General features: G+C 37.2%; 6 protein-coding genes, 1 long non-coding RNA gene and 1 pseudogene across 7 annotated transcripts; 6 read left to right on the top strand and 2 right to left on the bottom strand.

Annotated features, from left to right (window-relative positions):
* The first annotated feature begins 2,456 nt into the window (after nucleotides 1–2,456).
* Nucleotides 2,457–7,202, top strand: LOC117615373 (disease resistance protein RPV1-like). The gene is made up of 5 exons (XM_034344445.1): nucleotides 2,457–3,140; nucleotides 3,417–4,518; nucleotides 4,703–5,050; nucleotides 5,163–6,317; nucleotides 6,457–7,202. Exons 1-5 carry the CDS (start codon nucleotides 2,653–2,655, stop codon nucleotides 6,904–6,906), a joined length of 3,543 nt encoding a protein of 1,180 aa, XP_034200336.1. The 5' UTR covers nucleotides 2,457–2,652; the 3' UTR covers nucleotides 6,907–7,202.
* A 1,321-nt stretch (nucleotides 7,203–8,523) lies between these two features.
* Nucleotides 8,524–9,556, top strand: LOC117614445. The gene is made up of 2 exons (XM_034343264.1): nucleotides 8,524–9,327; nucleotides 9,521–9,556. The coding sequence occupies exons 1-2, from the start codon at nucleotides 8,524–8,526 to the stop codon at nucleotides 9,554–9,556; spliced, it is 840 nt and encodes a 279-aa protein (XP_034199155.1).
* Nucleotides 9,557–15,957: 6,401 nt separating this feature from the next.
* On the top strand, nucleotides 15,958–17,932 carry LOC117614436 (pre-mRNA-splicing factor cwf25). The gene is given in 6 exon segments (XM_034343252.1): nucleotides 15,958–16,008; nucleotides 16,010–16,106; nucleotides 16,152–16,213; nucleotides 16,331–16,450; nucleotides 17,160–17,193; nucleotides 17,526–17,932. Coding segments are annotated over 6 exon segments (771 nt in total).
* An 11,046-nt stretch (nucleotides 17,933–28,978) lies between these two features.
* Nucleotides 28,979–34,269, top strand: LOC117616542 (disease resistance protein RPV1-like). The gene is made up of 6 exons (XM_034345888.1): nucleotides 28,979–29,617; nucleotides 30,097–31,186; nucleotides 31,325–31,606; nucleotides 31,738–32,838; nucleotides 32,976–33,625; nucleotides 34,082–34,269. The coding sequence occupies exons 1-6, from the start codon at nucleotides 29,112–29,114 to the stop codon at nucleotides 34,125–34,127; spliced, it is 3,675 nt and encodes a 1,224-aa protein (XP_034201779.1). The 5' UTR covers nucleotides 28,979–29,111; the 3' UTR covers nucleotides 34,128–34,269.
* Nucleotides 34,270–36,658: 2,389 nt separating this feature from the next.
* LOC117614431 lies at nucleotides 36,659–44,586 on the bottom strand. Its single transcript, XM_034343240.1, has 4 exons — nucleotides 44,445–44,586; nucleotides 38,820–39,566; nucleotides 36,994–37,728; nucleotides 36,659–36,864 (listed from the first exon to the last, which is right to left on the bottom strand). The coding sequence occupies exons 1-4, from the start codon at nucleotides 44,584–44,586 to the stop codon at nucleotides 36,659–36,661; spliced, it is 1,830 nt and encodes a 609-aa protein (XP_034199131.1).
* Nucleotides 44,587–46,608: 2,022 nt separating this feature from the next.
* Nucleotides 46,609–51,273, top strand: LOC117615850 (annotated as a pseudogene).
* Nucleotides 47,501–48,262, top strand: LOC117615851. Its single transcript, XR_004584072.1, has 3 exons — nucleotides 47,501–47,671; nucleotides 47,862–47,968; nucleotides 48,076–48,262. It is a non-coding gene; the product is annotated as an uncharacterized LOC117615851 (long non-coding RNA).
* Nucleotides 51,274–51,871: 598 nt separating the features above from the next.
* LOC117614421 (probable cyclic nucleotide-gated ion channel 5) lies at nucleotides 51,872–52,312 on the bottom strand. Its single transcript, XM_034343227.1, has one exon. It carries the CDS (start codon nucleotides 52,310–52,312, stop codon nucleotides 51,872–51,874), a length of 441 nt encoding a protein of 146 aa, XP_034199118.1.
* Nucleotides 52,313–71,923: the final 19,611 nt, after the last annotated feature.

Raw genomic sequence — 71,923 nt, 5'->3', positions numbered from 1 at the left:
ACCTCCAATTGTTTTGGACCTCCCGAATTATTCAAGGGAGGATGTGAATTAGGCGGATTATTTGAATGATGATTTAAACTAGACGGATTATTTCAAGAAGGGTTGGAACTAGCCGGATGATTTGAAGGAGGGTTGGAACTAGCCGGATTATTTGTAAGAGGGTTGCAACTAGACAGATTATTTGAAGGAGGATTTAAACTCTTTCTCTTAAAGTACCATTTCATAACTGTACAATTAAAACAAAATAAGGGTTTAATATCTATACCTATGACTAATTGGTTATAATTTATCAAATAAATAAATAAATAAATAAATATCAAATTATCAATTAAATAAACAAATAAAATTTAATTATATCTCGAATAGTGTGTCATGTAGCCTTTTCCTCCTCGAGTTTGCTACTAATCTTACTAATACAAAGAGAGCTAAATAAGAAAAAAAAAAAGGATAAATAGAATTGCCGTTTGCTCAAGAAAAAAAAAAATGCATTCGACTTACTTTGGATTGGCGTACTCAAGAAGAGGAAAAAAAAGACGTAGGATTCTTGTGATACACACACACTTTGATGAAATTGGGTAACGTTAAATTGGTCATTTATAAAGAGAATTCCAATCCCACTTAAACAAGGATTTCTCAAAACTCAATTGAATAAAGATAACTCCCACTTAAAACCCAATAAAGTAAGGAATTATAGAAATTGGAACAATTAAGTAAGGAATAATAGAAATTGGAAAGCCCAAGAGAAATGGCCCAGCAGCAGCAGTTTCCTTATTTTTTTTTACGTTTTTTTTAAAACCCTGGTACAAAACGACGTCGTTTTTCGCCAGGCTTTCTTAAAAAAATATATATATAAAAACAAAATCATGCGCGGTAGCTGTAGCGCCCAGCCTAGGTGGTTTAGGCATTTCGTTCAACATGTTGCATGCATATCTGGTTTGAAGCAAAGGTGCAACTCCAACTGGTCTAATGGAATTTTTCGGCTACCAGAGGTGTAGGTGCACCTCCTTGTGCCTGCACAGTTCCACCACTGTCCTCCATCACATGAAAACCCGTCAATAATTCAAGTAAAGAGAATGTTTTCCCACTGAGACTTCCTCAATATTGATCATGAGTAAGGAAGAAAGTGGCATTTCATGGTCCTTGTTTCTCAGAGTTTTTTTGTCAATTATTTCTCAAACACCGGAATAGACAAATTTTCATTTTCATATCTTGGTATTAGACAAGGAAGTTTCATTCTCAAGAAATTCTCAAGAAGTTCATGCCAAGTTACAGCCAAACGCCTAAAGTTACAACCAAATAGGCCCTTAGCTCTCTCTCGCCTACAACCTTCTTTTTTCTTTTTTATATGGAAGAAAGTCATGAAAAAAAAAAAAAAAACAAGCCAAAAAGTGAATTAACCATCCCAATTTTAATACTTTATAAAAACTCGTATATGTTTTCTTCCATTACTTTTATACCTATTTTTCTTTATGAACTTGCATAAGGTATTTATATACATATATACCAAAAGCTAGTCGTCCCCTTTTTCTCCTCCATTCCATTCCCCTTTATTTTTCTTTTTCCCCCCCTCCCTTTCTCTCTCCTCTTCCCTGCAACTTCCTCGCCTTTTCATGATACAAAGCAAAGAGAAAGCTTTTGAATTTGCTCACCCGTTGTGGGCAACATTCCTAGAAAACCCAAGAAGTCCTGTTGTGGGCTCTCCACCATGTGAAAACGCATCATACATACAGGAGAAAAATTATCATTGTAGATTGTTGTGGTCATCCCAGTTTCATTCAATCTCTTCAAAACAGCATCCACACTTCTTTTGAGAGAGTGAGACTTTTCAGCAAAAGGAGAAAACATCCTAGAGACTAAAGAGCACTCCACCGAAAGCATGCCTTCTAGGTCCCATTTGGTTAATGGGAAATGAGACTTGAGGATGAGAAATCAATTATTTTCCCATGTTTGGTATGTCCAGGAATGAGAAATCGTTGCCTGATCAATGGGAAAACAAGGGGGAAAGTAAAGTTATCCTCCCAACTTGAGTTTTGTTTTCCTGTCTCATGGGAAAGTTTGGGAAAATGAGCTAATATTAAATAAATATTTTTCAGAACTATTTTGTCCTCATTAACAATTTAGAATTACAACATATCATTAAAATACATTCTTTTTTAATTTAATTTAATATAGGTATAATTGAAAATTTATACAAACTTTGTTTTCCATTCCTATTCAAAACAAACATGGAAAATGAAATAAAGTGATATCTCTTGGTTACTTTCCTAGCATTACCAGACGTGGGAAATGAATCTTCCATTTCTAATCTCTTGGGAAATGACATGAGAAATGATTTCCCCTCAAATTTGTTCCGTGAATCAAACGGGACCTAGAATAATATAAAATTAGCTACAGGTGGCAATAAAGAAAACTTGGTTTCACTTTCAACAAGCATTGACAGGTTGTGTCAAGGAAGTTGTGGGCTCTTCATCACGTGAAAACACGTCAATAACTAAAGACCGGAAGTTTCAGCGACACTTGCTCACCATTTCATGAATTCACGTTGCTTTTTAAATTTGCTCACATCCAAACTCTTCAAGTAAAGAAGACTCATATTTGGCTTAGCAAATCCAAAGAGAGAAGCAAACACTGAAACAATCATCTTTGGCTTCGATGGCCAACCAAGGAGCCTCTTCTTCTTCTGCCCCTTTCACCAAGTCATGGAAATACCATGTCTTTCTGAGCTTCAGAGGTTTTGACACTCGCTCAAATTTCACAAGCCATTTGTATAGTGCTTTGCGTCGAGAAGGAATTAACACCTTCATGGATGATGATGAGCTCAGAAGAGGAGAAGAAATATCAAACGCACTGCTCACAGCAATTGAAGACTCAAAGATTTCTGTGGTTGTGTTCTCCGAAAACTATGCCTCCTCAAAGTGGTGCTTGGATGAGCTTGTTAAGATTCTTGATTGCAAAGAATCAAATCAACAATTGGTCATCCCAGTTTTTTACAAGGTGAATCCATCAGATGTACGGAATCATAGAGGAAGTTTCGGGGATGCACTGGCTAACATGGACTGCAATAACGTGGAGAAGGTCAACAGATGGAAGGAAGCACTTTCACAAGCAGGGAAATTGGCGGGGTTCACTCTGTCCGATGAGTAAATTTCCAACCCCCTTCTCTTTTCGTTTCTTTTTTATTTTATTTTTCCTATAACTAATTCATTAGGTTTAATGTATGAGTTGATCGATCATCTTTTGAGAAAATAAATTATAAGATGTGACGAAAAAAGAAAATAAATTCTAAGAGTTAATTTATACATTTTGTGTGTATTACGTTCCTATGCTCAAGGCCAAAGGAAGGCCTTTTTAAATGACTTTTTATAGAAAAATGCCATGTGACTAAATGTTTCATATATATGCTTTTAAATTTGCAGATATAGATCTGAAGCTGAACTAATTCATAAAATTGTTCAAGACATTTCACAGCAAGTAATAGACCGTACATATTTATATGTGACAGAGTATCCAGTTAGAATGTGCCATCCTGTAGAAAATATACTTAAGCTTTTAGATTTGGGGGAAAAAGACGTCCGTATGGCAGGGTTATGGGGAACTGGTGGAATTGGCAAGACCACAATTGCTAAAGCTGTTTATAATTCAATTGCCCATGAATTTGAAGGTTTTTGTTTTTTGGAAAGCGTTAGAGAATGTTCAATGTCGCATGGAGGTTTAGCCAAACTGCAAAAGACTCTTCTTTTTGAGATTCTAGGGGGGAAAAAATTGAAGGTGACCAATGTTGATAAGGGAGTCACTATGATAAAGGAATGGTTGAGGGGTAGAAAGGTTCTCTTGGTTCTTGACGACGTGGATGACATGGAACAGTTACACAAGTTAGTTGGGGCATGTGATTGGTTTGGTGTAGGCAGTAGAATTATCATAACAACAAGAGATAAGCAACTGTTAACTGCTCATCATGTTAATTTAATACATGAGGTCAAGATTTTAGATGATCCTGAAGCTCTTGAGCTCTTCTGTTGGCATGCCTTCAAAAGAAGTGAGCCTCCTTTGGGTGATTATGTGAAACTTGCAGAACGTGCAATACGCTATGCTCAAGGCCTTCCTTTGGCCTTGAAAGTTCTCGGTTCTTGTCTATGTGGTGGAAGTACAGATAAATGGGAAGCTGCATTGAATGGTTTCAAAAGCACGAAAATTCAGGACGTTCTCAAAATAAGTTACGATGCCTTGGATGATGACGGGGTAAAGGAGGTTTTCCTTGACATTGCATGTTTCTTTAAGGGTAGAAATAAAAAGCGTGTGACAGAATTACTTGTAGCTTGTGGCCTCAACGCTGGGTATGGCATTGAAGTGCTCATAGAAAAGGCACTCATAAGTGTTAAATTAGATTATATTGAGATGCATGACTTACTAGAAGAGATGGGTAAGGACATAGTTGAGCAAGAGTCGCCCACTGAAGCCGGAGGTCGTAGCAGATTGTGGTCTCATGAAAATATCGAGCATGTTCTGGCGAATAATACAGTAAGTAAATTAAATTATACATGTGAGTGTGTAATGTTTTATTCAATTCAATAACTTACATCTTGTGTGTTAAGTATAACAATTATTATTATTTTAATCTTGAAGAAAAATAGAATTTGAAACTCTTGCATTTTTGTAATATATACTTTGTAACAATAGTACATTTTTCCTTTTTTTTTTTTAGGGAACAAATCAAATCACACGCATTGTGTTAAATTTTCCCAAGCGAGATGATGAGAGACGCTTCATGTTAAATTTCCTCGACGGAGATGATGAGAGACAGTTAAATTTCCACAACCCATATGAGATTTGCTTGAATGCTGATAGTTTCTCGAAGATGAAAAATCTTAAAATTTTCATAATCTATAATGCATGCATTTCTGGTGATATTGACTATCTCCCAAACTCGTTAAGAGTGCTTGATTGGTGTGGATGTCCGTTCCAATCTTTTCCCCCCAGTTTTCGTCCAAAGCAACTGGTTGTGCTCAATATGCTTTGTAACCGCATCAAACAACTAGGGGAGGGATTGAAGGTACTTGAAACTCTCTCTCATCCCTTAATATTTTTAAGAGGTCTCATTTATTAACTGATGTAAGTTTCTTTAATGCTATCCATTTGATTTTTATTATTTTTTAATTTTACAGCATTTCACAAAGTTGACATCTCTGAATTTCACGGGATCTTTATTCCTAACTGAAATCCCCGACCTATCCAGCAGCCAAAACTTAAGGTCCTTGAATGCGAATGGTTGTACAAGTTTAGTCAAGGTTCATCCATCTGTTGGATATCTGGATAGACTTGAAGTATTGTCTTTTTGTCACTGCCATAAACTCAGGAAGTTTCCAAATAAAGTTAGGTTGAAATCTCTGAAAAAATTTCATCTTTTCGGTTGCAAAAAGTTGAAGAGTTTCCCAGAAATTGTGGACAAAATGGAATCCTTAAATGAATTGCACCTTGGGGTAACTGGTATTAGAGAGTTGCCTGCATCAATTGGACATCTCATTGGGCTAGAACAGTTGTGCTTGTCTTATAGTGATATACAAGAGTTGCCTGCATCAATTGGACATCTCATTCGGCTGCAAGTATTGGGTTTATGTGGAAGTGCTATAAAAGAGTTGCCTTCATCCGTTGGAAATCTCACTGCCCTGAAAAGTTTAGAGTTAAGTGAAAGTGCTATAGAAGAGTTGCCTTCATCAATTGGAAATCTCACTAAGCTTTTTCGTTTAGATTTATGCAAATGTGAAAACCTTGCAAATCTTCCACAAAGTATTTATGAGTTGCAAAATCTGCTGCATATTAATCTCGATGGATGCCCAAAACTTGTCACACTTCCAAATAACTTGATCTCTGAAGTTTTATCGAGTGCAGAATCACTTCCTTTGAAGGTTCGAACTAAAGCATACATTTCATACGGTAGCTGCTCGTTGGATTTTAAAGAGTGCAATGTATCAGACATTGATTCCTTGGAGAATTTTTGTTGGTGGTCCAACTTACGGAAAATTAACCTATCCCAAAGCAATTTTGTCAGACTTCCTGTGTGCATTAGCAAATGTGTCAACTTGCGGGAGCTTTATTTGAGTGGTTGCAAGAAGCTTGTAGAAATTCTAGGAGAACTTCCAGCGTCTATAGAAAGGATCAGTATGGCTGATTGCATATCACTGGAAAGATTTTCAACATTATCAAAGATACTGGAAGACCGAGACATGCAACTGATTAAATTCATGAACTTGTCTAATTGTCTTGGGCTATGTGATAATTTAGGGTTGGACGTTTCAAATATGGCAAAATTATTTAATGAGGTGACGTATTTATTTTTTTTATTTATTTTATATAATTAATATGAATATATTACATGTATTGTTAATACTATAGTATGTGCGCTACACGCACAACTAATTAATAATATATATGACTATGTTGTGTTGTGTTGTTTTACAGGGGAAGAGGAGCAAGGAGATTGAGGTTAAACTATCTGGCAATGAAGTTCCGGAGTGGTTCACTTTTCGCAATTACTTTAATGACCACGTTAGGGACTATGATGATGATGGTTGTACGAATTACAGTTACGAACTTCCTATTGAAATTCCTCGGACTTCCGCATTGGAGAACACAGAATTAGTTTTGTGTGCTGTTTGGGAAATTACGGAATCATTTGTTGACATTTGTTTTCTTCGATTTTATATGTCGAATTATTTTCAACAAGGTGATTGGCATATATCTCAAGGAGAGACACGGGCAGGTAATGCGTGGCTGAAATGTGTTCCATTAATGTTAAATGATGAATCAACGCCGCCTATTTTTCGAGTTGTTGTTTACGGCGGTGGGTTGCGCATCAAAAGCATTGGGGCCCACCTGGCTCATATCAGTATGGATGGCAACCATAATTGATGAAAATGAATTAGAATAGATGATGATGGTGATGAAGTTGGACCCAGAAAGAGAACAAAGATATGACCTCTGCATTTCAAAGTGAGTTCGCATCACTTTATTTTATTTTATTTTATATTATTAGCCTTCCTTTCAGCACAAAACTGATAATGAGTTGTATTATTGTTTACCATTTAGTGTGTTTCAATCGTAGAAGAATTCTAAGTTAAGTACGTGCTGTATTGTTGTTTACTCTCTTAGGTGTTCATGTTGAAAACTTACTTTGAATCTAATGCCACCAGTTTATTGTAAATTTGAAAGAATGCGAGAGTGCTTTTTTTTTTTTTTTTGGGTTCAGTTGGCATGTGATCTTACATGACTGATATAACTGAGTTAGTGTATGAGTAGGTTGTTTGCCCACGCCTTATTTGTTTTTATCTTACAGATCTTTTTTTCTTTTTTTGGGTCAGAAGTGAATTTCATTAAAAACCCACAAAGAGCATAACAATACACAAAAGTGAGATCCAACCACTGAGCTCATCAACAGAGTGAAAATAACAGAGGCCCAAATAAAGTGCAAAAGAACCAACAAGTTAAAAACCTAGAAGGCATTAAGCCCACACAAGCCCATACAAGGGCAAGAAAGTTAACAAACCCTAACCAAAATTCAACAGAGCCGCCTCCGCCATCGCCTGAGACGACATCATCAAGACAAGTTGAAGAGAAGAGCTGCCACACCCAAGGGGCACAAAGCGAACAAATCGCACAACCAACAAATCCACCCAAATACCTTATAATCCCACATATTACAAAGACACACACAAGAAAAAAGAAGTCAGCCCCAAAAAAATCATCACCTCCCAAATCAAACTTGGCAAAGCACCAGAACAAACACAAAAACCAAACAAACATCAACATAGTAGAAGGAGATGGTGCAGACACCCGAGAAAGAGCAAAAGCTTGAACTCTACACATCTTCAGAGTTGTGCGCGGGAAACCGCATTTTCGGCTAGCCAAAGCTGCCACAAGGTGAAGCCAGATCAAAAGGGAGGAAACTTTTGGTGGGAAGGACCAAGACCATAGAGAAGGGATTTGAATGGAGTGTGTGAGGGAGATAAGAGGAAATGGATGGAGGGACTATAAGTGAGTCATTTTCCTCTAGGAAGAGATTATAAGCTGGGTGCCCCAACTGTTCGTTTTTGTATTTTTAGCATCTCCTTATTTTTCGATATTTCTATTTTTGAATGCCTCTTGGCCACACTCCTCAGGACGACTTCCTCTTGATTATTTTTATGCCATAACAATGACCTTGTGTTGTATTATTAGTCCTAATATGAACCCGTGATGTCTTTACATTTATTGTTTTGCTATTTTCTTATGTAATGTCGGTATGTGCTGAAGAATGTATAAATAAATAAATCCATACCGATGACAGCTATTTCAGGACCAGCCATCCCACCCTCGTGTGGGCCTGCTTAAGAAAGTATGGAAGCTCAACATTCCTCTGAAAGTGAAGATTTTTGCTTGGTTGCTAATTCGTAAAAGAATTCAAGTGAGAGCCAGGCTTCATAGATTCATGCAACATATCAGTCCGATGTGTCCCTTTTGTCAAAACCTGAGACTATTCAACACATGTTTATGGACTGTCATTTTGCTAAGGATGTTTGGGCTCTTTCTCCTAATCTCATGCCCCTTCCCTCGCAGACTGGTGATCTGTACATTTGGCTTCTGTCACTGAGCCCCACGTCCACAAAGTCTGAATTGGACCCTCTCTCCAAAGCCCTCCTTATCTGTTGGCAAATCTGGGAGGCTAGGAATAATGTGGTGTTCCATGACTCTAAGGCCACCCTAGCTAGCTGTTTTCATGCTGTTGCCTGTGTTAGTTTGGACTTTTGGAGGCTTAACTCGACGGCCAGATTTGACTTAGCTGATTCCATGATGATTAAATGGCATCCTCCTCCCACCGGCTGGATTAAGGTAAATTCTGATGGGTCTCTTTTGAATTCTCATGCTTCCACAGGTTTTGTCATTCGGGATAGCGAGGGGCATGTCCTCATTGCGGGCTCCAACAATATTGGTGAAAATTCCATTAATGTTGCTGAATGTGTTGCTCTTCGTGATGGTCTTGCCGCTGCTCTTGATAGAGGATGGCATCGCATGATTGAAGGGGATTCTAAACTTGTCATTGACAGTATCCGGGGTAAAGTTAACCTCCCTTGGTGTATCCAACAGATTATTCACGATATTTCGGCCCTGTCTTCTTCTGTTACAAGCGTCCAGTTTCAACACGTCTTTAGGGAGGCTAACTTCACGGCGGATGCGGTTGCAAAATTGGGTCATGGTTTTTCTAATGAAGTTTTGAGGGAGCATGGACTCCGGTTATCTGTTAGGACCCCCTTCTATTTTGGCCTGAAGGCGCTCTTGCCCGCAAGGCTTTGTATTGTAATTTTTCTTTTCCTTATCAAAAAAATATAAAATAAAATAAAATTTACCGATGATAGTTGGTAGTTGGGTGTCACGCATAAGTAATCAAGGCGTCAATTTGATTAACTAAGCGTGAATTATTGAACACAAAAATATCAAATTTCTATCCTTCACCCCCAATATGTTTCTAAGATTCTCTTTTTGTTTTTAGAAATACAAAGTGTGTGACCTTCTTAATAGAATGTGAGTGAATTTGAGTTTGACAGTAGGGAAAAGATTATATATATATATATATATATATGAGATTTGCTATATTTACCTACAAATTCATGGTATGTTGGTCGGTTATTCTAGTAATAATAAATTTAAATTTTCATATATATGTATATATATATATATATAAAGATACTTTTAACAATATATTTCATATCAAATTATTTTAATTTCACCATTTAGTCAAATTATGATTTTCCTTCTAAGCTTTTGTATGGTTTTTTTAATATTATTTTTGTCCCTGAAATTTGAGAATCGTTATTGAATTGGGAAAATTATAGTTTAGGGTGGTTAACGTAGAGAAAATTATATATTTTAAGGTGAAAAAAAAAAATACGAGACTATTGCACATTCCTTTACGTAGAGTACATACATTTTTATTTTTAGTAGTTTTCCAAATCATACAAATGTATTTTTCCATATATTATATATACGGATTTTTCAATGCTGCCCGTATTCCAACAACAAAAAAATTGGCTATGTTGATATTGATCCGCGTTTTATTATGATTGTCGACAATGTAAAGAAAGATTGGTGCAACTAGAAGAGGCAGGCTAGTAAAATTGAATATTTTTGGAAAACGTGGAAGAAACAGACCTAAACACCAAAAGATATGAAATTGTATAGGTTATAAATTGGTGTTTGTGATGCAGTAAAATAAAATCTCTAGATATGACAAAATATAATGTATCCATGGAATTTTTATGATATTCTCCTAGTATATTATGAAGATGCATCCATGTTTCTTCTTACGAAACATGTTCATTGCATATTTATGGAGATTTGCATTTATATGAAAATCTAAAAAGATTATGAAGTTAAGCATATCGCCAGAAGCGATCTTTTGAAAATTACATAGGAATAAATTATGAGATATGTAAACTATGTTATACATTATATAAATTATTCAAAGAAAATTCCTAAGTAAGGAGCCCGAAGCTCAATATATGTACTCAAATATCATGAAATGAAAGTGATCTAATTGCCTAAGTGAGTACTTTGATTGAAATATGAGTTAGAGATCAAGTTCAATATCATTGCAATGTATTCAAATTTTTAAAGAAGTTATCATAACATTTAGGTATCTTGAAGAGCCTATGACATGCTAGCATAGTATACAAAATTTTTTATGAATAACTTATTACGTCAAGCAATTTTATACTCTTATTCTCATACTGATAACGTATGAGTTTCTTATATTATTATTTTGATTATATTATAGAATATGATGTTATTTTAAAAATTTTTAATGTTAAAGGATTTTTTAAAATAGTGTTGAGGCCCAAAAAAGTCACGGAAAGCCCAAAAACATTTAAAGCCCAATATAACATATAATGTCGGTCATGCGTTAATCCAAGCTGTATTTTGGGATTTAATTTATTAAATAAATATAGAAATAGTGCACATGTCATGTCAAACTAATAATACATTTTTCCCATGCTAATCACCTATCAAGCTCACATGAACCCAAATCATGTGTTTTGTGGGGCTTGCATGAGGGATTGTGGTGTGGAAGATTACGGAGGTCCACAAGACCCACAGAAGCTCTTGGATAAAGGAGACTTTAGGCTAGATACTTGGGAGCACCAAAGTCCAAGTCCATTACTTAGAGTTCTCCAATGTGGGTGAACAAATGATATATTTTTCAAGCACTTCTTTTTACCTATAGAAAATTGTCATTTTCCAAATACCTAGCTTTACCCGTTGGAAACAAGCCTTTTCCAACACTTCCTATTACCCACGGGAAACAACTAGTTTCCAGCGGTTCCTTTTACCCATAGGAAATAATCAGTTTATTGTACCTAACTTTACCTGCTGGAAAATAGCATGCCCCAGTGCTCCTTTTTAACCACTGGAAATATGCCAGCACCTCCCTTTACCTATTGGAAATAAAGGAAAACCATCACCCTCTATAAATTGGCATTTATGGCTTAAGCAAAGGGCACCAATTTTTCTTCAGCCAACACTACCTCACTTGGCTGCTGCAAGCATCCCAGCAGCCATCAACCCCCTTCAGCAACCACCAGACCACTTTCCTTCCTCCATTCAGCTGCTACAAGCATTCTAGCGGCCATCCCAACTATTCCTCATCTATCATAATCATTTCTTATGTTTTTCCATCCTTGAAATCCTCCATTTTCCCTATAAAGCCTCATAAATCATAACTCCAAACTTTTCCTTCATTCTCATACCCTTTCCAAGCTATAAACACCATAGCTTTCAAGCCTCAAGTTTTACCTTTTATCCTCCCACCTCTAGAACTCATAAATTTCTCTAGAATAATTGTTACAAACACCATGCCCTTCAAAGTCTTAAGCTTTTCTTTCCTTAGCCATGCTCTTTGAAACCCCATTCATTTGACTGCTATAGGCATCCCAACAATCATCACAGCCAAACAACCAAACCACCATAACCATAGCTTTAAACAATAAATTCTCAACACCCAAACTCAAGCATATCAAACACCAACCCAAGCACAAGCATTCTCATTTGCTAAACTTGTGGGTTTGTAGCTCCCACACTCCAAGCTCTCATGCCAAGCTCATATAATCTCATATCGGCATCAGCAAGTCATCTTCAACTCATCTAGAGCAAGCAACATCCTTACTCATTGCTGGAAGCTTCAATCTTATGCAGTGTTCTTCCATATTCTTCCTCTCCTTCCCATAAACACATCCAGAGAGTAAGCATCACCAGTCACCTTTGGAACCCTTCAATCTCAAGCTCTGTTATTCCATTTCTTCCCTTCTTTTTTTTCTTTTGGCAAGTCACCCAAGAGCCTGACAAAGCTTTCTTCAAGCTGCTAAGCCACCCATCTCTCTCTCTCTCTCTCTCTCTCTCTCTCTCTCTCTCTCTCTCTCAAAAGGCTTCATCCCATATCTAAACACCTAACCTCTCATGCCTAGTCTAGTAGTATCTTAATTCACAAAGAAAACTGTCATGCCAAGTCTGTGTAACATCAATGCACCATCTTTAACTCTTCGTCAAGCTGCTGGAAACATCCACACAAAACAGGCAGTCGTTGAAAGAAGAACAAAGTACTCCTTTGGGACTTACTTCTCCCTCGAGATACTTTGGGCCTAGTTCTCACTAACTCAGAAAAAGAGACAACGAAGACTTGATTCACCACGCTATGGCGGTCCAAGAATCAATAAGCCTGGATGAGCATTCCGACGGAAAAAGACCCCAACAAATAGTCTAGATATTTTTGGTATTACTCTAACCTCAATAGGGATTCAAAACAATGACACACATACATCCTCCAATAATGATATTGAAGAAATTTTATACAAGCATTACTAAAGCTCACTATGTAGGAGGAAATTGAGATATTAGTATTATTCGTGTTGCATCTTCAAATAATTCAAGTTTGTCGTCATCAGCAGGAGTAATTCATCATGGGAAGCATTATATGTGCTGTATACTCTTTTCCTTTCGACTAGGGGTTTGTCCCACTAGGTTTTTCCTAGCAAGGTTTTAATGAGGCAGCATAAGTGCGTCCAACACCATATCAATGATCCATAAGAATGTTGCACTCTTTTTCCTTTAACTTAGGTTTTGTCCCACCAGGTTTTCCAAGCAAGGTTTTTAATGAGGCAAGTATGTCAATTGTATGGTAGACGTCCACCGGGGAGTGTTGTAAATACATGAGTTAGTGGATGACCATCATACCTCTTAGCATTCACCCTTTTTAATTCTATGTAACATATACACTAAATACCATAGTTATGAGCTTGTAGTTTATGAGTGTAGGGGTTTTTTTTTTCTTTGGTCAGCTATAAACGGGCTGGGCTGCCGTAAAGAGCAGATGGATGAAATTATCCCCTCTGTATCTGAGTTCAAAGATCAAGCCTCAAAATGCTTCGAAAGAACAGAGAAGCCTTAGGAAACACCTTGGTTACCTCCACCAACGAAAATAACAATAGCTTATAGATAATTTCTTAGTGCTTACAGGTAGATTCTTAGCTTGGCATGAGAGACTTGTGGCATGGAAGCTAAATTGACAAGAGTTGAGCACCGAAGGGAAAATTATGCGTTCTTGGGGAAGAAGGGGGTGCTAAGGTAGGAAGGGAAAGGTTTGCAAGAAGGTTTGGCTGAGAAATGAGAGGGAGAGAAAGGAATGGGTGTCTTAGGTGTTCTTCCGGCAGCTTGACAGGGTTTCTGTCGAATGTGTAAGCAGACTGGCAGAAGAGTGAAAATGGGAGATAAAGGAGAATAAAGCACGAAATTGCTGGATTTTGCAGATAGGAGATGAAGCTTGCTCTTAGATATGGGTTGTTTTTGGTTGGGTAAAAAAGGCCTCCTTTTATAGCCTCTGAAAGCTATCTTTTTCCAAGAAACCCTAATGGTTTCCATCTAATTTGGCCAAGCTTTTTCGTTCATTTCTCATCCCTTTCTTTGGCTTATCCTACTTTGGCAAAAATCCCCTCTGCCCAATCTCACAAAATCAGGGATTTTTGAGAGCTCAATGTTCTTCCCGCAGCTGCCTCTGTGGAGAATTCTTATTCCTTCCTTCATTTTCCTTCATTCTTCCCTAGCTAGGTCTGATAAGGGAAAAAGAATGGGGATACATGCTGGTTCAAAGAGTGGTTCTCCTTTGCACGCCAATATCCCTTGGTCCCTTGGATGTTTTTTGCTTGAAACTTGCTCCCTTCCCCATGTGCTAGAACCTCCCAGCAGCTTTGTATAATGGACCTTCAGACTTCCCCTTCGTGGCTTTTGGTTTTCCAGCCAAGTGCTGAGGCTTTTGTAACTCATTATGGTAATTGTATGGCCTAAGGTGATTCATTAAGTAAGTGGGCTTTCTTTATTAAACGTTTGGACTTTTTTGGTTGAGTCAATAGGCTATTTTGGCTAAGGTAATGGGTTATTTTCTCCTTCGTGCTCACCCACATATTTGGGCCTAAGAAATGGGCTTGGGTTCCAAAGCTCCCAAGCAACTCGGGACCTCCATTTCTCGACCCATTAATGGGCCTCATGACAACTTATTACCATCCATGCCACAACCCACTCAAGCAAGCCCCGGGCATCTGAGTGGCTTGGGCCCACTTAGGCTTGTAGCATGGTTGGGTATGAAATAATGATTTCATGCTTGGCATGGCATGTTGCTTGGCATGTTTTAATTTTATCATTCTTGAGAAGGGACACGATGTTCAATTTGGCATGGGCTTGTAGAGCCAGTATATTTTATCTCAACTCCTAGCATGAAGAATTATTTATTTAGCATAGCACGTGAACTGTGACTCGCATATGGCGGGTTTTCGTGTACTTCGCTTTACGCCTTTTCCTCATAAAGTGTCGTTTTGGGCCGGTAATTTATTATGGCCTAATCGTGGATTTTTTGGGCCTCAACAATGAGTTGTTAATATTTTCTTATCATTGTAAGCCTATAAATAAGAGGTCTTATCAAGATGAGAGATACAAGTTGATTGACATAAATTCTTTTGTCTTTCTCTACTTTCCAATTCTCTCTATAATTTTCCCCTAGTTATATAACACACACACACACACACACACACACACATATATATATATATATAGTCCCATTCTATTGAGGGATCCCTTAAATAATTTTATTTGAGGGACGCTCTTTAGGGTACCCTATAATTTTTTTCCCAATGATTCAAACCATCTATTTTTTAGGTCTTCATTCATAGATCATCCTTACAAAGAATTAGACAAATCGGAAACCATTTCGACATCCAATTGTGTCTTACAAAATCACTGAACACGGTGCTTCAAGAAAATGCTAAAATTTTAATAACTTAATTGAGTTGTCAAATAATATCGGATTCAAGTGATTTTTTGTAGAGATGATCTTTGAATAAGTATCTATAAAATAGACGGTTTGGATTAGTGAAATACAATCTGGAGTGGGGCCTACAAGGGGTGTCCTTCAAATAAGGTTATTTAAGGGATCCTTCAATGGAAGCTCTCTGTATATATATATATATATATATATATATATTTTTTTTTTTTTTAAAGGTGCTTTTAGCAATATATTATATATACGGATTTTTTATTTTTATTTTTGATAAGGATGGATTTTTCAATGATGCCCATATTCCAACAACAACAAAAATTATGATGCCCATATTTATAATTTTTTTGTTGTCAAAATATGTGTATGTATTATTGAAAAAAAAGTTATAATAAAATATCATCCAATTTGAATCTCTCTTTTTTCTTTTAAATTAATCCACCTATACTGTTTTTAATTTTTCCCGAGATGTGGCGAAGAAGGACAACCCCCGCCACGCATAGAATTCAGTGGAAGAGAGACTGCGCGATTAAAATTGAAATTGATCGTTTAAATTCAACCTTTTCGTTCAGTCATTCGAATATTGAAGCAGAAGAAAAAGAAGAAGAAGAAGAATGGCGTTGAAATTTCTGAACAAGAAGGGATGGCACACAGGGAGCCTTCTGAAACATAGAGAACGTGTGGAAGGCAGAGCAAAAGCACGAGGCCGAGCAGAAGAAGTTGGACGAGCTCCGCAAACAGATCGTTGAAGAGCGCAAGAGTGGTTGGAGCGGTTGAAGTTCTTGTATGATTCGGGATTGGCCATTAGGAGCCCTGTTGGTTCCGATAGTTTCAAAACCTTTGAAGCCTTACTCCTCTGCCGCCTCCAAGGTATTTGTATTTCTGATCTTTAATTTCCCAATTGTGTGCATCAATGATATTGTATAAAATGTAGTGCAACTACAAAGTCATGTTTCTTATGATCTTTTGTGACTACTGATTCTCCAGCAGCAGGCATCAGCATCTGTGTCGGGAGCTATGTTCGAAGAAAAGCCTCAATCTGCCAATGATGCTTGGAGGAAGCTCCACTTGGATCCTTTGCTTATGATTCGGCAGCGTGAGCAGGAAGCCCTTTCTCGTATTAAGAACAATCCTGTCCAAATGGCCATGATTCGCAATTCTGTAAGTTTGTATTTTTTTACTTTTCTCTTGCTCGCTAATCAAGAATAAATTAGTTATGCCAGACAGCATAGTTAGACATGACTTTATGATTTCGAAGTCTGCCAATTGTATAAAATTCTACCTCTCATAGACATACAAAAAAAATAAAATAAAAAATAAAAAAATTCTGTAGATATAAAAATATGTTCACCGGCTCCATTTTGGTGTGCTGCATAGGTTTTAGGACCTGATTGGGGAATCATGATGTCTGATATGTGGAAGAAAAAGTAGTTTATTGAGAAAATTAACGAGTTGGAAGTGGAAGAAGTGTGTATGAAGGCAGGCTGCGAAGAAGAAAAATGATGTAACTGGCTCAGAGAGGATGTAAGTTTGAAGAAAAAAAACAGGGAGAAAAAGAAGAAAGAGTATAGCTAAGACCAGAACTTTTCAGTGTTAACTAAATGCTCCCTCCAGAGAGCATTTCTGGACCAACTATTCACGGGGAGCTGATGCAGAAGTTAAAGGTGTTGATGGAATTAAATTAACTTGATTGTAGTAATGGGGTAGTTTTTATTTAAGTGATGCAGCCGTGGCTTGGTTAGACAAGACTTGTTAGTTACAGAAGCCTCTTATTCTGAGGAAGATCTTTTTGTCCCTTGGATTATGACCTCGGTAGATCTATAAGTCTTCTCTATTTCTTTTTAACTTGAGTAAATAATTAGAGTTCTTCTAGCAGTAACTTCAAACAGCTGTAGCTGGGTTTCTGTTCTTGTGGCATGGCTTGCACCCACGGTTTACACCACAATAGCATTTTATTACTAAGTTTTTTTTGGGCCTTTTGCTGAGTTTATCAGGGTTTTAGTAGATGTCTATGATTAGTTTAAGAGAATGTTTGGCGTGTATATGCTGATCAAATTTTTTTTTTTTTCAATAAAAGGTTGAAGCAAAGAAACCCGCAGAGAAACTGCATGACAAGAAGGAACATTAGAAGAAGAAGCACCCTCAAAGCATAGCAAACATTCATCATCCATACAAGCATCAGATTCAGAAAATGACACTGCCGAAGTGGAAAGGAGGAAGAGTGGTCATCGTAAGATATCAAAGTATGTTAAGCATTCAGATTCGGAAGATGAATCACGTAAAAGCGCACGTCGACGTGAGAATAATTTCAAGCATTCAGATTCAGAAGATGAATCACGTATCAGCGCACATCGAAGTGGGAAGAACCCTGTTAAGCGTTCAGATTCCGAAGATGAATTCCGTTACAGAACACGGAGAAGTGAGAAGAACCATGTTAAACATTCAGATTCAGAAGATGAATCACGTATCAGAGCACATCGAAGTGGGAAGAACCCTGTTAAGCATTCAGATTCCGAAGATGAATTCCGTTACAGAACACGGAGAAGTGAGAAGAATCATGTTAAACATTCAGATTCCAAAGATGAATGACGTGAAAGAGTAGGTCGAAGTGAGAAAAACCTTGTTCAGCATTCAGATTCGGAAGATGAATCACGTAACAGAGCACGCCGAGGAGAGAAGAATCAGCCCATAAAAATTGGAAGAGATATGGTCAAGGTGATGCCAAGGGAAAACATGACAATTTAGAACTAGAAAAATACCCCATGAAAGGTCGGAATGAATCACAGTACAGGAGAAGAAAGAGCTGCTGGGCTAAAGGAGAAGAAAGAGCTCCTAAACTTTCAGAAGAAGAAAGAGCCGCTGGGCTAAGGGAGATAATCCAGTGTTTATGGTGCTGAGAGGGAAGGAAGCTCAACAATTGAGGAGTGTGTACGTCGCCGAACACATAATCTGAAGCAAGTGAATGCAATGCTTTTCGTCGGTAATGCTGTTGTGTTTTGTTGTTTATCTAGTTCCATTAATCCAGGTGTTCTATACTTTTACCCCATTGTTCTGCATATGTTTCATATAATGATTGTTGTTGAATGCTGGAAAAGAAATATATTAATCAATTACTCCACCCAAACATAATTCGGGCCTCTTCATGACCTCCTTCTCATCCATCTTTTAACCAGAAGTCATGATCATGATCAATTTATTTGTGTACAACAGTACAAGATGTAGATGACCAACAATGCTCTACAAGTATTTGTTCAACAGCATCCACAAAACTCGATAGAGTCTGGCGAATTCGTACAGCCAACAAATTTGCCAATTCCTAAACCATCAACAATTATGCAACCAAAAGAAGGGAAAAGTTCAGCAAAAAAGAACCAGGCATTGCAGTGGACTTTACCATTTTTTATTTAAAATTTTGAATTTATACATGTAACAAAAAGACATGACACTAGGAACCAAAAGAGACCGCAAGAAAACATAATGCACAATTATTTGAGAAAACGCATAGTACGAAGAAGCTATTATTGTAGAGACAATACATGAATGTCTGCAAGAACAATTACATGCTTAGAGGATCTGAGTTTGCATCAACACTTAACCTTTCTTTCTTATTATTGAAAATAATATCCTTGTATGAAATCTGACAGCTTTTTTTGTATGAACAATTCACATTTTTGTATGAAATCTAATTGCATTCAGAAAATTAAAACAATTATCTAATTATGTGGTAACAGTTGTTGATAAAGATGGAGATGTTAAAACTGCAAAAAATACACATGACAATTACTAATAAACATAACTGCTAACTTTTCATACAAATACGATAATACTGTGATTTGAAATGTACATTTAAATCCTCTTAAAATGACATCGGTATAAATAAAAACAAACCTTACGACAGTGATCGAATCTTTATTCTCAAAGCGCCGTGTAGCTATAACTTGGACCTTTTTATATGTTGGATAGGATAATTTGAATAAATTCCTCAATTTTTTGAACGAGTTCTGAAAAATCGAAAAATAAAGAAACTGCAAATAATTAGTAAAAGGCTTAACCATTCAAGTAATTTAATTTTTTGATCTCGTTGGGTGGCTAACCTCCCCTGAATTGATCAGTGTCTCATCCAAACGTGACCTTCATTTGAATCCACGTGTGACAACTGTAAAAATTAACTAAAAAGAAACCGAGAAAGAAAAGCATAAAGTTTTAGTGGTAGCTTCTCCATACAAGATAAATATTGTAAGATGAAGAGAAATTAGAAGAGAAGAAAGAACCTTCTAGAAATAAGGATGATCTGTGAGGCAGAAACTGAATCGAAAGGGTTCTTTTGTTAGTTTAAAAAAAAGCTGTGGGGGTTACTAGGCAAGTTCGTGAAATTTATAAATAGGGGCAACGAGTTCCGTTTCCCTCCATTGACTTTGTTTTTTGGACTGATTACAAACCCAAGTCTACCTGTACCGGCCGGTCCATTTCTAATATCTTCTTCTGATTAATTCTTTCCATATTTTACAAGGAAATCAAAAATCCTATTTCTAATAGTTTTTTCTTCCTTACTTCCAGAAAATAAAACTAGATATTTTATATCAATTAACTCCAATTCAGCCAAGGGTTGCTTCCAGTTATTTTTATCGATATGTTAGTATTTAGATGTTATTCTTGTGGAACAACTTGTCTTTGGTCATTATGGGCTCATTTGATAGTGTTTATGGAAGAGATAAAAGTGCTTTCTTACAACTAAAAGCGTTTATGATTGCGCTTGGCAGAAAAAATATAAACCGCTTATTGGCGCTTTCTAGAGAAGCACTAGTCAAAGTGTTTTTCTAAGAAGCACTTGCATTTTTAACAAAAATTTCAACATTCTTCTAATAAAGGTGCTTCGAACAAAAGTGGTTATGAGTATAAGTACTTTTTATAGAAGCAGTCCCAAAAGGTATGTCATATTTTGTTTAACATAAAGTTTAGTAATCCAAACTTGAAATACCAATATATTTTGGAATCCGGAATATTTAGAATTTTGAGATACATTTCATTCCAATCCAATTCTTTTCGGAATTTTTGGACATCGAATTTAATTTAGATGTGCCAAAGTTGAAAATCTTTGAATCCAAATTGACAGCATTAGGAATTTTTTCTATATTGTCCTCATTTTGTTCTATTAGAAAATGACGTGATTTAGTCTCAAATCTCTTCCACAATCAAAACTAAACCCACTCCATTCCCACCTCAATCCTCTCTACCACTCTCTTCCTCCCAATCCCCATTGCTAACGTTAATATCTCCTTTTCTCCCACAAAGACAGATCTCTAATTGTAACACCCCGACCCCAAATTTCCCTAAATTTAACCCTTATTTAATTATTTAATTATTTAATTATTTAAGGGTATTTTAGTCATATTTTTAACCGGAGAGAGTTTGGGACCGTGACTTGTATTTTTGGATAGGTCGCACTGAGACGAGTTCATAGACATGTAGTGGGCTCGAATCGGAGTTGTAACGAGAGAGATATGGTCAAAAGAAATCCAGTGGCACAATCGTAAATATTTCGAAATGAGATTTTTTATAAAAATCAGGTTTTCTCTCTCTCTCTCTCTCGACCGCGATCTCTCTCTCCCTCCCGTCGGCCCTCTCTCTCTCTCCTCATATCTCCGGCCACCGGCTGCGGCTGCGGTCGGGACCGGTACCAAAAGGACCGGCTCGGCCTCGGCGTCACGACCTTGCCCTCCCCCGACAGCGGCCGCCGCTCCAGCCGCCGGAAAATGGCGATTTTCGCCCGGATGTCGCCCAAACTTCGCCGGCTCCGATCTCCCTCCTCCGGCCGCCATTTCTGGCGATCAAGGTATGGAAATTCATCCCTTCTGCATGCTCTAGCTAATGGTTGGGTAGGATTAGATCGATTCTTAGCGTAACCAATTCGATTTTCGAATTGAAAATCGGCCGAACTTCGGCCGCCGCGATCGGCCATTTTCGGCCACTTTTTGGGGTAGGTCCAAGAACAAACGTTGCTCCAAATAGGGTGTTATACCTAGGGTAGGAGTTTGGAGCCGTGGTTTTGAGGTTTTCCGGCGAAGCGTTATCGCTTTGGGCACCCACGCGCTGCCGGCGCATGCGGCGGCGCGTGGGCACCGTAGAAAAAGTGGCATTGTGTCTCGATGAGATCCTTAGGTTGTCACGAGTGCGTAGGATTTCGCGGATCTCAATTCGGACGTCGTTTGGCTATCGAACGGACGATCGCATATTGAGCGTTATCCGGGTTCGATAGGTTGGGACCGTCGGATGGTCCCAAATTTAATATATGTTAATCTAGGTAATTCTAGGATCGTGTAGGAATCCACGGATTGTGAATCGGAGCCCCGAATGTTCCGAATAATAATTTTAAAGTTTATACTTTATATCAACCGTTAGATCGTGCAATCTTGAGCGATCCGACCGTCCGATCTGAACCAAACTTATGGGACGAGTGTCCTATACGTTATAGAACCCATAGGAACTTCCGGATCGGAATTTGGAGGTCGTAGGTCCCGTGGGCACGTTTGACCAGGGTTAGGGTAGTTTGACCCTTGGTTGACCGTGAGTCTCCCGGAGTAATCTCACCTTCCCAGGGGGATTATCGGGTGCTAGACTATTATTGGGGTTTACGCAACATTAGTATTAAAATATAATTATATATATGTTTGTACAAGGGTACAAAAGAGTCTAGAATGTTAGTTGGAGTGCTATACGCACTACATTAAGTACCTCCCCGGATTTTGGATTCACTACAAGCACCACCAAGTGAAAGTCAGGTCTCACGTGGCGTAGGTTATCCGGCGTTGAGGCAGACCCCATACGTGGCGTTGGTTGTACCGGCATATGGGGAGATATTGTGATATTGTGTTGAGGTCGCACGTGGCGTAGGTTATCCGGCGTGTCGACAGGCCCCATACGTGGCGTTGGTTGTACCGGCGTATGGGGAGTTATGTGATATGACGTGTAGGTCTCACGTGGCATAGGTTATCCGGCGTTGAGACAGGCCCCATACGTGGCGTTGGTTGTACCGGCGTATGGGGAGATATGTGATAGTATGGCATGGTCGCACGTGGCGTAGGTTATCCGGCGTGTTGACAGACCCCATACGTGGCGTAGGTTATCCGGCGTGTTGACAGACCCCATACGTGGCGTTGGTTGTACCGGCGTATGGGGAGATTTTGTGTAATACAGAGAAATGAAATGAGGTATCGCCTGAGTGTGGAATTAGGTTTTATGGAAGAACTACGTGTGGCTTGATCCCTCAAGGAGGGTACGTAGGCAGCCTAAGGTTATTAGGTGCAGCCGCAGACTAAATATTAGTCATAAATTTATATTTGAATTTATTGTTGCCTTGTTCGAGGCATGAATTGTTTTGTTAGTGTGTTTGGTAGTTTGTTGAGAATTTTTGGAAGGCCGAAGGCCATTTATGTAAATTGCATGAAATTATATTGTGCATGCTGCCAGTTGGGAATATAAATTGTGTTTTTATGCAGGTATAAATTTTGGGAAATGTCCAATTTATAGGGAAGACTCTGCCGAAATTTCGGCAGAAAGTCTCGGTCTTTAGTAAGTGGGCCCGGCATCGGGGTGATGTCAGGAATTTCAAAGGCTTCGTCCCGGGTTTTGGGAAAAATTCGGGGCGGGTCCTTTCAGTTGGTATCAGAGCTCTAGGTTCAATTTTCTGTGGACCCTGCACATTATGTGCATCCTTAAGTTGTGGGGATCAAAATGGGTTCCATCTCGGAATGGCATCTTTGCGACGTTGAGTCCACATGGGCGGGAGGATAGGGTGTCGATCAACCTGCTTATAGGGATCCTCCATTGCCTGAACATGTTGCTAATTTTCGATTGTGTGCCTAGCGCACCGAGTCGAAAATACTAAGAGCACAACCTTTCTCTAGGACGAGCAACTCCTCGACATTGGATCAAGGGATCCAAGGTCTGCGAGGTGGCGTTAGTATAATCGAAATCACAAGTGTGGAAGAGATCATGACAGCCTTAATTCTCTTTCAGAAAGAGGCACGTGCGTGGTGGGAATACTGTGGTCAAATCCAAGGATGAGACCCAGATGGATTTGGTAATCCTTCCTGTGGAAATGGAGAGAGTGCTTCGGGGTCTCCTCTCATGTGAGCACGTTTGAGTAGAGATCTTTCATCGGAATCAGAAATGGATCATGGTCGAGAGAGATCGATGATGATTACAATTCGGTAAAAATGATCCTTTCTGACCTTCCTTTCAAAGCATCGTGTTGGCAATGCTGCCTATCGATTCTGAAGAAAGAAGGAAAATATCAACAAGTCAAAGAACGTGGATCCTCTTTTAGTAGGACAACTAGAAGAGAATCAAATCACAAATGGAAGCGTCTAGCTTTCCAAGGAAGAGCTGGGGGTCCCGAATGGTAAATGCGGGCCCAATGCTCATAACCCTTTGAGTGACAGGTCGGAAATTTCGGGGACGAAATTTTTATAAGGGGGGTAGTCTGTAACACCCCGACCCCAAATTTAACCCTTATTTAAATTATTTATTTATTAAGGGCATTTTGGTCATATTCTTAACCGGAGGGAGTTTGGGGTAGTGACTGGTATTTCTGGATAGGTCGTACTGAGACGAGTTCATAGACACGTAGTGGGCTCGAATCGGAGTTGTAACGAGAGAGATATGGTCAAAAGAAACCCAGTGGCACAATCATAAATATTTCGAAATGGGATTTTTTATAAAAATCAGATTTTTCCCTCTCTCTCTCTCTCTCTCTCTCTCTCCCCTGCGCAGAAACAGCCCCCCCCGAGTTACTGTTCACAGCGGCGGTTTTTGGGCCGCCGCCGCCGCATCCGGCCACCACTTGGGGTGGCATCGGTCCCAAAAGAACCATGCCATCCTCCTCTTTCCATCCCGACCAGTCCCAGCAACCGGAACCACCTGTGCTCGCCGAAAAATGCAAAAATCCGACCGAATTTAACCCAAAATTCAAGGAGCTCGATCTCCCTCCTCCGGCCACCGATTCAGATGAGTAAGGTATGGATTTCTACCTATTTTTCATGCTCTAGCTGATGGTTGGGTAGAATTGCATCGATTTTGAGCGTAGGTAATTCGATTTATGAATTGAAATTCTGCCGATTTTGGGAATGGGTTTTCGGCCACTTCCGGTCACTTTTTGGGGTAGGCCCAAGAACAAAAGTGACTCCAAATAGGGTGTTATACCTAGGGTAGAAGTCTTGGCCCGAGATGTTGAGATTTTCCGGCGAAGCTTTATCGCTTTGGACACCCACACGCTGCCCGCGCGTGTGGCAGCGCGTGGGCACTGCAGCAGAGGGGTATTATTGTCCCAATGCGATCTCCTGGTTGTCACGAGTGCGTAGGATTTCGCGGATCTCAATTCGGACATCGTTTGACTATCGAACGGATATCGCCTATTATGCGTTATCCGGGTTCGATAGGTTGGGACCGTTGGATGGACCCAAATTTAATATATGTTAAACTAGGTATTTCTAGGATCGTGTAGGAATTCACGGATTGTGAATCGGAGCCCCGGATGTTCCGATTAATAATTTTAAAGTTTATATTTTATATTAATTGTCAGATCGTGCGATCGTGAGCAATCCGACCTTCCGATCTGAACCAAACTTGCAGGACAAGTGTCCTATACCTTATAGAACCCATAGGAACTTTCGGATCGGAGTTTGGAGGTCGTGGTCCCCGTGGGCCCGTTTGACCAGGGTTAGGGTAGTTTGACCCTTGGTTGACCGTGAGTCTCCCGGAGTAATCTCACCTTCCCAGGGGGATTATCTGGAGTTAGACTAATGTGGAGGGTTACACAAGTTTAGAATTATTATATTTAATTAGATAAGTTTGTACAAAAGTACAAAGAGTCTAGAATGGCAGTTTGGAGTGCTATACGCACTACCTCAGGTACCTCCCCGGATTTTGGATTCACTACAAGCACCACCAAGTGAAAGTCAGGTCTCGCGTGGCGTAGGTTATCCGGCGTTGAGACAGGCCCTATACGTGGCGTTGGTTGTACCGGCGTATGGGGAGATTTGTGATATGATGTTGAGGTCCCGCGTGGCGTAGGTTATCCGGCGTTGGGACAGGCCCCATACGTGGCGTTGGTTGTACCGGCGTATGGGGAGTTATGTGATATGACGTGTAGATCTCACGTGGCGTAGGTTATCCGGCGTTGAGACAGACCCCATACGTGGCGTTGGTTGTACCGGCGTATGGGGAGATATGTGATGGTATGGCATGGTCGCACGTGGCGTAGGTTATCCGGCGTGTTGACAGACCCCATACGTGGCGTTGGTTGTACCGGCGTATGGGGAGATTATGTGGAATACAGAGAAATGAAATGAGGTATCGCCTAAGTGTGGAATTAGGTTTTATGGAAGAACTACGTGTGGCTTGATCCCTCAAGGAGGGTACGTAGGCAGCCTAAGGTTGTTAGGTGCAGCCGCAGACTAAATGTTAGTCATAATTTATATTTGAATTTATTATTGCCTTGTTTACGACATGAATTGACCTGTTAGCGGGTTTGGTAGTTTGTTGAGAATTTTTGGAAGGCCGAAGGCTATTTATGTAAATTGCATGAATTTATATTGTGCATGCTGCCAGTTGGGGATATTAAATGTGTTTTTATGCAGGTTGGAATTTTGGGAAATGTCCCCTTTATAGGGGAGACTCTGCCGAAATTTCGGCAGAAAGTCTCGGTCTTTAGTAAGTGGGCCCGGCATCGGGGTGATGTCAGGAATTCCAAAAGATTCGTCTCGGGTTTTGGGAAAAATTCGGGGCGGGTCCTTTCACTAATTTTCTCTCCAAATATTTTTTCAACATTTCATCCTACGCTAGTCACCATAGCATTATACTCACAAGTATCACGAAACATTTTAAGCTTCAAATTGTTGAAGGTCAATCTGAAATTGGAGCTAATGAGAGAAGAACTCGAATATTATTAATCTTTGTAACTAGACAAATATAATGTATCTTGATAACCAACTCCACAATCTGTATCTTTTGGCTACCAACGTTGCTTTATTACGCTCAATTGCCTGTGAACTTTGTGCTTTTATGGTGAAGATATCCACGTAGATCCAACTATCTTTTTCCCTATTGAAAGAGACATCAACTCAGAGTACGTAACATATAGTACCTCTTTCTCCATATGTTTAAAAAACCTCTAAGATAGCCTTTTTTTTATTATAAAAAAACAACAACAAAAAGTTTGAAACCCAACCAATTATGATAAACCTCTAAATCTTTTTTGCCTTTTTCCGTTTGCCCCTTTACAACACTATTAGTACTTTGATAGAAGCGAAATTAGTGAAGGAGAAAATGGAATTTAGGACTTCGGATGAAAGAATAAATGCTCTTAACCATTTTAGCTAAAAAACCCCTTACGAATTACTTTTTTTAAATCTTTATTTGAATGAGAAAAAGTAATTTTATTGCCAAACAAATTGATTGGCTTTTGAGGAAAAGATAACAAAAACAAAATGATCCCCCAGTGGAAAAAGTACCAATTGGGCGTGGACCCCTTCTTGTATTGAAATTAAATTTTGCCACAAAGTAGAAGTAAAGACCTTCTGTTGTGGGCTCTCTATCTAGAAAATAATTTGTATATAACTAAAATAATACTATTTTGGTTACGAATGCTATAATTGTGAAAACGGGACCACACATCATATTCTTCTCTCCCCTTTTTCCCTCCATTCCACTCCCCCTTGTTTTTCTTTTATTCCCCCTCCCTTTCTCTCTCCTGTTTCCTACAACTTCCTCACCTTTTCATGAATAATTCAAATGCAAAGCAAAGAGAAAGCTTTTGCATTTGCTCACCCATTGTGAGCAACATTCCTAGGAAACTCAAGAAGTCCTGTTGTGGGCTCTCCATCACGTGAAAACGCGTCAATAATTACAGGAGAAAAATTATCATTGTAGACTAGAAGTTTCACTGAACCTACTTCCTCATCTTTTCATGAATTCACATTTGATGCAAAGCAAAGAGAAAGTCTTTTGCTCACAACCAAACTCTTCAAGTAAGACCAATTTGTTTTCTGACTACAGCCAAAAACTGAAACAATTATCATGCCTAACCAAGGAGCCTCTTCCTCTGTTTCATGAATTCACATTGGATGCAAAGCAAGGAGAGCTTTTGCATCTGCTCGCCTGTTGTGACCAACTTTCCTACTTCAGTTAAAATTTTAAGTTTGGACTGTTCCAGCTCCAACAATCACCCTTAAGTCAAATTTGTCACCGACTATGTCAGTAGGCATAGTTTCTTTTGTGGAGGTTTTTTTTTTTTTTTTAATAAATTGAATATAGGCATTTTGGATGAAACAAATTTTGTAGAGACCGTAAAACACGAAATGAAGATACACCTCTCCTTGCCTACTAATAAAATGCTGAAGAGGTGGTTTTCTAAAGAAATGAAAGCAACGAGAAAATAAAAAGAATTTAGTTAAGAAGAGTAATTTTTTTTTTTTAAAGTAGATTTTAAAAAAGGACATGTGTTAATTTGTGGTTGAAATTCATTAAAAGGAAAGGATAATTTGAGCAGTAATACTTGGGTAACTGAAGAAGAAAAAGAAATTAGGCAATAACAGATTGCAGGAATTACAAGTTGATTCCCTTGTTGAAGGAAAGTACCCTTTACAACTTTTCTATCTCTATTTGTAAAGGTCAATCTAAAATTGCAGCTAATGAGAGAAGAACTCAAGTATGTTAATCTTTGTAACCAAACAAATATAATGTTTCTTGATAACCAACTCCACAAGTCTAACTGTATTCTTAGATTTCCAACTTTGCTTTGACATAATTCAATCAATAAAATAAAAAATACAAAATCTATCCTCCTTTATCTTAATTTAGCTTATAAAACGTTCTTTGAAATCACTTACTAGAAAAAGCATCCTTTTAAAAATAAATTATATTAAATTTTAGTTTTGCATTTTTTTAAAATGAAAATAAAAAATTTAGAATGGTGAAAATCAAATTTAACAAATTTTTTTTTTCCCCTTTAATGATTTGGTATGAGAGTTGTTTTATTGTCAACTAGCTTTTTGTTTGATTAAACCAAAAGCTGGTTGTCCCCTTTTTTCTTCCATTCCACTCCCCTTTGTTTTTCTTTTCTTCTCCCTCCCTTTCTCCCTCTTCTTCCCGGCAAGTTCCTCACCTTTTCATGAAGGTGAAAGTGACAAAATTAACTCAATTGAAACAATAGGGACTAAAGTGATAAAAGTGACAAACTACGAGGATTAAAAATATCTTTTTGCCTTTCATGAATTCAGATACAAAGCAAAGAGAAAGCTTTTACATTTGCATTGGAGATTCAGCGACACTTCCTCACCATATAATTTTTCGTGTTAGCAAACATCGGATTATTAAGTCAATACTTGTATGATATTGTTGCCCCAACCATCACATTTTCATTTCCACTCTATTATTAAATATTAATTTAATTTGAGCCTGGGCCGAGTTCATAGTTTCGCTGAGGGCGAAACCACTTTTTCTTTGTTTTATCTAATTTCAGCTCAAAAGTAATTGAGAAAAGGAAGAAAGTCAGGAAAATAAAACCAAGCGCAAGGTGATTGACAGCTCGTGTCAGGGAAGTTGCGGGGAAAACGCGTCAATAATTGAGGACTGGAAGTTTCAGCGACACACCCAAACTCTTGGATTCAAAGCAAAGATAAAGCCTTTAACATTTGGCTTGCTCACACCCAAACTATTCAAGTAAGACTCATCTGTTTTTCTGAAGAGAGAAGCAAACACTGAAACAATTATGTTGGCTTCCATGGCCAACCAACGAGCCTCTTCTTCCTCTGCTTGCTTCACCAATTCATTGAAAAACCAGGTCTTTCTGAGCTTCAGAGGCGAAGACACGCGCCACAACTTCACAGACCATTTGTATAACGCTTTATGTCAACGAGGCATTAACACCTTCAGGGATGACGATGAGCTCAGAAGAGGAGAAGAAATATCAAGGGCGCTTCTCACAGCAATTGAAGAATCAAAGATTTCTGTCGTTGTGTTCTCCAAAAACTATGCCTCTTCAAAGTGGTGTTTGGATGAACTTGTTAAGATTCTTGACTGCAAAGAATCAAATCAACAACTGGTCATACCAGTTTTTTACAAGGTGAATCCATCAGATGTACGGAATCAGAGAGGTAGCTTCGGGGATGCACTGGTTAACATGGAGCGCAGATACAAAGATAAGATGGACAAGGTCAACAAATGGAGGGCAGCTCTTTCACAAGTAGCAGCTTTGTCAGGGTTCAATTTGGACGAGTAAATTTCTAACCCCCTTATATAATGCTTTTCCTCTTGTTTTGTTTGTAATAAGTATAGCCACTATATATATATATATATATATATATATATATATTTGTACTCTGGTTGTTAGTGTAGAAGAAAGTTCTTCATTTTGATCCCAAATAAAAAGTAATTACAATTTTTTTTGTTAAAAGAAATGAATGAAAATAATTTTTTGATGTCAATAATTAATTAATAGCGTGAAAATTATTTTTAAGAAATTTATTAAGGTTATACTTATTATTAATAAATTAATTTTCTCCGTTTCAAAAATTATAATACTAATTTTCTTGACAAACTTTAATTGGAATCAGTTTTATAAGAGTTAATTTATTCATCGTTGCTCAAAATTCTCTTCTTTTTGTGTGTATAATGTTCCTTGCCCTTATTTTATTTTTTAATTTATGTAGAAAATGCCATGTCGCTAAATGCTTCATATTCTTTTCAATTGGCAGGCATCAATCTGAATCTAAGTTTATCCAAGACATCATTGAAGAGATTTCAAAACACGTATTAAACACCGTGTGTTTGGAAGTGGGAGAGCATCCAGTTGGAATGCAAGCTCAAGTACAAGTTATGAATGAGCTATTAGATTTGGGGAAAAGCGATGTTCGTATGGTAGGGGTATGGGGAACTGGTGGAATTGGTAAGACCACAATTGCTAAAGCTGTTTATAATTCAATTGCCCATGAATTTGAAGGTTGTTGTTTTCTGGCAAACGTTAGAGAATGTTCAACGTCGCATGGAGGTTTAGCCAAACTGCAAAAGACTCTTCTTTTTGAGATTCTAAGGGGGAAAAAATTGAAGGTGACCAATGTTGATAAAGGAGTCACCTTGATAAAGGAATGGTTGAGGCGTAGAAAGGTTCTCTTGGTTCTTGACGACGTGGATGACATGGAACAGTTACACAAATTAGTTGGGGCATGTAATTGGTTTGGTGTAGGCAGTAGAATTATTATAACAACAAGGGATAAGCAACTGTTAACTGCTCATGATGTTAATTTAATACACGAGGTCAAGAGTTTACATGATCCTGAAGCTCTTGAGCTCTTGAGTTGGTATGCCTTCAAAAGAAGTGAGCCTCCTTTGGGTGATTATGTAAAACTTGCAGAACGTGCAATACGCTATGCTCAAGGCCTTCCTTTGGCTTTGAAAGTTCTAGGTTCTCATCTATATGGTGGAAGTATACATAAATGGCAAGCTGCATTGGATGGTTTCCAAGGCACAGAAATTCAAGAAGTTCTCAAAATAAGTTACAATGCCTTGGATGATAGAGTGAAGAAGGTTTTCCTTGACATCACATGTTTCTTTAAGGGTAAAAGTAGAAACTATGTGACAGAAGCTTGTGAGCTAAACACTAGATATGGCATTGATGTACTCATAGAAAAGGCCCTCATAAGTGTTGAAGGAAGTCATATTCAGATGCATGACTTACTAGAAAAGATGGGTAAGGACATAATTGAGCAGGAGTCGCCCACTGAACCCGAAGAACGTAGCAGATTGTGGTTTCATGAAGATGTCGAGCATGTTCTGACTAATAACACAGTAAGTAAATAAAATTTTATATGTGAGTGTAATGTTTTATTTAATTCAATAACTAACACATGTTGTGTGTTAAGTATAATATATTTTTATATTATAAATACCTTGTAACACTTAGTACATTTTTCTTTTTTCCATTAGGGAACAAATAAAATCACAGGCATCGTGTTAAATTTCCCCAAACAAGATGATGAGATATTCTTGGATATTGGCACAAGTTTCTCGAAGATGAAAAATCTTAAAATTCTCATAAACTACAACGTATGCCTTTCTGGAGACGCTAGATCTATCCCAAACAATTTGAGAGTGCTTGATTGGCATGGATGTCCGTTCCAATCTTTTCCAGCCAATTTTCTTCCAAAGCAACTAGTTGTGCTCAATATGCGTCGCAGCCGCATCAAACAACTAGGGAAGGGATTGAAGGTATTTTGAACTATCTCTCATCCCTTATTATTTTTAAGAGGCCTCATTTATTGATTGATGTATGTTGTAAATTTCTTTAATGCTATCCATTTGATTATTATTATTTTTTATTATTATTTTTTATTTCACAGCATTTTAAAAATTTGGCATGGTTGAATTTGGCGGGATCTCAATTCCTAACTGAAATCCCGGATCTATCCAGCAGCCCAAACTTAAGGTACTTGAAAGCGAATCGTTGTACAAGTTTAGTCAATGTTCATCCATCTGTTGGATATCTTGATAAACTTGAAATATTGGATTTTTATGACTGCCATAAACTCACGAAGTTTCCAAGAAAAGTTGCGTTGAAATCTCTGATAATTTTTCGTCTTAAAGGTTGCATAAAGTTGGAGAGTTTCCCAAAAATTGTGGGCAAAATGGAATCCTTATATTTTTTGGACCTTGAGAGAACTGCCATAAAAAAGTTGCCTGAATCAATTGGACGTCTCATTGGGCTGGAAGAAATGAGATTATCTGAAAGTGCTATAAAAGAGTTGCCTTCATCAATTGGAAATCTCACTGCCCTAGAAGTTTTACAGTTAGGTGGAAGTGCTATAGAAGAGTTGCCTTCATCAATTAGAAATCTCACTGCGCTTCAACGATTAAATTTAGAAGGATGTGAAAACCTTGCAAATCTGCCACAATGTATTTATGGGTTGCAAAAGCTGGAGTATATTAATCTCAATCGGTGCCCAAAACTTGTCACATTTCCAAACAACTTGATCTCTGAAGTTTTATCGAGTTCAGAATCACTTCCTTTGGAGATTCGAACCAACGCAAATAGTCCACGCGATGGCGACTTCGCAAGGCGGAGGAGATTGGATTTTGAAGAGTGCAATGTATCAGACATTGATTCCTTGGAGAATTTTTGTCGTTGGTCCAACTTAAAGAAAATTAGTCTATCCAAAAGTAATTTTGTCTGTCTTCCTGTGTGCATTAGCGAATGTGTTAACTTAAAGGAGTTTGATTTGAGGGGTTGCAAGAGGCTTGTAGAAATTCTAGTACAACTTCCAGCGTCTATAAAATGGGTTCACATGAGTGATTGCATATCACTGGAAAGATTTTCAACAATGTCAAAGATATTGGAAGACGGAGACATGCAAGGCATTAGTTACATGGACTTGTCTAATTGCCATAGGCTATGCGATAATCTAGGATTGGACGTTTCGAAAATGGCAAAATTATTTAATGAGGTAACGTATTTATTTTATCTATATAATTAATATGCATACATTACATGTAATTAATACCATACTATGTATGCTGCATGCACGACTAATTAATAATAATAATAATATATATGCTTGTGTTGTGTTGTTTTGTGTTATAGATGAAGTTTCGTGGCAATGCAAGGATTGTCTTTAGACTACCTGGCAGTAGCAGTAAAGTTCCAGAATGGTTCACTTTTCGTAATTACCTTGATGACTATGATGAGAGTAAATTTGATAACCTTGATCATGATGGCAGGAGTGTTCGTAATTACGAACTTCCTATTGAAATTCCTTCGACATTGGATAACGCAAAATTGGTTTTGTGTGTTGTTTGGGAAATTACAGAATCATTTGTTAGCCCTTGTTCTCTTGAATTTGCTTTTCAGAGTCATCGTCGAGATGAATGGCGTGTGTATGGAGGAGAGACGGAGGCAGGAAATGTATGGCTGGAATGTATGTCATTAGTTCCGCGTCGGGGAAATATTCCATTTGAGCCGTCTACGTGGGATACGTTTCGAGGTACTAGTACGTGGTTGGACTGTATCCCATTATTTCTTGATAATCAATTAATGCCGCCTATTTTTCGAGTTACTGTTAGCGGCAAAGGGTTGCGCGTCAAAAGCATTGGGGCCCACTTGGTTCATAACAGTATGTCAAGGGATTATAATGTTTATTATCCTGGCAAACATATCGATGAAAATGGATTAGATGATATTTACCTCTATTTTGCCGACCGCCTCCTCGAATTTGTCTGTACATCGACCATGGAGTGAGCGTTTCGTGAGTTATTCTAGTAATAATAAATATAAATTTTCATATATATTTTAAGGTGCTTTTAGCAATATGTTTCATATCAAATTAATTTAATCTCACCACTTAGTCAGTTTATGATTTTTGTTCTAAAGTTTTGTATGTCTTTTTTATTATTTTTGTACCTGAAATTTGAGAGTCAGTATTAAATTGGGAAAATGATAGTTTAGGGTGGCTAATTGAGCGAAAATTATATATTTTAAGGTAAAAATAAAATAAAGGGAGCTTTAGTTTTCACACATAAAATACTTTACTAATTTGAAAGATAGATATACAATTTTACTTAATTAATATAAGACCAAAGACAACCTACTTTTACTAAAATAACATTGAAGAGCACTAAAATTACTACATGTGCCATTGTGCTTTATTGTCAAATATAGATATTTAGTTTTTACCCACTCAAAACTTACAGTCAAAACGACATAACCAAGACTAAAAAACGACACTGCTCAAATTGAATCAGTTCCAAAAACCCTTCGCGCGACCTTTCATCTTCAACTACTGCAACTCAGCCGATAGTTCCACACTGAGCAGCGACGACGACGACGAGCAACGACGACGACGAGCAACGACTGACGACGAGCAGCAACGACGACGAGCAACGACGATGAGCAACGATCACCACCAACAACGACAACCACTGACGACGATAGTAGCGATTTTCACTCTCTTGGGAAAAAAACAGTAAGAAAATGACCCTCTAACACAGATTTGTCTTCGATTTTAGTGATTACACATTTTTGCTGTTGTTCTTTATGCAATGCAGTTTTTGGAAAAATGGATGAATCGTTGGATTCAAAACTACTTTTCGTTTAGGTTTTGCTTCGTTTATAGGGATTAACCATTCAAAATCGTTGGATTCTTGATTTTTGGTTGCTTGTAGCAGATTTTGAACCAGAAACTGCAATGCAGTTTCTGGTTCCATAATTCAATTTCAGAGTGCTTTTTGCTAGGGTTTATGGGAATGTTATAACTGCTCATGAAGTTAAACGTGTTTTGATATTCAGTACTGTCTTTGCATTTTGATTTTTGGTTGCTTGTAGCATATTTCATAATTCAATTTCAGAGTGCTTTTTGCTAGGGTTTATGGGAATGTTATAACTGCTCATGAAGTTAAACGTGTTTTGATATTCAGTACTGTCTTTGCATTTTGATTTCTGCTTGTTTATAGCAAATTTTGAACCAGAAACTGCATTGCAGTTTCTGGTTCCATAATTCAATTTCAGAGTGCTTTTTGCTAGGGTTTATGGGAATGTTATAACTGCTCATGAAGTCAAACGTGTTTTGATATTCAGTACTGTCTTTGCATTTTGATTTCTGGTTGTTTGTAGCAAATTTTGAATCAGAAACTGCAATGCAGTTTCTGGTTCCATAATTCAATTTCAGAGTGCTTTTTGCTAAGGTTTATGGGAATGTTATAACTGCTCATGAAGTCAAACGTGTTTTGATATTAGTTTCAGTACTGTCTTTGCGTTTTGATTTCTGGTTGTTTGTAGCAAATTTTGCTCAGAAACTGCAATGCAGTTTCTGGTTCCATAATTCAATTTCAGAGTGCTTTTTGCTAGGGTTTATGGGAATGTTATAACTGCTCATGAAGTTAAATGTATTTTGATATTAGTTTCAGTACTGTTTTTGCATTTTGGTTTCTTTTCACATCAAATTTTGAGCAGCAGTTTCTGGTTGTTTGTTGCAGATTTTGACCACAAACTGCAGTGCGTATCACAAAATGGAGCAACAAATGTCACCACAAAAGAATGAAGCTGAAAACCAACCAAAGCACAGAATCAAAACGATGGCTCAAAAGATTAAACCAAAGCCAAAGCCAAACTATGATCGGAAAGCAAAGCACCCAGACTATGTCCAATTTCGGTGCAATGCCTATGCTTTCAACAGCATCATTAGAGACGTAAAGGACAAGCTCAATGAAAGGCAGAAGAAGCTTCTCAAGAAAACCCCTTTCTGGAACTTGATCGAGCTGTTTTACCACCAAAGAATCGACATGAATAACATGAATAAGTCGGACTTGGACTTAGTACAGCTGCTCAAGACATTTGATCCGGATACAAAGTCCAAATTTGGAACCAAATCATTCCAAATCACAGGCAATGCAGTGACACAGATTCTAGTCAAAAATACTGCACTGAATTTTCTGTAAACTGTAATATAATCTTGGAACAGGATGCAACAAAACGAAAAGGAAACAAACAAACTGCACTGAATTTTCTGGTCAAAAATACTGCAACAAATAAACAGAAACTGCACTGCAGTTTCTGCAACAAAATCTGAAATAAACAGAAACTGCACCAGTTTCTGCAAAAAAATCTGCTCAAAATCTGAAAACAAGCATTGAATGGCAGTCGAAAACGAATATCCACTCATTCAACAATTGTATAATGTTCATAATCTGCAACAAATAAACAGAAACTGCACTGCAGTATAATCTTGGAACAGGATGCAACAAAACGAAAAGGAAACAAACAAACTGCACTGAATTTTCTGGTCAAAAATACTGCAACAAATAAACAGAAACTGCACTGCAGTTTCTGCAACAAAATCTGAAATAAACAAAAACTGCAATGCAGTTTCTGCGACAAAATCTGCTCAAAATCTGAAAACAAGCATTGAATGGCAGTCGAAAACGAATATCCACTCATTCAACAATTGTATAATGTTCATAATCTGCAACAAATAAACAGAAACTGCACTGCAGTTTCTTCAACAAAATCTGAAATAAACAGAAACTGCAATGCAGTTTCTGCAACAAAATCTGCTCAAAATCTGAAAACAAGCATTGAATGGCAGTGGAAAACGAATATCCACTCATTAAACAATTGTATAATTTTCATTAACTTCAAAAAAGAATCACAATATCCAATTAGAAGCTGTGTAGCCAATTACAAGCAACTAAAACTGCAATACAGTTTTTGAAAAAAGTGCAACGCAGAAACTGACTATACATTCGCTAAACCATATCTAAAATAAAAAATTGTCAAATGAGAAGGAGTGTTCCTATAATAGCCTTGCAAGTCTTCCTATTGTGCCCAGCAACACTGCACCGACTGCGTTTCAATGGCCTTTTAAATTCACCAAAAACTTTGATCCTCTTTGTTGGTGGTCTTCCGGCTGGCCTCTTTGTAATTGGCGGAAGCACAACTCCAGCTGCAGAAACATTGCTGCCCAATCCTTTCCCAATATCTGGAATAGGAAAAATAGGACTCTCATAGGCTTTTCAAAAGAAGTCGGTTTTGTAGTAACACTCCACGTAATCATAAACTGAATCTCTCTTTGCTAGGATTGCAGCCACCGCATGTGTGCAAGGAAAACCGTCAATTTGCCAAAGACGGCAAGAACAAGTCCTTTGCTCGAGATCAACCATCACTATATAATCAGCAAATACTTCAAAAACAGTGGAATTAGAACGACGAACTGCCCAAGTCCTACCGGCCTCCGCATTTTCACAGAGTCTAGTTTCCATCTCCGGACACAAAACGGTTGTCCACTTCTCCGCTTCAAATCGTCGTTGAGAATTCAATACCATCAATTTCTGTCGAATCCCTTCTATCAAAGGTAGCACCGGCAAATCTCGAAACACACCAACCCAATTATTAAAGGGCTCCGCTAAACTGTTTGCCATCTCCCCATAACGCATTCCTTTGAAAAATGCGTTGGCATAGTGATCTCTAGACAAATCAGATATAAATGCCTTCACTTTCAAACTCCCAACAATCACCAACTCCTCCATTGCTACCTTAAACTCTTCCTCCGTAATAGCATATGCGCATCTACTAAATAAATTGATAACACGGTCTTGGTGCAGTTTCCCATAACCTGACTTCGGGTACTTTGATATCAAATTCTGTTTGAGGTGATAATAACAGTAAGAATGAGGCCATCCGGGAAACACAAACCCCATTGCATTTAACAAACCTTGATTGCTGTCCGAGAAAAAGGTCACCACTCTCCCCATCGGTAGCAATATAGAAGCCAAATGTTGAAGAAACCAAGTCCAATTCTCCTCTGTCTCAGAATCAACAACTCCAAAAGCTAGAGGATAAAAACCTGCAAAACAAAACCAAAAGCACAAATATAAGCAAAAAAGGGAAACTGCAGTCTGGTTTATGAAAACAAATCTGCTCAAATTTGAAAGGAAACCAAAAGCCAAATCCATGATCCAAGTACTAAAACTAAGTTTAAAACACATTTAAGTTCATGAGCAGTTACAACATTCCCACAGACATGCAAAAAATATTAATAAAATCGAATTATGAAACAAGAAACTGCAATGCAGTTTCTGCTAAAAATTGCAACAAATGAAAATCTGCAATACATTACAGTAACCATACCTTGATTTCCATTCTTTCCCGAAGCACAGAGAAGCTGCCCCTTGTACTTGCTTGTAAGATCCCACATCAACCAACGGAGAGAGGGTGATGTGCCTTATATGTGCACACTCGCATCCATCTAGCACGAGGCCTTTTGGGAGCTCACTGGCTTCGGAGTTGTAGGTACTCCGAAGTTAAGCGAGTCGGGCGCTAGAGCAATCCCAGGATGGGTGACCTACTGGGAAGTTGCTCGTGAGCTCCCAGAAACAAAACCGTGCGGGCAGAGAGGAGGCGCCCAAAGCGGACAATATCGTGCTACGGCAGAGCCGATCCCGGGATGTGACAATTTGGTATCAGAGCCACTCTGCCGTGTGGTGCAAGTGTGCCAACGAGGACGTCGGGCCCTTAAGGGGGGTGGATTGTAAGATCCCACATCAACCAACGGAGAGGGGGTGATGTGCCTTATATGTGCACACCCACATCCATCTAGCATGAGGCCTTTTGGGAGCTCACTAGCTTCGGAGTTGTAGGAACTCCGAAGTTAAGCGAGTTGGGCGCTAGAGCAATCCCAGGATGGGTGACCCACTGGGAAGTTGCTCGTGAGCTCCCAGAAACAAAACCGTGCGGACAGAGAGGAGGCGCCCAAAGCGGACAATATCGTGCTACGGCGGAGCCGATCCCGGGATGTGACACTGCTCTTCAAAAACGTAGCATCAATGAACAACAAGGGTATGCAATATTGAAATCCAGCAATGCAACCGCCAAAAGACACAAAAAACCGTCGAAAGCGATTAATTCCAGCTTCACAATCAAGAGTGCAGAGAGAACCAGTGTTAGTTTCCTTTACGGCGTCCGCATACCACACTAACTCATTGAAGGACTTCGACTCATCACCATGAACTTCCAATTTAGCTAACTCTTTGCCAAACCATGCGTGGTAGTATGAAATGTATATACCATAATAATCTTTGAACTCGTGTATAATCTCAACTGGCTTCAGCTCTGGTTTTGCACGAATTCTGTCCACAATGAGGGAGGACACCACACGAGACCTCATCATCTTACTCTTTGATTCCCGTATCCGACCCGCACATGTATGAACATTATTTAACGTCCGAATTACAAAACTGCCAGCAGCTTCACAACGAGAAGCATAAACACGCCAGCTGCAACCCTCCAATTTCTTATTCGAACAAACGGCAACCACCCGCTTCTTGTCATTGCCGGCATATAAAAAATTAAATCCTACTTCAAGAGCGTACTTGCACAATTTCAACCGGAACTCCTCTGCACCACCGTCAAACTTCTGCCCCACATGATGTATGTATGTCTCCCACTCATTTGACAACAAAGGCTTAGCACTTGCTCTCTTTGACCTGCCCAAAAACTCGTTTCTGTCTTCGACAGTACTAGAACACGACGACTCGCCCTTTTCACATGCTATCAACTCTTTATTTACACAAAAATCACCACTATATTCACTGATCCCGCATAAATCCTTCACTAAAATATCAACAGTCTTCTCATTTGATATCAACAAAAATGTCCTCATCAAGTCCAAATCACTATCCGTTTCTAGAAAACAACTCGGATAATTGGGCACCGAATACCGTAATGTGAAACAACCCAACTGCAAACCCCTAAACCTCAGACACAAAAGTCTTCAAAATATCAACCATGGATGACTCTGATGAAACTGAAAACATGATGGTTTCCGACTTATATGTGCACTTGGCAATGACACACACCTCCATTAGCCTTGAAAATGCAAACAAAACAACAAACAAAAACAGAAAACAATTAAAATCACTAAATAATGTACATGAGCAGTTGTAACATTCCAATAGAAATCCAAATATTAGTATGAAATCGAATTATGAAACAAGAAACTGCACCGCAGTTTATAGTCAAAAACTGAAATAACAGAAACAACATTGCACTTTATGTGATAACATACCCTTAAATTTGAATAGAAACCAAAAGAAAACCATGTTCAAAGTACTAAAACTTAGATAAAAACACATTTAACTCCATGAGCAGTTGTAACATTGCCTTTATGAAACTAGAAACTGCAATGCAGTTTCTGCCAACACTCCAACAAACAGATGCAGTTTATAACAGAGGAGGCAAAAAAAATCGAATAGAAACCAAAAGGAAACCACGTTAAAAGTACTAAAACTAATATCAAAACACATTTAACTCCATGAGCAGTTGTAACATTGCCTTTATGAAACCAGAAACTGCAATGCAGTTTCTGCCAATACTCCAACAAACAGATGCAGTTTATAACAGAGGAGGCAAAACAAATAGAATAGAAACCAAAAGGAAACCACGTTAAAAGTACTAAAACTAATATCAAAACACATTTAACTCCATGAGCAGTTGTAACATTGCCTTTATGAAACCAGAAACTGCAATGCAGTTTCTGCCAACACTCCAACAAACAGATGCAGTTTATAACAGAGGAGGCAAAAAAATCGAGCCACAAAACTGAGCCACAAGATCGCGCCACAAAATCGAACCACAAAACTGAGCTCGAAAAACCCAAAACTAAAAGATTCGGCATGATAATCGAATGAAAGATTATCCAATTAGAAGGAAACAAGATTCGGCATGATAATCGAACGAAAAAGATTCGGCATGATAATCGAACAAAAAAACTGACAGATTAAGCATGATAATCAAACGAAAAAGGAAGAAATAAAAGGAAAACCAACCAGAAAATTGAGCTCCAACGGCGAGAACGAAAACGAAAACGAACGAAATCTGCCTGCCAAACAAACGAAATTTGCCTGCCAAACGAATGAAATCTGCTGCCAAACAACTGAGCTCGAAGACGAAACAGAGAAGAACACGAAGCTGTTGCCAAACGAACGAGGACGAAAACGAAACAGAGAAGTCGCTCCTTGTTTAAACATTCAGGGGCAAAAGCGTCATTTACTGTATAGGTTTACAAATGGGCCAGGCTTTTTAAGAAGAAGGGTAGAATTGTCTTATCAGTTGTTAAATTTTACCTGGCCCAACGAATTTGGGCCTCTTTTTGGGCTAATCCAAAATAGTAATTTTTTCCTAGGTATTAAAACTAAAACCAAAATATCCAATATCTTAGAAACTAATTAATAAAGTTAATTATGTCTAAAACCTAATTTTTCTTAAAATAAAATACGGGACTATTGCACATTCCTTTACATAAGAGTAAATACATTTTTATTTTTACTAGTCTTCCAAATCATACAAATGCATTTGTCAATGTGTTGTAAACGGATTTTTCAATGATGCCCATATTTATATTTTTTCTGTTGTCAAAATGTGTATGTATAATAAAATAGAATTTTTCTATTTAAATCCCACACTTCTTCTTGTTCACCCCATTAAGCTGTTAAGTTTTATTATTATAAAAAAAACAAAAAAAATGTCATCCAACTTAATACCTAACCCTAGTACATCTATACACACACCCTCACCACTCTTTATATTAAGTTTTAGAAAAATACAAACTCTTCTAGATCCTATTGCCAGATTACTCATCTTTCAAGGATGTAAAACATTGACGAGTCTACCTCTTTAAAAGATGTGATGGGAGGTGATGGAAGGGCTGGTTGATTGCTTGGCTATATTGATCTTATTCTCTTTCCTTTTGATTCATATATCCAACTTTTTAGTTCATATGTAGGCCCTAATAATGAAATTTAAGAGTTTAATGATTTAAGTATTAGAGTGAATAAATAAAAGTATGGTGTTTCAAGCTCCTTACCTTCATTTTTCTTGGAGCCAGAATCCTTACTTTGGTGTTGAGAAACCATTTTAACAGATAAAACTGCAAGTGAAAATATTTCAGGAAAAGATTAAGAACACAAACGACGGTTATTAATAAAATACGACGTATGATATGATTTTAAACGGCGCAATGAAATAATCTCAGACGTAATAAATGTTTAAAACCATTATTTATATAACGTCGTGGTATTTATGTTCACACGACGTCAATAGTAATACACCGTCGTCTATATAAGGATCCAAAACCCTTCTTTCTTTCTCTGTGAATGTATGATTGCAGATCCAAAACCCTAAAATACCACGTCGTGGTATTAACATTCACACGACGTAAAACAATAGATATACTGTCGTCTATATTAGATACCAACCCTACTTTCTTTTTCTTTATATTTTATCAAATTCGGGAAAAACAAAAACCATTGTTCAGAGAAATCAAACCTGCAATTAAACAAGCAAATAAAAAAAAGACTATAATTTTAAAAACAACTTTGTCGATTTTCAGACGACGCTAGAACGACTGACGAACCGTCGTGGTCTACATATTTAACCACGTAAATAAGAAGCTACCGTCGTCTTATTTAGTTGAGGTAGTTGTCTTCAAAGTTGAAAGCTTTCCCTCTTTGTCTGTATATTTTATCAAACTTGGAAAGAAGTAAAATGATTTTGGCCAGAAAAAAGGTAAAAAGATTTTTCAAACAAAAAGCGTATGAGCATGCAAAACAGTAACCAAAATAGTGAAAATGAAAGCTTACCTATTGCGTGCAATGAAAGCAAGAGGAAGACGATCGATCTTTAAGTTCAGAGGCGACGAAGAAGACGAGAGGAAGACGATGAAATACTCTGACAGTGCTCTGACAAGGAAAAAAGACGAAAAGTTTTCTCTGGGAGATTGAAAATTTTAATCGGGTTTGGAAACAGTGCATGTGTAAGTCAGGTAGACGAAAAGTTGCTTATATATAAAACCATTTCAAAAAAATAATACGGCGGTTACATATAACTACGACATATAAATTAAATACTACGACGGTAAATTTAACTTCGGACGTGGTAAATAAATACGACAGTAGTGTTGTAGGTACCGTCGTAGTAAACTCAAAAATTAAAGAACATAAGTAATAACTCGCGTCATGGTATATTATTTAACACGTCGTTTTTATTAATTTACCGACGTGGATTTCTGTAATATACGTCGGTTATACCGACGTTGATTTTACAATTTAAACGGCGGTTTTTTTGTAAGGACCGCCGTTGGTTTTAAAAATTTATTCTATAAATTTGTGGCTTTCATTCATTTTCGGTTTACATTTAGGGTTCCAGGTTCTTCCTCTCTCAGAGACACTGTCTCTCACATCTCAAAGACAATAATTTGGATGTCTTTCTCAAAGAGAAATTGAGCTTACTCGCATCAAATCTATGTCCACAAGAAGAAACTTGTCAACTAGCCTTCTCACTTCCTTGATCAAGCCTGATAGGACACTTAGTGCTTTTGAATACTCCTTGCTTTCCATCAAAAGAGATGCAAGCCTGGCCTCCACTCGCTGTCGAAGGAAAGTTAGCTTCTCAGGAAAATCTGAAGATCAGATGTGCTGGAATGAAGAAATCTGAAAATCAAAGAAATTTAAAATGAAGGAAATTAATGTTCTGGAATATGTAAATTTTTTTTTTTGGATGACAGATTTAAAAAAAATAAGAGTATAAAAACAACGACTGTTTTTGAATTACTGGTGACGTTTTTCGTCGTCTTAAGTAAGACTAAGACGACGTAATATATTTGTTGAGCGACGTTGATTTGTTTTTTAAGCGTCGTTAGGTATAATATAACCGTCGTTGAAAATTGTCTCTCTGATTGCAAATTTGCAACGACGTTAGGTATAATATTTGTAGATACACAAAAGCACACACATCATCTGTTAATCTGTGTCATCTGTTTGCAAATCTGTCATCTGTTAAGATTATGATGTGGAACAGAGTTCCATCTGGTAAGATTTCGTAACCTTGGGATCTCAGAAAAATCTGGTTATGTCGGCGGTTTTCTATATAAACCGTCGTGGTTATTTCAATTCTTGTCATTAAGTAGATCTACCGACGTAGGATAAGAAAATCAAAGAAAAAAATTGTTAACAAAAATTCTTATTAAGGCGACGGTTTAAATTAAATGTACGACGTATAAAATGAATAAATACGACGTTAAATTTTATAGTACGATTTAAAGATAACGTCGTAGAACTATACGAGAATGGCGTCGATATATTTATATTTTCCGTCGTTGTAAATTAATTTAATACGGCGATATTTTGTATTTTAAAGCCTTGGATTTGTTTGTAATTATACGGCGTCTTATACGAAAACCTCGTCGTGTTATTTTATGAGTAAAAACGGCGGCTTTTATTGAAATTGTCGTCTTTACTTTCTACGTCGGTCGATTCATAACTTCTGCCGTTCTTTGTTGGCTTTGATTTTACTCTGCGGAAATCTATTTCAAATAGACGTCGGTTGTTTAATTAGGTACGTCGTTATTTTTGAACAGCCATTTGAATCTCCATTTTTAGTTGTCTAAGGTGGTATTACACGACGGTGTTTTTAGAACCTTCGTCTTTTTAAAAACCACGACGGTTTTCACTTAGACCGTCGTTGTTTTCTGGTCGTCTTTTTCACTTTTTGTAGTAGTGTTATCACCATGAAATTCCTGCTTCAGAATGTTCCAGGCTCCATGAGATGATTCTTCATGAGAAATCCTGGGGAAGATCTCTTCAGATACAGCTCCTTGAATCAACCCCAAGGCCTTAGCATCCTTTATCAGGATCTCAGCTATAGCCATCTTCCCAGAACCACTTGATTCCTCCTTTTCTTTCTACTTTGTATCAGATTCATCAGCTCCCTTCGAATCTGAGCTTCCTATTCCTTTCTCAACCAACTCTCAAATCCCATGAGATTTGAAAATGGTTTTCATCCTTATGCTCCAGAACTCATAGTTCTCACCATTGAAGATCGGAGCTCGCAGCTCACCACCTCCAGATCCTGCCATGTTGGACACAGATTTCACAGAGAGCAAGTTCGTCAGAAAACGCAGCTCACTTCCTTCACAGATTCAAACGCCCAGCTAAACGATCAAACCTGGCTCAGTGATACCATGTTAGCATTCACAGACTATGATCTGTCACATATAGCTTTGGATTATTGATAGATGGAGCTCATGTAGGAAGCGAGAATACAGAGAGAAAACTTGGATAAGAAGAAGATGAAAGATCAGTCTATTCTCTCACTTGGTCATGCACAATCTGTGCATGACAATATAACAGTTAGGAAACAGAATATTCCCTTCTTACATCATCCAATCTAACCAATGATTAACTACCCTATGAGATAGCTACACTTGGCACAATTCTACTACACCTAAGAATACATCTCAGCTGTCCATTGGACTGTGATCTAATGGTTCACAGTTTAATCAATAAACTCAGCTAAAGCTCTTATACTTTAACACTCTTTAGATGGATTTTAAAATTGTAGAAGGCATAGTGGTCATTTGCCATTAAACTTCTAATTGATGTAATTGGATTCCCTAATTTGATGGAACATGTTAGATGGATTTTGATATCCTAACTTTAGGGATTATGCTGCCAATCCAGTCAGGATGCAATCCAAATAAAACCAATTCAACTATACTGCATAACGACATGCTTTATTTTCCTCTACTTGCTGTCTGGAGTTGAAGACACCTCCCTACCTTCTTGGCAACGGAAGTGCTCGCAAGCCCAACCCAAAATCAGAATAAAACTAAAATAAATTAAATTTCAACACAATTCACAGTCGCTTCCTGTCTCCAGTCCCTCCCCTCTCCTCTTTTTCTTCTTCCTCAGACTCTTGTTCAGTTTCGTTTTCTCATTTGATTGATTCTTGCTCTTCATTTTCATTTTTCTCCAGTTCTTCTTGTGTATCCAGTTACCCAGCCCTCCCCCTTCTTTGGCCCTTCTTCTTCCTTTTCAGTTCGTCTTCTTTGGAAGTTGATGCTTGAGGTGTTAAATATCAGAATTTGGTCATTTTGAAGAGGTAAGCGCATTTTCTAGTAAGTTTGTAAAATTTTTCTAACATTTGCTTTGAGTGTACAAATTTGAGAAAATGTTATAAATACAGATGAGATGCCGCTGAAATTTTGACAGATGTTTTCACTGAATGAACAAAAATTTAGCCAAAGCTTTTGCCTGAAAAATTGTGATCCTGGCGGGCCCTGGTTCGATCTCTCTTTTCCCTCTGAATGCTAATCTCAGTCGCTGTATTTGGTTTGAAGAAACACAAAGCTACTCCCTCTTACCCACTTCTTTGCCTTAGAGCTAATTTCTTTTATCTTTCTGGACTTTCCTCTCTGTTTGTAATTAGCTTTGCCATTATCAATTCCCATTAGAGTGCTAGGGAGAGCTTCATTAAGGTGTGAAAAGGATCTGACTCAATTTCTTTTGCTGATATTGAGGAAAAAAACCTGCCTCATGACTCCTACAACCCAAGTTCCTAGTAATCTTCAAATATGTCCTGTTTCTGTCCATCCAAATCATCCAAGTAACTGCCAGCACACTACCACTCCGTAGAATTTTTGCCTCCTTCCCACCACCTATTTCTATTATACGGCGCCTCTGTCAGAAAACGTTTAACAAATTTTTTTGTTTAGATGATGTATTCGGTAATATCAGGTGTAATATCAGAAGTACTTTAATTGAATTGAACTATTTTTCAGTTTAGAAAGATGGAATTAATTGATCCTGATAGCCCAAAGAACTGTTAATAAATCTAATTTAGTTCTGATTTCTATTTCAAATTGTGTAATTGTGCAGAATCTCCACACAATATGTAGAGAAGAATAATATGGAAAACTTGCCATTTTACAAGATTTCATTGTTGACTCGATCAAAAGGCGTGTTTTGAATTGGAGGCTTACCTTAGTAGGTAATGCAGATGATCCTTTGTATGCGGATGTACCAAGACCTCCAAGAAAAATGTCAGAGAGGAAGCCTTACCCTACACCCATGAAGGTTTTGATTCAAAGAGCGAAGGAGGAGAAAGAGGCCCGAAAGGCCCAGCCTTGTAGTATGCTTGAAGAACCTCCTGATAATGGATAGTTGGTCCCTGAATTGGTTGAGGTGGCTCATCAAGTTTACCGAGCTCGACAATCGGTCCTGCTTGGCTTGTCAAAGCTTCTTCAAGTTGTTCCTGTCCAACGGTGCAGGTAGCCAGAGGTTGCCTCTTTTATTTATGTTTGCTTGTGCTCATTCCTTCAGTTTGCTTACGAGTTCACATGTCAACTCTAATTTTCAGTTTCACCTTAGTAAACTAAACTTACTCGTCCTTATACATTGTGGTTCCTCTCTTGTAAGAGTGAAGTTTGTGATTTTTAGTCCCCCGTACATTGTGGGCATCTCTTTTGTCAATTATTTGGCTTAAGGGTTTATATCCTTTTAGGGTATGTTTGGTAGGCTTCACTAGACTGGACTGGACTGGACTATATAGCACTTGAAAACTATGTTTGGTAAGAGGGTGGACTAACTTAAATGAGATTGTGGAGTCCTAACAGTAAAAAAACGCATCGCTCGCTCTTCTAATTTAGTGAGGCTGAAACTTGCTTCACAAATTAGCGAGTTCGCAAAATAAAACACGCTAGTCCAACACCAACAACTTTCAACGCCTCTCTCTCGTTTCGTTCAATATCGACTCCTGCTCTTCTTCCAAGCTAGTTAAGTTTTTCTGGTCTCTCGCTTTGCATTACAATTGAGGTAGGGCTTGCAGTTGCAGAGAGATATAGAAGGAGGTGAACCAAAATATATTATTGGGTTATTGCCTTTCAACGACAACTATATATTTTGGGTGGCTTCAGGCTCTGCCATCGCCGTAGAGATTGAAAGGAGGTTTCTTGGGTAAGTATTTGGTTCTAGCCATCAGCTAAATGAAATTTGAATTTTGAGTCTTAGAATCAGGTCTTGAGCATTTGTATCTGCCATTGCAAGGGCCATGTCAAAATCAGGTCTTGCGATCCCAAGTCCATGGAATGCCAAATCTTCTTATGTTAATTATTGGTGTACATTAGTTTGATTATGGGGGTTTCAGGTGTGGCTAGAGGATGTGGGTGGCAACACTTGGATGTGTTTGCTTGGTTTGCTAAACTCGATGGCAACACTTGGCTTTCATTTTACAAATTTCATTTTGGAGCAGAGGTATGGAAAAAGGCCTGAAGATGAGCTGCCCAAGTTCTGTAATTTTCTGCCTTGTTCTCTTTTTGGGTTGTTTGTGATTGAATGATTTTTTGTCAAATTGCATGCAGTTCCAATTCGTAGAAGTTCCAAAAGGGGAGAAGCTGAAAATAATGAAATCAGAAACAGAGAGAGAAGAAACGAAAAGGGATGGTGAAGAGAGAGGAAGAAAAGAGAGAGGGGAGAGAGGAAAGAAGAAAATGCTTCACTAATTAAATATTAGAATTTATTTGCCTCTTTCCTTAATGAAATAATGAATTGACCAAAAAAAATAAATATTAGAATTTTATTTATTTACAGATTAAATTTTTTAATTATATTTAATTATATTAAATATATATTTTTTAGTCCGACCCAGTACCAAACATAGGTCTTCACTATTTTTACAATCCAGCTTCTTAGTCCGACGCAAAACCAAACGTAGGTCGGTACTTAATCCAGCTTAAGCCAATCCGAGCTAATCCGAGACAGTCCCAGGATTTAGTCCAGTCCATAACAGTCCGCCGTGCCAAACGACCCCTTAGGGTTTTAACAGTTAGGGACACATGACTGTCTTGGCATGGACTATGCTTAGGGACTGGCTTGGCTTGGCCTAAGTTGGATAACACTTATCTTGTGTTTGGTGTATGCTTGGACTAGGACTAGAATTTTTTTTATTTTTTCAAAAATATCTATATATATGTATATATGTATTTTATAATATAATATATATATATATGTATATATACATACATATAATATATATATATGTATATACATGTATATAAGTATATTATAATAATATTATATATTTTAAATAATATAAACGTACATACATACATATATATAAGTGTATATATGTGTATATATGTATATTATAAAATACATGGGTATAATACATATACATATATTTATATATATGTATGTATATTATAATATGTAATATATATGAGTATGTTATAATAATAATAATAATAATAATATACATGTATATACATGCATATATGTATGTATATATACATATACATTATATATATTATAAAATACATATGTATATATAATATATGTATAATATATGTATATATAATATATATATTATATTATAATATACATATATATATATACGTATATACATGTATATAATATATGTGTATATAGGTGTATCTATATATTATAATATATACATGGGTATAATACATATACATATATATATATATATGTATATTATAATAGATAATATATATGGGTATGTTATAATAATAATATACATGTATATACGTGTATCTATGTATATTATAATATATATACATATAGTATAAATATATAATGTATATGTGTATATACGTGTGTATATGTATATTATAATACATACATGGGCATAATATATGTACACATATATGTATATATACTTATATATATATACATGTAAGCTATTTTTATAATATTAATATGTATGTGTATATGGGTATATTATAATAATAATGTACGTGTATATATCTATATGTATTTATATATTATATATGTATATATGTGTTTATATATATGTATATACGTGTATATATGTACATTAATATATAATATAATATATATTACATATATACATGTATACATGTATGCTATTATTATAATATTAATATGTATGTGTATATGAGTATATTATAATAATAATATATGTGTATATATCTATATATATTTATATATATTATATATGTATATATGTGTTTATATATATATACATGTATATGTGTATATACATGTATATATGTACATTATAGTATATGTGTATGTAATAATAATAATAATAGTAATAATAATAATAATAATAATAGTAATATATGTTATTAGTATTACAATATAATATATGCATTTTATACATTGGTGAACATAGGACTAGTTAATCCTCCCTTTCTAGATGAGTTTAGTAGTCCCCTCCTAATGAGGTGTTTTTGGTGGGCCCGGTATTAGCAATTCCATCTAAGACTAGAATTAAATGAAACAAACATGGTACTAAATTTAGTCCAAACCAGTCCAAGCCAAGCCTGTGTACCAAACGACCCCTTAGGGTTTTAACAGTTAGTTACTGGCGCTGACTTATGTTGATTATGCAGGCAGGATATCTTTTGTAGATGTCCAAATTTTCTTCTTGGCTTGTAATCTCAACGTTGTATGTGTACTTCTTTGATGCATTCAACTTGCCAAAGCAATTTCCAAAATGCACGGTTGGATATACAGCTAATTTGGAAGAAAATCAGAGTCTATGGAAAGAAATAGGGCACATTTTACTGAAAATATATGAATTGCTAACATTATGATGATTCTTAATCTGCCTTTTAAGTATTTGGTTGATTTACTGAATTTCATTCTGATCAGAATATCTAACCCTTAAACTTGTTAATCGATTGTCTTATTGGAACAAGGCTTTTAATCTCAGGTTTTGCTCCGAAGTTCACATTGCACTGGCCCAAATAGTGGTTTTCGGAGTGCTACACATGTTTTGGAAGAAGGGAGGAGTTCAAGATGTGGTTTCCTTTCCTAAATGCTTCCATTTATGATCGTGTTGGAAAACCAAGAGTTGGGAATGACAAGAGGTACCGAATCCCACGGATCCCTGCCATTTTGATGAGTACCCAACAAAGAGAAGAACAAGACCTGTATATTGTATTGAAGGAAGAATTCTGGACTTTGAGATGGTTAACAAAATGGATGAAATGGATAGAAACTCATATTCTGGGATTGTTGATCCCCTAGTAGATCCTGATGTAGGAACTAATATGGAAGAATTGAGAAATTCAGATTCACTGAGTCATGCTAACTGTGTAGATAAATCAAGTGATAATGTGGGGAAATCTTTGACCTAGTTAAGTAGTATTACAATGGACTCATGGTTTGAGATGATATCCGGAGCAAAGAAGATCATGGAGAAATACAGTGTGAAGAAGATCATGGAGAAATACAGTGTGAAGACTTGTGGATATTGTTTAGAGGTCCAGGTGGATCCCAAGGGGCACAAAGTGAGGATGTGCAAGGCATCAAAGCGTCAATCTCGTAACGGTTTGCATGCATGGCAAGAAGCAACAATAGAAGATCTTGTAGGTCTGAACTATGTTTGGCATGTCTGAGATGTAAATTGTCCTGCTCTGGATAACAACCTAAAGAGGTATTTTGGCAAGGCTCCAGCTGTGGTGGAGCTATGTGTGCAGGCAGGTGCAACTGTTCCAGACGAATATAGGAGTATGATGAGATTAGATATGGGTTCTCCTGAACGTGATGAGGTTGATCTTGTTGCTTGATATAAAGTTCCTGTATGCAGATGGATGTGATATACTAAAGAGATGTTAAAAGGGATTCTGCTGCTCTACCATATTGTATCTGAAAACTGCAAGTAAATAAAGGGGAGGAAAGCTTATTCGAAGACCTATCTACTTCCATGTTGTGGCTTATGAATGTGAGTGTTCTCTCCGCAGGTTTAGGTAGTCCATAGGTTAATTTGATTGCACTGCCCTTACTTCTGTAGTTTCTGTTGCTCGAATTTGTCGAGCAAAAGAGAGAACTAGGATGAATTAGTAAAGAAAAATGTATCTGTGCTTCAGAAGAAGCCATAAGATTGATTTAGAAGCATACAAATGTATGCATGATATGTGCATACAAAATATAATGAAAATTTGGTTAATCAGTAAAATTTTGCGGTTTTGTAGATTGAGGAGGTAATATCATACCCCTAATAAATTATTTTTTAGGTCATCATAGTAACATTAGGAGGTAATTTTAGACATAAGAACGATACAGCCTTTATGCATATGGTACAACAAGTTGCATTTAACAGATGATTGTTTTGTTTTGTTTTGTTTTTTTTCTTGGTGGAGTTGGGTGTAGAAGGTGGGAGATCAATCAAGGGTCATTGTTTAAGTTCCACCAGCGTTGGCATTTGGAGGCTACACTTATCAAGTTCTTGGCTAAGAGAGCAAAGCCTTCTACTTTCGTATGACATTTCACAATTTCGGTGGAGGTAGGAAGCTTGTCAACCCTAGATTTGTTGGGCGATGCCCTCATCAGAAGCTCTTCTCCATAAATCTGCCCTTTCCCAAGTTGCTTGGTGGCAATTGATGGGGAGGCACGGTTATTTGTCGTCGTTTTTCCACCACGTGTAGGACCAGGATCAGAAGTTGTGCTGTAGGTCAAGACAGTGCCCTCTATAATGAAGAGCATGCGATCAACTGGATGCCGCATTTGAAATATGATTTTATCTTCGGGGAACGTCACTGGCGTCGCATAGTCACAAATCATTTTTAGCACTTTTTCATCCATAACCTTAAGGAATTGTACCTGCATTTATACATGGTTTAGCTCACATTAATCCCTCGATGCTTTTGGCACTCCAAATCTCATCTCCCACGCTCTACTCCTCACAAATGTTGAGTGTATAAGACAGTTTAAGGGTGATTTTAGAGTGCCTCTCAGGATACAAAAGAATTGTCCTAATTGGATCACTCTCCTAATTGTGAATTGATTTTGAGGTTGGAAGCTCAACTTTCTTCCGTGATCAATATTTAAACACAAAACAAGATTCATTCATCTATACAAGTTCAATGTTGATAATTTATGTGTGTGTGTGTGTGTGTGTGTGAGAGAGAGAGAGAGAGAGAGAGAGAGAGAGAGAGAGAGAGAGAGAGAGTTACTTGTGATAGAATATCCCAGCAAAGATGACACTTATGACACTTCAGAATTTTTTTCGTATACCAGGGAAGAACATCAAATAGATTCTCCAGATCAGCATCTTTGTCTTTTTCCAATTTTTTATGTATATTTTTCATGATTTATTTCTTCAAACCTTCAGGAACATGATTTTTCTCCATCCATATTTCTGTCAATGAGCTGTACATTCCTGATTAGTCTAAGTCAACTATTTGATTATGCAAGATTATAGGAACATAATTACTTTCCTAGAATAGTTTCCTAGGCTCTGTATATATAACCTTCCTATTTGTTATATATCAATATGAATGAAATATTATGTTTTACCCAATCTGATATGGTATCAGAGCTGTCGATTATGACTGTCTCTTGACCTAACCCTAGCAATCGCTTCCGCAAAAGCAGCCGTCAACAAACCCAGCACCAGAAAATCACTCAACCGTTCCCTTGCCTTCTTTTTCCCAAAACCTCTATTTCTTATTGCAAACAAGCCTATATTCCATCTATATTCCATCAGTTTGTCTTATTGTTCACCTTCATTAAATTAGTTTGTCAAACCAGCCTGTATTTCATCTCACAACCCAGCACCAGTTTGTCAAACTAGTTATCACGTCATTCAACAAATATTCAAATTTGACAAACCAACTCAAATCACCGTTTCTCTTTAGTTACCCAGAGTAACGTTTACATATTTCTTTTTGCCTCTTTTTTCTCTCATCACTTGTAAGCCAATATCATGGCCAACGATGATGGGTCAGCAAACACCAATCAATCCTTGGTGTCAGGAGGCTCCAAAACTACCACACAAATCGTCACTTTGCAGAGTGACACCTCCAACTTCTCCGCAGGAATCAAACTGGATGAGAATAATTATTCTCTATGGCATCAAATCATAGAGATGAAGATAGCTGGGCGAGAAAAACATGGCCACTTGACCGGTGATATTGCCCAACCTGCAGACCCAGATCCCACATTTAATAAATGGCGTGCATCGGATTGCCAAGTCAAGAGTTGGTTGTTCGACGCCATGCAACCTAATCAGATTAAACGATTTATTCGTTATGACACAACAAAGCAAGTCTGGGCTGCAATCAAGCAAACCTATTCAGATGGTGCTGATGAAGCCAAGATTTATGACCTTCACAGACGGTCATTCATAATGAAGCAAGCTGGCGCATCAGTTGCCAAATATTACAGTGAGCTCACTAAGATTTTTCTGGAGCTTGATCAATTAAGTCCAAGCACCATGGAGCATCCGAAAGACATTGAGACTAGACGCAAAGAGGTTGATCGTCTCCGAGTTTATATATTTCTTGCAGGTTTGGACAATAATTTCGATCAAATTCGAGGAGAGATTTTGCGGATGGAGCCAAAACCCGAACTGGAGGCCGCATATGCACATATTAAAAGAGAAAGTAACTGACAGGGAACCATGTCTGAAGTTGGTGTAACCTCCGAAGCCACGGCCTTGGCTACTGCGAGGTCCAAACAATCTCGGCCGAACAACTATAGTGTCGACCCTACTCGTAACTGGCCTCCAATGAAGTGTACCAAATGTGGTTTAGATAACCACACAATTAAGGGCTGTTATGAGATCATTGGTTATCCAGAAGGATGGGTCCACAAAGGGCGAAAAAAGGATTCTACCAGAGCCTCATTTGCATCCGCTCAGTCATCCGAGGAGACTGCATCAGAACCTCCATCAGGTACATCTGGCTCCAAGGCCTTGGCCACCTCAGGTACCTCTTGCACATCTTCACTTACTTGTAATAGATCATGGATTATTGACACTAGCGCTACTGATCACATGACATCTAGTTTTACTGGGTTGCACTCTACCAAACCATCAAGCCAAACACACATTACCAGTGCCAATGGAACCACCTCCCAAGTTATGGGAGAAGGGTCTTTATCTCTTACATCTTCATTAAGTCTTGATCATGTCTTAGTTGTCCCTTCAGTCGACTATGACTTGTTATCTGTTCCTCAAATCATTGATTCCCTTAATTGTACCGTGTGTTTTTGGCCATTGTATTGTCTATTTCAGGATCTTCTCACCAGGACCGTGATTGGATGTGGTACTAGGAGGGGAAAGTTGTATTATCTGGACTTGACAGAAGACAGCAGTACAAGATTGAGTCAAACACATCATGTGAGAGGAGATGAGTCTATCAGGATGAAGAAAATTTGGCTATGGCATAGATGATTAGGGCATGCTTCTTTTGGTTATCTGAAACTTTTATTTCCAAATTTGTTTCCCAGTTTGCTGAATCAGACTTTCATTGTGAAACTTGCATTTTGGCCAAAAGCCATCGTATTTCTTACCCATTAAGATTGAATAAAAGTTCTTTGCCTTTCATGATTGTCCATTCTGATGTTTGGGGACCATCACGAGTTCCCACTATTAGCTGTTTTAAGTGGTTTATGACGTTTATTGATGATCAGGGCCGTACCTGAGATTTTAAGGGCCCTGTGCGAAACTTAAATTGGGGCCTCGCATAATCTAATACGAAAATACTATAAAAAATTTGCAATTAAACTCTTTTTCTAACAAGGCAGTTAACTCTGCTTAATTTCATAATTTTCAGTTTGTAACTTGTAACTTAATTGTTTTAACTCAATTATTTCTTTCTTAATTATTTTTATCTCATACTGTAAATCTTGTAAAGACAATTCTTTTTTCTTATTAAACCGTTCTAAAGTAGTATTGAGACTTATTGAGGGACTCAGATGACTCGTACTTGTTTCCTGGGTAATAATTTTCCTAAGTTTTTTAGGTACTCAGATTTGAACTCAAGGTTTTCTATTTTACTAATTAAATCAATTAACAACTCTTCTTGTTCTTCTTGCTTAGTTACAACAGAGATTGATTTTATAGTGCTACAGCATTTATCTTTACATCCTAATTGGACTCGGGGAGAACTATTTTGGGATTTCGAGGACTCATAGTTATCTGACTCAATATTGCTAACCATGGTTTCATTTTCACTTGACTCAGAGTTACGTAATTCAAGGACTTTAATTAGATTAGCTTTTTCCTCTTCTGTAATTTGTAATTGTCGGATAGCATCTTTTACTTTACACTCCTTAGCATAGTGACCAAACTTTTGACATTTAAAACATTTTACTTTACTCTTGTCGGCTCTTTTCTTAAAGTGGCTACTTTTCTTATCCTTCGGTGCATTGGACCATTTTCTCCTAAAAAGGAAGTAAAAATGAGTCAGAAATTTAGAACTAGAGTCTGAATTTCTGACTCATTTTTACTGTCATTTCGAAAGAACTGATAATAGTATGGTTCTGAGAGAGAGCAGAAGTCTTGAGCCGTTCCTGTTCTTGCTGGGATATTGCCACTACTACAAAAAAGCAAAAAGACGACGGTAAATCACCATCGTGTATTCGGTTTTTCAATGGTCGTGGAATCCACCATCATCTTTTCCCTCATAAACCACGATGCTAAATCACCGTCGTTGTTAAAATATACAACATCATCAACAAATAAAAAACGACGTCTTTGTACTGCAAAAAGATCTAAAAAAGCAGTCGGGGATAAGAATAGACGACCAACTCTCTAAACAAACCGTCGTAAAAAAGGAAAAATATGACACATATTAACAGAACAAGGCCGCAAGATAGACATACAACGACGAAAATTAAAATAAGACGCCGTTAAATATCATTTTCACTACAATAAAAAATATGACGTCTTTAAATACATCAAAAGACGACGTTATTTATTCCTACTACGTTGCCTATATAAAAACAGCCGTCGTAAAATAAATTTTCCACTTTGATTTTTCTATAAAAGATGATGTGGAAATAGTTGTCAGTGTCATTATTTACGACGTATGTATTTATAGAGTAGACGTTGAAAAACGAAACAACGTCGGTTACAAATATATGGGAGTCTTATTACAAAATTTATACGTCCTATCTTCAGAAACAAACAACGACGATAAATATTAGACGTTGTTAAATAAAACAACGTCGAAAACAAATAAAAACAGGCGTGTTTAGTCTGCTAAAGTTTTAAAAATTTGTCGAGGATGAGAATAGACGACCAACTCAAACAAATCACCGTCGTTAAAAAGGAAAAATATGACACATATTGAAAAAACAAGGCCGCAAGATAGACATACAACGACGAAAACTAAAACACAACGCCGTTAAATATAATTTTCACGACAAGAAAAAATATGACATCTTTAAATACATATGAAGACGACGTTATTGAAATCTACTACGTCTCTTATTTAAAAACAACCGTCGTGAAATAAATTTTCCACTTCGATTTTTCTAAAAAAGATGACGTGTAAATAGTTGTCAGTGTCATTATATACGACGTATGTATTTATGTAGTTGACGTTGAAATGTGAAACAACGTCGGTGGCATTTATATAGTCGACGTTGTATTTATATGTATTCATTACTCACGACGCACTTATTAATGTAGACGACGTTGAACTTCTAAACAACGTCATTATTTACGACGCACGTATTAAACAACGTCCAAATTAATGTTCAGATAATTTATCTCGTTTTTTAGACGTCGGTATTATGGGATTGGAGTCGTGTTAATTTGAATTACATGGCGGTTCTTAATCCTTCCCCGACGTGATATCCTGGATAATTGCTTCACAATAGCATCGTGGTTCTTCATTGTTACGTTGCTTTAAGACGTCGGTAAATATGCTGAATAAATGGTTAACCATAACGTCGTGTTTTATTTGAACAGACGTCGTTTTTTATGCAGAATATAATTATGTAATCTGGATTTAGTATTTTTTGCACTGATTGTTTTGTGGCCAAAACCTGTATAATGAAAGTGAAGAAATCACATTACAATATATTACAAAATTAATGTTACACTGCCAATTACATAAGCATCATTCAATCCATATATCTTCACACCCACCTCGAATATTTTGACCACCTAACTCACCCACCAGTTCATCAAATGTGTCAACATTTGGCATCCCTCTAGTAAATGGCTCACACTCAATTATCACATCACCTAAGACTTCATCACCAATAACATCATTATATTCTTTATTAGGCATTGATAACACTACCGACCAACCATGATGCATCGGGTCGTCAACAAAAAATATTTGTTTGACTTGAGAAGCCAAAACAAATTGGTCATTCCTATGTCCAATTTTGCTCAAATCTACAAGGGTAAATCCAAGTTCGTCGACTACAAGACCAGAACTATCTATCCAATCACACCTAAAGACTGGGATTGTAAACTTTTGATAGTCAAGGTCCCAAATTTCTTGAATGACACCATAGAAACCCATATTTGAGAGAATTGAGTTTTTATCCTTGGCACTAGCAACTTGCATGGTATGTGCAAGTAAATAAACTCTACTATTTTGAGTTGTCCGCACATCATCTTGTGCCTTGATATTGAATTTAATACCTTTAATAAGATAGCTCCTATATAATGGCACTGCCATGTTTGGATCAGCTGCTAGCCACCTTAAATTTTCTGATACGCCATGATTGTCTTCATCAAGTTCACTTTGAACCTGCAAATTAATCAAATCTTAATTCAATCTAACATAGAAATAAGAAGAAAATTAAAAAAGAAATATGTTATTCAACAACATATACCTTGAAGCGTAGCCATTGAATGAAAGTGCTATTGTGCTTATCCTGCAGCCACTTTGTTCTCTTTCTAAATTTTGGATAAGCAGTCTTCTCCTGCAGCCACAAACGATTTATTGCATACCTTGCAGGCTTCTCCAAAACAGAACGAATTGCCACAGGGAGCAATTGTTGCATTAAGGTATGACAATCATGTGATTTAAGGCCAAGAAGTCTTGAATCTTGTAAAGATACAAGATTTTTAATATTTGAAGAATAACCTTCAGGGACCTTCATACCATAGAAAGAATTGCAAACCTCTCTCTTTTCTGCTCTTGACAAATTCCAAGGCCCAGGAGGCAAACGAGTACGTCTTCCTCCATACTGGGGTTGCAAATCAGTTTTGACCCCCATGTTCAATAAATCTAATCGAGCAGCAATCCCATCTTTATTTTTTCAAGGGATCTCCAGCAATGTACCAATGATACTATCGCAAACATTCTTCTCAATGTGCATAACATCTAGGGCATGCCTCACAGGAAGGTATTTCCAATACTCGAGATCAAAAAATATTGATTTCTTCTTCCAACAAACTCTGTCACCATTTTCAACCATATGCAGCACTTCTTCTCCGGTTAATGGCTCGGGAGGTATGCCATATTCAGTTTTCCCATTAAAAGCTGCACGTTGCCTCCTATATGGATGATTGATTGGTAACCATTTTCTATGCCCAATGTAACAAATTTTGTGGCCATTTTTCAACCTGTGACTAGGTGTATCATCGACGCATATTGGACAAGCTTTATATCCTTTAACAACACAACCAGATAAGTTTCCATAGGAGGGGAAATCATTAATTGTCCACATTAATGCAGCTCTGAGTGTAAAGTATTCTCCATTATGTGCATCATACACTCCTCTAATCCCAACCCACAAAGATTTTAAATCATCAATCAAAGGCTCCAAGTAGACGTCTATATCATTTCCGGGTTGTTTAGGACCGGAAATCAATAAGGTTAACATCATGAACTTTAGTTTCATGCACAGCCATGGAGGGAGATTATATGTAACTAAGATAACCGGCCAACAACTATATCTGCTACTTAGAGAACTGTGGGGATTGAATCCATCAGATGAAAAAGCCAATCTCAAGTTTCTCGGCTCATTACCAAACTCAGGCCATTTATCATCAAGAAGTTTCCAAGACGGGGAATCCGCCGGATGAGACATCGGACCGTCAATTGATTTTCTAGCAGCATGCCAAGTCAAACTCTTAGCTGTCTCATGTGATTGAAACATCCTTTTAAACCTTGGAATTGGAGGAAAATACCACACCACCTTCGCTGGCACACCTTCTTTCAAGATTGAATCTTTGCCTTCCTTCCACCTTGAGATACCACAAGTAGGACAATTAGTTGAATCCTCATACTCCTTCATATACAAGATGCAATCATTGGGGCATGCGTGCATTTTCTCATAACTCAGCCCCAATGCACACAAAGTCTTTTAGCCTCATACATAGAGGTTGGTATTGTATTTCCTTCTGGAAGCAAATCGCCTTGAAGTATCAATAATTCTGTAAAACAGACATCACTCATCCATGTTTTGCCTTCAAATTATACAACTTCACTAATGCCGATAACTTCGTGTACTTTCTACAACCAGGGTACACTGGTTGATCTCCATCCCCAATCACATTGGCAAACTCATACGGATCGGAACCAAAATCACCAAAATCACCAAAATCACCAAAATCATTATCATCCATATCAATTTCTTCAGACACAAAACTGTACCTACTATGGCCATCATCTTCTTCAACATTTCTACTAGCATTAGTAGTTGCTTCCCAAGGTTCTCAGTGAAATGTCCAATTCTTATAGCTTTGGTCAATTCCATTAAAGTATACATGATCCCTTATAATTCCAACCCCAAACAACTTCAAATTAACACATTTAACACATGGACAATGGATATGTGTTGTAGTTAGAAGATTTTCTACAGCAAAGTTCAAAAATGCTTCCACCCCAAATTCATATGCCTTGGATCTTCTATCCGAGTGCATCCATGACTTATCCATCTCCGACACTATAACCTATTATCTATAATAAAGTGAAAATACAGGCAATGACCATCACTATAGCAGATTATACAAAGATCTAATAGCAAGTAATACACAATAGAGACGACGGGGTTTAAACAAAAGCAGACGTATTTGGCATATATAGACGACGGATTTTCAACAGACGTCGTCTATTATAAGTAATACAAACGACGGTTTATAAAAAAACCGTCGTGTATAAGTAATACAACGACGGTAGTTTAAAAAAACCGTCGTGTAATCGTCGTCGTATGCCAAAAAATTCGTCGTGTCTCAGTTTATTTTCAAGAACACAAAACCCATTAAGAACACAACATATATATATGAAACCAAGCAAGAAACCAACATATACATGAAACTAAGCATGAAAACAATAAATCCATTCCCAATTCAACATAACATAGGGTGATTAAAAGATCCGACAAAATTAAATCCATTCCCAATTCAACATAACAGATAATGTAATCCTTATACAATTTAAACAGAAAATCCATGAACCCATACCTATAAGCACATTATTAACAGATCGAAAAGCATACACCTAAAACCCTTTAACAAAACAACCTAATATCATTCAATGAATTTACAAGGGGAAGATAGGGTTTGTACTTACAGGTTGGACGAGCTCACAGATTCGACGGAGACTGGAGAGTGCAACTTTTAATTAGAGCAGAAGTGAGAGAGCGAAATGTTATGTTGTGCGAAATCTGAAAATTTTAGGTTTCAGGGTTCGAAGTATAAGAATAAGAGCCAAATCTAAAAAATTTAGGTCGCGCGAAAATTTTTAGAAAGCGCGCGCTTTAAAACGTCGAAAGAAAAACCAAAGCGAAAGTTCTACAAGGACCGACGTAAATTTAATATTCCACGACGGAAACTTCATTTTTCGGAAAAAGAACGTAAGGCCGTTTATTTTGAAGCTTCATTTTTTGGATTAATTTTAAATTTATTTTGAATATTTTTATATAACGACGACTGAAAAACCACGTCGGGGTTAAGAAATTAAAGGCGTTGTAAATTATATAAACCGACTTACATATTAAAATGACGTCGTTTAAAGCCTAAACCATGTCGTATATTTTACTTCACGACGTAAAATATGTATTCTACGACCCAACCACCGTCGTTAAAAATTAATACCCTAAACCCTTAAAACTAAATTATACAATTTAAAAAATTAAGTTTATAAAAGGGTTTATGGTTTTACAACCTAATATATACCCTAGACTACCCAAAAATTATACTTTAAAAATAAACCCCAATAAATAAAAACCCTAATCTCTAAACCCTAGACTCTAAACCCTAAACCATAAAACTTGAAGTGATTTTATGACTCATCAAAAGAATTTTGTTTTGGAAGGACTTTTTTAAACTTTTGTTATTCAAAATGAATTTTTTCAAGGTTTAGGGGGAATAAAATATATCAATGATTTCATAGGAGTTGACTTTGCATTTTTCTGATTTATTTTACATTTATTTTGAATATTTTGATATAAAAATAATAAAATATACTTATCACAACAACAAACCACGTCGGGGTTAAGAAATTGAAGGCGTTGTAAATTATAATAGGCGACTTACATATTAAAATGACGTCGTTTAAAGTAGAAACCATGTCGGATATTTTACTGCACGACGTAACATATGTATTCCACGACTCAACCACCGTCGTTAAAAATTAATACCCTAAACCCTTAAAACTAAATTATATAATTTAAAATTTTAAGTTTATAAAAGGGTTTATGGTTTTACACCCTAATATATACCCTATACTACCCAAAAATTATACTTTAAAAATAAACCCCAATAAATAACAACCCTAATCTCTAAAACCTAGACTCTAAACCCTAAACCATAAAACTAGAAGTGATTTTATGACTCATCAAAACAATTTTTTTTTGGATGGTCATTTTAAATTTTTGTTATTCAAAATGAATTTTTTCAAGGTTTAGGGGGAAGAAAATATATCAATGACTTCATAGGGGTTGACTTTGCATTTTTCTGATTTATTTTAAATTTATTTTGAATATTTTGATATAAAAATAATAAAATATTCTTATCACAACAACAAACCACGTCGGTGTTAATAAATTGTGGGCGTTGTAAATTGTAATAGACGACTAAGTTGTTAAAATGACGTCGTTTAAATGAGAAACCATGGCGGCTATTTAACTACCGACGTAAAATATATATTCCACGACTTAACCGCTGTCGTTACAAATTACTACCCTGAACCCTTAAGAAATTGAAGATGTTGTAAACCATAAACGACTCAATTGTTCAAAAAACGTCGTCTAACTATCCTTTGACGTCGTATTTGTTTAAAACGAAACAACAAAATACGATGGTTTTTGACTTTATTAGGTCGTTGGAAAAGTATTACGCGTCGGTTACGCAATTTGTATGTTTGTTTGTTTTTTTTAATTTAAGAAAACCTCAACAAATTTTTACATTATATATTATAGACAAAATTTGTACATTATACATAAATATCAAGTGTTCAATTATTCCCCTGTTTAATAATTTGGCAAACAAACTCTGCCAATTCATTCCGGACTTCATCAATAGCTTCTTGGGGGTATGAAGCTTCCTGGTTTCCCTTGGCATACTGCATAAACAATGACTATTAGGGTTTATAAATAAAAAAAAATTCAATCACAGACGACGATATTTTTCATAACCGACGTAGTATATCTATTCAACGACGGTAATTTTACATGACCGTCGTTGATAATAAAAAAAACGACGTGAAATGTATGAAGGTAATTTCTTCTTACCTTATTCTCAAACCCCAAGGAAGGATCCATGATGATGTCCCTCATGAAGCGCATCACATAATACCCGCATTCGACATTGCTGGGTTGCTTTGGTGTGCCTGAGAGAGTTTTCCAAATTACATTTTTACGTCCTGCTCGGGCTATGTGGGAATTATATATTTTAATAGCACTGTTCACGATGTTTTTCGCCTCTTCATCGACCACACGATGACCTGGCAGAGGATCCAGAAAATAGACGGTTTCCCTCTTTGCTCTTACAATCAGCAAGATCCAATGACGGCTGCACAAAATTAATATAAAAACGACGGTTATTTACAAAAGCGACGTATTATAATATTTCACACGACGAAATAAAGTAGCAATCGACGACATTATATATTTATCACGACGATAAATAACTACCGACGTGGTTAGTAGTTTCAAACGACTCAATAAAATAAAACACCGGCGTGGTTAGTTTATACGCTGTCATTTATTGAAAATCATAAAAACAAAATCCTAAGGAGACTAACCCTGGATTGTAAGGCATCATGAAAATCTGTTCACCGTCCGTCTTCTGAAGTCGAGCTGCTACCAATCGTGATCTGTCAGCTATTGTGCCAGAGTTGGCACTAACTGTCGCAGGGTCGATAAAGCCAACCATGCTGCACATATTTGCTTGTTTCAAAACATCATGTAAGTACCTAAATACATAAAATAATATAAACAAGTCAGCACAAAAAAAAACACGACGGTTATGTATAACAAAACGACGTATTATAAAATTTCACACGACGTACTGAAATATATGAGGACGTTATAATATATTTATCACGACGGTACACACTAACGACGTGGTTAGTTAGTTAAGACGACGCAATATATAAACCAACGGCGTATTATTTTAGAAATACGAACCTCATATATACAGCAACCACAGTAGCTCCAATTTCTTCCATGCCTGCAAATTGTGTAATATCTTCAGGCAGGAGGAAGGTATTGCGTTCACCACCAAACACCTCCTTATCAATTGTAAATTGCAGGATCTTATCCTCAGGCAGGAGTGTCGTTTCCACATAACGACAAAGGGTTTTTAAAGAAGATGGTGCCTCCATATTTGAATAATCACCAACTTCAATAACCTGTTTAAAGAAATAAAAAAAATGACGTGGTAATTCAATAAAAGCGACGGTTTAAGGAATAAAACGTCGTCTGAAAAGAATTTAAACGACGGTGAAAAAACCGTCGTGGTGAATATTTTATTACGTCTTAAAAAAATTCCGCCGTCTAAGTTGTAAACAAACGACGGTTTAAAAAAAAATATCGACGTCTGAAATTTTGAAAAACAAATAAAAAAGGCAAAGTTATGTGAACATACCTTGTCGTCATGCTTTTCTTCATCTTCTTTCTCCTTTTCTTCTTCCTTCTCTTCATCTCTTTTTTCTTCTTCCTTCTCTTCATCTCTTTTTTCTTCTTCCTTCTCTTCATCTTCCTGATGTTTCCCCATTTTGGTAGTATCATCCTCAACATGTAGGGATCTCACATCACCTCCAGAGCAGCTAGCTTTGTCAGACATTGGATTTTTGGGGCTTTGGCTAATTCTTGTTTTAAGCATGGTTGGATCAAAATTGGGAATTAATTGGGAAAGCTGACTAAGGAAATGCTCCCTCTCAGCCTCTACCAATTGTTTTGTTCTAGCCTCCATCCTTAAGGCCTCTTCCCTTGCCTTAGCCTCCATCTTTTTAGTCTCTTCTTGAAGGAGAACTCTTAAACTCTCCTTCAAGCGGTCGTCAAAGCTAACCCTCTGTGGTTTGGGTAAATTGAAATACTGCCTTGGGGAAATCCCAGCACCTACTCCTCTCAATCTGCCAGGATGCTCGGGGCCCAAAGCCATGGTCAACACATCATTGCTGCCATATACACTGACTTTGCCTTCCGAGACTTGTTTTTGCAATTCATCCTAAAACAAAGATATATAAAAAAGTAAGAACAAAAAAACACGACGGTTATTTATATACAAACGACGTATTATATAATTTCACACGACGCAATAACATATAAACCGGCGTTATTATAATTTATCACGACGGTAGTTATACCGACGTGGTTAGTTTTTTAAAACGACGAAATGAATAAACCACCGACGTCTTATGCTATAATTACAGAAAACAGAGTAGTGATTCCTAATTTAGACCTTTAACGACGTTTTTTAAAAAGTTTCGACGTGGTAATATCATTCACACGACGCGAAATGAACCACCGACGTCTTATGCTATAATTAAAGAAAACAGAGTAATTTTTCCTATTTAGACCTTTAACGACGTTTTTTAAAAAGTTTCGGCGTGGTAATATCATTCACACGACGAAAAAATATAACATAAGACGTAATAAGAATTTTTCACAGTTTAATAAAAATTTAAAACAGAGTGAGTAGGCTTACAATTAATTTTGCTTTTTCTGCCACCTTTGGATCGGGGATGTTACCATGTTTGTCCTGTCTAGCTCTCTTCCATAAGGTAGATCGATCAATTTCTACCCCAGGCATGGTTTCCTCCAATTGATCCTCCAATCCGGCATATCCTTTTCGAGACAATCGATGATTGTACTCGAGTTTCTCCCTAATCTGTGCATGTTGAGAATGCACAGACTAAAAATCTTTGGATAACCTTGAAGCTACAAAGGCATCCCATTGTGCTTTCTCTATGAATTTATATGTTTCAGGGGGTTGGCTTAATTTCTCCTTGTCATTGGTGTATGGAAGGATATAATGCCTCGTTAGTGTAGACTTGAAATCCTTCCATTTCTTGGCAGCAGAAGCTAAAACAGAGTTCTTGCCCCCTTGACCTACGAAAAAAGCCATGTCAACTGCTTCCCATATCTGCTCCTTTATATCCTTGGGGATTTGGGACCATTTCTTGTCCACAAGTGGAACTCTGGAGCGTGCCAAGACACCAATGTACGACTGCATTTCACTATGTGCTTGGCCAATTCCTTTCCCCCTTTTATTGTACTCAACAATTGGCCTCAGTTTCTGAAGTTTTCTCTTCACAACACGAGGCATTGTGCTCATACCTCGACCAGTCTTTGAATCATCAGAGATTGTTGTCTGGCTTGTTGGTTCTGTCTCAGCAGATGATGAAGCAAACTTCATCTTCTTCGAAGACTTCATCTCCTTCGAAGACTTCATCTCCTTCGAAGACTTGTCTTGAGGAGCTACCATTCCAAGCTCCTTATCTCCATTTTTCTTGGAGCCAGAATCCTTAGTTTGGTGTTGAGAAACCATTTTAACAGAACAAAACTGCAAGTGAAAATATTTCAGGAAAAGATTAAGAACACAAACGACGGTTATTAATAAAATACGACGTATGATATGATTTTAAACGACGCAATGAAATAATCTCAGACGTAATAAATGTTTAAAACCATTATTTATATAACGTCGTGGTATTTATGTTCACACGACGTCAATAGTAATACACCGTCGTGGTATTAACATTCACCCGACGTAAAACAATAGATATACCGTCGTCTATATTAGATACCAACCCTAATTTCTTTTTCTTTATATTTTATCAAATTAGGGAAAAACAAAAACCATTGTTCAGAGAAATCAAACCTGCAATTAAACAAGCAAATAAAAAAAAAGACTATAATTTTAAAAACAACTTTGTCAATTTTCAGACGACGCTAGAACGACTGACGAACCGTCGTGGTCTACATATTTAACCACGTAAATAAGAAGCTACCGTCGTCTTATTTAGTTGAGGTAGTTGTCTTCAAAGTTGGAAACTTTCCCTCTTTGTCTGTATATTTTATCAAACTTGGAAAGAAGTAAAATGATTTTGGCCAGAAAAAAGGTAAAAAGATTTTTCAAACAAAAAACGTATGAGCATGCAAAACAGTAACCAAAATAGTGAAAATGAAAGCTTACCTATTGCGTGCAATGAAAGCAAGAGGAAGACGATCGATCTTTAAGTTCAGAGACGACGAAGAAGACGAGAGGAAGACGATGAAATACTCTGACAGTGCTCTGACAAGGAAAAAAGACGAAAAGTTTGCTCTGGGAGATTGAAATTTTTAATCGGGTTTGGAAACAGTGCATGTGTAAGTCAGGTAGACGAAAAGTTGCTTATATATAAAACCATTTCAAAAAAATAATATGGCGGTTACATATAACTACGACGTATAAATTAAAAAATACGACGGTACATTTAACTTCGGACGTGGTAAATAAATACGACAGTAGTGTTGTAGGTACCGTCGTAGTAAACTCAAAAATTAAAGTACATAAGTAATAACTCGCGTCATGGTATATTATTTAACACGTCGTTTTTATTAATTTACCGACGTGGATTTCTGTAATATACGTCGGTCATACCGACGTTGATTTTACAATTTAAACGGCGGTTTTTTTGTAAGGACCGCCGTTGGTTTTAAAAATTTATTCTATAAATTTGTCGCTTTCATTCATTTTCGGTTTACATTTAGGGTTCCAAGTTCTTCCTCTCTCAGAGACACTGTCTCTCACATCTCAAAGACAATAATTTGGATGTCTTTCTCAAAGAGAAATTGAGCTTACTCGCATCAAATCTATGTCCACAAGAAGAAGCTTGTCAACTAGCCTTCTCACTTCCTTGATCAAGCCTGATAGGACACTTAGTGCTTCTGAATACTCCTTGCTTTCCGTCAGATTTGTGATAGCCTCTTCCTTTATCCGTAGAGCTTCAGAAAGAAGAAGATGGGTTTCAAGAATGCGATAAAGAATAGAAATGGCCTCTAAAGCATGACCAATCGAATCAGTAGTTGCTGGGAGATATGATGAAGACATTGTCAATGCTTTGAACTATACAAGTCCTGTAGAAAGATAAAGGACCAAACTGTTAAAGAAACTGAAACAACGACGGTTTTCTGTTTTACCGTCGTCTTTTCTCGTCGCCTATATTAAGGTAAGATGGCGGTAGATTTATAATTACCGACGTAGATTATTTTGTAAACGTCGTTAAGTGTAATACAACCGACGTGGATTTTATTTTTAAATTATAAATAGTTTTTTTTCCCGAATTCTTTCAGTTTTAGTTTTCAATTACAAAGCGTGATAAATAGATTTTTCTTTCCCGAGGAAATTTAAAATGAGGGAAATTAATGTTCTAGAATTTGTAAACTAACACGACGCAATATTACTAACCCGAGGAAATTATAAATAGATTTTGCTGGTAAGATTTCGTAACCCTTGGGTTCTCAGAAAAATCTGATTATGTCGGCGGTTTTCTATATAAACCGTCGTGGTTATTTCAATTCTTGTCATTAAGTAGATCTACCGGCGTAGGATAAGAAAATCAAAGAAAAAAATTGTTAACAAAAATTCTTATTAAGACGACGGTTTAAATTAAAGGTACGACGTATAAAATGAATAAATACGACGTTAAATTTTATAGTACGATTTAAAGATAACGTCGTAGAACTATACGAGAATGACGTCGATATATTTATATTTTCCGTCGTTGTACATTAATTTAATACGGCGATATTTTGTATTTTAAAGCCGTGGATTTGTTTGTAATTATACGGCGTCTTATACGAAAACCTCGTCGTGTTATTTTATGAGTAAAAACGGCGGCTTTTATTGAAATCGTCGTCTTTACTTTTTACGTCGGTCGATTCATAACTTCTGCCGTTCTTTGTTGGCTTTGATTTTACACTGCGGAAATCTGTTTCAAATAGGCGTCGGTTGTTTAATTAGGTACGTCGTTGTTTTTGAACAGCCATTTGAATCTCCATTTTTAGTTGTCTAAAGTCGTATTACACGACGGTGTTTTTAGAACTGTCGTCTTTTTAAAAACCACGATGGTTTTCACTTAGACCGTCATTGTTTTCTGATCGTCTTTTTCACTTTTTGTAGTAGTGTGCTGTTGCAGTTGAATGAGTTCAAAGGTCGTATACTCAAGAAAGATGACACTATATATGTCTTTACGTATTTCAGATTGTGTGCAAGATCTTGAACACGCATATTATAGAAATCTAACATTTGCATCTTTCATGAAGATTGCAGCCATTTTCTCATCATCCTCATCTTCTAAAATTTCCTCAGCTTTCTTTTTCTTCTTCGAATCAAGAATCGTAATTCCATTTTCTACCAGATTCCATAACCCGTACGACTTGTATATGGTTACCATCTTGATTCTCCAGAACTTATAGTTCTCACTGGAGAAGATCGGGGGTTCTCATCACTTCTGAACTTCCAGATCCAGCCATTTATGATCTCAGATAAACCAAAAATAAGTTGTTTCAGGTCAAAATCAAGCTTCAGCAACCTTCACCAGGCCTTGAGAGAGCTTCGATATAACTCGATTTCACAATTTAATCGCCCATATTCAGATGATCGAGCCAGGCTCTAAGGCCATGTTAATGTTTTCTTGTGTTTTCTAGTTTGTATGGAATCTCAATGCATATGTGAGAAAGATGATGAAGAAAGAAAAAGAAAGAAAACGAAAATGACAAAGAGAATGAATTGTTCTCTCAGTGCTCTGCAAAATGCCATAGAGGAATTTCCTTCTTCATATCTGTATATCCTCACACACAGTGTAAGGCATATTACCGTTAGCACTCTTAGCTGGATCCCTTACATCACAAAATGATCTCAGCCATACATCAGCTATCTACTAGGATCATTACATGTGGCATTGTATGCCTTACAATCTTATTTAACTAATTCTAATCAGCTAGAGACTTATAATATTTAACATAGGCATGTTGTTGCTAGGTTTGCATCTCGGCATCAGGAAGGGATATGTTGTTAACAGTCATGTTAGCCCAATATGTTGTGGGGGGTACAGTGGACGTATTACAAGTGAGATTAAAGTATTCTCCAGCCATGTAACACCCTTTTCCTATGCCAAATGGGTATGGGATTGTGAGATTACCACATTTCTCTTGGCAACCAGGCAGGACTTGAGGCAGAGCTGCTGTTGTTGCAGCCGCTAATATTACAACTGCCACCATTTCCAAAGAGGCTTGCACAATGAGCAGCATTCTCCCATGCAAGGCCATAGCACCTGAACTCCTGGATATTGTTGTATTGAGTATGACAAGTGTATGCTACTCATTAGTAAAAGTAAAGTAGCAAGCCAGGATATTTATAGGCATATATCAAATCAAATGACTAGTTAAGATGGGTATGCTCGCCGTGGCTCATGGGATCTAGACCTTGTATTATGCATGCCACAAAAGACAATAATTCAATACCATACATATAAGTAAAAGGGAGCTGCAAGTGAGGGATCGATTTATTAAAATATCTTATTTGAGGGACACTCTTATAAATCTCATTTCGTATTTTATTTTGATGATCCGAACTGTTTAATTTTCACGTATTCCCTCAAAGATTATCTATGCAAAAAACCACTTAAATATGAAGCTATTTCACCATTCAATTATGTGGGGCTCATTTTTGTATTTCTTGAAACACTAAGTCGAAAACTTAAAAATAAACAGCTCCGGTCAATGAAGTAAAATTTGTAGTATACCACAAAAGGTCTCTCAAATAATTCATCAATAAATGATTTTACACCTTATCAAGTCTTTGTTATTTAAGTTGTCAAGGAATCATGGAGCCACAATATATAATTAAGTCCAAAAACTTGTAGCTCAAATGGTGTGTTTGAAAATTCACTCACATGTATAGCTTGTATCAAAAAAGGGAAGTGAGAAAAAAATTACAATGTATCAACACACATTTACACTCTCCCTTTCATGGATGGTGGAGATGAAAGAGATAAACATTATCACTATTGTCTCGGGTTTGTGTCGCGTCTCCTAATTACAATCCTACTACTTATCCTAATTACAAATAAACTTTTTTCGGGTGACACGCGCATGCACTGACTCAAGTACCAAGTCAATTAACTGTTTATGGCCTTTCTCAAGTTCTTATCAGCACATGGAAAAAGACATATATGAGGAAGATATATATACTTATGTCATGGTTAGCTAGGGAAAAATAAGGTCTTCCCTTTTACTAATTTGTCTCTTCCAATTTTTCAGTCTATGTCGGGCCATCTCTTCTCTTGTAAAGTCCTGTCTATATCACATTGATAGCACGAGTCAATATTCTACGGGAATATATGAAAACTATTAGGGAGTTACCACCACAATCATGACATTCAATCATAGTTATGCCTATTCAAGGAGTATTTCCGTTACATTGTTATTGTATCTTAATTATAGCTTTAATGTATTGTAATTACAGCATTTAGGTTTGATATAATTACTACACTACCATTGTAAACCATTTAGCTACCTCCTATGCCTGTATATAAAGCCTGTACCCGTGAATTGCAAATATATGAAAATATCCCTTTTCTACATGGTATCAAGAGCCTAGGCAATCTTTTTTTTTTTTTTTTTCGCCCTCTTTCTCTGCTCTCATGGCCTCTACTATAGCCTCCTCTTCTTCTTCTCTCACTGGTCCCACTCTTCCCTTTAACATCTCTTCCTTTGCCTCCTATAAACTTTCAGAATCCAACTTCTTACTTTGGGAAAGTCAACTCAAGCCCTTTCTTATTGGGCAAAATTGGTGGCGTTTCGTTGATGGCTCTTATGTCTGCCCCTCCCCTTACCTCACTTATGATACTTCCTCTGATTCCACCAAAGCAACCGACCTTCTTCCTTCTGCTCCCACACCCAGGACTTGGTTTCAAACTGACCAATATCTCATGAGTCTGCTTCGCTCCACTCTCAAGGAATCCATCCTCTCTCAAGTTGTTGGCTGTTCTACCTGCAAGGAAATTTGGGATTGTCTTCGGGAAAATT

This window comes from Prunus dulcis, chromosome 1, assembly GCF_902201215.1.
Source record: "Prunus dulcis chromosome 1, ALMONDv2, whole genome shotgun sequence".
Lineage (NCBI taxonomy): Eukaryota > Viridiplantae > Streptophyta > Magnoliopsida > Rosales > Rosaceae > Prunus > Prunus dulcis.
The sequence above is the reverse complement of the archived record's forward strand: the minus strand, read 5'-3'. Positions and strand labels throughout refer to the sequence as shown.

Excerpts from the sequence above, each read along its gene's own strand:
- LOC117614445 (XM_034343264.1), top strand. The coding sequence starts at position 8,524 with ATGGACTGTCATTTTGCTAAGGATGTTTGGGCTCTTTCTCCTAATCTC. Across the intron at positions 9,328-9,520 it reads TGCCCGCAAGGCTTTGTATT|AAATACAAAGTGTGTGACCT; the intron begins GTAATTTTTCTT and ends TTTTGTTTTTAG.
- LOC117615373 (XM_034344445.1), top strand. The coding sequence starts at position 2,653 with ATGGCCAACCAAGGAGCCTCTTCTTCTTCTGCCCCTTTCACCAAGTCA. Across the intron at positions 5,051-5,162 it reads AACTAGGGGAGGGATTGAAG|CATTTCACAAAGTTGACATC; the intron begins GTACTTGAAACT and ends TTAATTTTACAG. Across the intron at positions 6,318-6,456 it reads TGGCAAAATTATTTAATGAG|GGGAAGAGGAGCAAGGAGAT; the intron begins GTGACGTATTTA and ends GTTGTTTTACAG.
- LOC117614431 (XM_034343240.1), bottom strand. The coding sequence starts at position 44,586 with ATGGCTATAGCTGAGATCCTGATAAAGGATGCTAAGGCCTTGGGGTTG. Across the intron at positions 37,729-38,819 it reads CGTAAAGGAAACTAACACTG|GTTTTTATCCTCTAGCTTTT; the intron begins GTTCTCTCTGCA and ends TTTGTTTTGCAG. Across the intron at positions 36,865-36,993 it reads CCGTCTTTGGCAAATTGACG|ATATTGGGAAAGGATTGGGC; the intron begins GTTTTCCTTGCA and ends TTCCTATTCCAG.
- LOC117614421 (XM_034343227.1), bottom strand. The coding sequence starts at position 52,312 with ATGCAGGTACAATTCCTTAAGGTTATGGATGAAAAAGTGCTAAAAATG.
- LOC117616542 (XM_034345888.1), top strand. The coding sequence starts at position 29,112 with ATGTTGGCTTCCATGGCCAACCAACGAGCCTCTTCTTCCTCTGCTTGC. Across the intron at positions 31,187-31,324 it reads ATGTTCTGACTAATAACACA|GGAACAAATAAAATCACAGG; the intron begins GTAAGTAAATAA and ends TTTTTCCATTAG. Across the intron at positions 32,839-32,975 it reads TGGCAAAATTATTTAATGAG|ATGAAGTTTCGTGGCAATGC; the intron begins GTAACGTATTTA and ends TTTGTGTTATAG.